This window comes from Malania oleifera, chromosome 10 (assembly GCF_029873635.1).
Source record: "Malania oleifera isolate guangnan ecotype guangnan chromosome 10, ASM2987363v1, whole genome shotgun sequence".
In the NCBI taxonomy this organism is placed as follows: Eukaryota; Viridiplantae; Streptophyta; class Magnoliopsida; order Santalales; family Ximeniaceae; genus Malania; species Malania oleifera.
In genome coordinates, this window is record NC_080426.1 from 26665275 (window position 1) to 26737363 (window position 72089).

The 72089-nt window shown below is 35.6% G+C and overlaps 1 protein-coding gene across 2 annotated transcripts; it reads right to left on the reverse strand.

Moving 5' to 3' along the window:
- Positions 1-884: 884 nt before the first annotated feature.
- On the reverse strand, positions 885-36433 carry LOC131165858 (uncharacterized protein C630.12). 2 transcript variants are annotated; one of them, XM_058123982.1, is made up of 14 exons: positions 36288-36433; positions 35854-36187; positions 21674-21733; positions 21416-21594; positions 20642-20771; positions 14107-14203; positions 10901-10960; positions 10708-10808; positions 10486-10520; positions 10338-10395; positions 10166-10240; positions 9938-10095; positions 9583-9849; positions 885-1432 (listed from the first exon to the last, which is right to left on the reverse strand). In XM_058123982.1, exons 2-14 carry the CDS (start codon positions 35989-35991, stop codon positions 1183-1185), a joined length of 1608 nt encoding a protein of 535 aa, XP_057979965.1. In that variant the 5' UTR covers positions 35992-36187; positions 36288-36433; the 3' UTR covers positions 885-1182. The 2 variants fall into 2 exon arrangements, with proteins under 2 accessions (XP_057979965.1, XP_057979964.1); XM_058123981.1 differs by having other exon boundaries at positions 35848-36187; positions 36288-36392.
- Between the last annotated feature and the right edge of the window lie 35656 nt (positions 36434-72089).

Below are 72089 nucleotides of genomic sequence, written 5' to 3' on the forward strand. Positions count from 1 at the left end.
ATTTTATATTAAATCTTATCTAAATCCAATACAAATCCAAATTCAAGATCTCTCCAAACATAGTATTCTTTTCAAATCTCAGATTGAGGCTTTGCATTTTTCATTTTCTCATAACAAAAGTAATAAGCTCTTTCAAAAACACACAACAAATTTATCATCATCATCATCACCGCTGGGAATCCAAAGGGTTAGCAAGAGATGGAGGCGTAGGAGGGACGGTAGGGGGGTGAAAAATAAGAGCAAGAAAAATTCAAAGGCCTACTACACTGTAGGAGCGATAAAATATGGGTAAGATGATAGTATAATTGTATAAACCCAGTCAAGAGGAACCAGCTGTGCTTTGACAAATAGTCCCTTCTGCTCAAAATTTGCATTAACAAGGCAAAGCTGATGAATAGAGAATACATAAATTTTGTAAAACAAAAGAGTAAATGCAGTAATAGCACATTTATGACTATTCAAAGTTCAAAAAGCGTCGGGGTCGCCTCTCTTACATCCATTGATCCTCCCTCCTATCAGCTTAGGTTTCAAAAATAACTAGATAGTATTTGAGAATATGAATTTAGATTTATGTAAATTTGTACAGGACTTAATATAGTTTTATACTGCAATTTGGTCCATTCATACAAATTCAAATCCAAAACAAAAGTACAAATCTCCCAAACGAAGTGTTAGCTTTGTAGAGCTGTTAGCTTTGTAGAGCCTTTACAAGGGTATGAGCGAGAAAATAGATGCCAAGGACAAGTTTTTCAAAACTCCACTTCAATATAAAAACACCAAAAACAAAACATAAGCTGAAACCAAAACAGATTGCAACAAAGGGCCTATGCATGCTTTAATAAGTGGGCTTGTGAGCATGAACGCATTACTTTGGGCGTGCTGGCTGCTTAAAGGAGAATTTTTTATTAAACATTACTTTATTTCTGTGAAATTGGAAAGACGTACTGTCATGCTAGAATCTATATCGATCATTATGAAAACATCTATTGACACTGATTTTCTTCTAGTTAACCATTTAAGAAACACCCACGCATCAAGTAATGATCAGACCACTGGCACTGGATTTACCTCTTAGAGCTTCAAAAAGTTGTCAAAAACTTTCGCTTGGTATCTTTTCATGAAATGAAACCCCTGAAGCAAAAGCAAATTGCTGATGTTATTCTCAATAGTCCATTTCTGACATCATTGGTCAATCCAATCCTTGAACAGCAGCATCATGTAGAGAGGGACATTCACTGCTGCAACAACCGAGAGTATCCGGAATGCTCGAACCAGTCTGAGGATCACTGTCTTTGCCTTCGATTTGCTTGTTCTGGGCAGTAATCTTCCTGTAGTGTCCAACCCAACATCCACATTCACATCGAAAGTCTCACATGCATCATTCTCGGGATAATTTTGTTTTCTAGCTGCTGGACGCATCACAGCACCGCCCCTGCAACAGAAAAGCATTGATATATACGTGTGTCATTCAGGCTTGATTCAAGCATTGGCACTTCCTGTGCAGGATGACAGTAACCCTAGGGGTGCAAGAGGTGCATTTGTTTTGGTCTAATGTTTACAGGATAGAATTGGATTAATCTGGACTGACTCACATGCCACGATCGGATTGCCATCTATAGAGGCCAGGATAACAGATATATACAGAGTATACGCTAATCAAAAATACCTTTTAAATGAAAGACAATTTTTGTTTCTCTTTAAAATCTCATTTTCTGAAAACCTCATAATGCTAATTATGCTATCTGCAAAACTGGATATATATATTTTAATATTGCTGATTGTATTCATTTTCCAAAATAATACCAAAAATTAATGAAAAATGAATTCCCAATTAATAAGGCTAGTGGGTTCTTTGCTTTTCTTTAGCTTTGTACAAGTTTGAGAGGAACAAGGAGTTCTGGCCATGATTTTGGGGGAGGAAGGAGGTGAGCAAATGAGAAGTCGAGCATTGAGAATCGCAGAGGAACTTATGATGAATTATTGGAGAAGACAACTCTAGATTGAAGGGCACCACAAATTAGGGCTGTGCCAAGAAATAGAAAAGCAGTCCTCGTCTTCCTATGGGGGATGGAGGTGACCACATAAATGGGCTAGGATCCCCTCTTGGCCAGTTTTATTGCACTCATGTGTTGCACCAAACAAGAGCTAAGGGTCCAAGAAGTATCCTATCTATACCAAAACAATGCACCCTAGTACAATTACACGAGTAAGCACGAACAATTTGAAAACGCTTAGTAATAAAAAAATAAGCAATCCTCAGGATGGAGGTGAGCAAATGAGAAGTCGAGCCATGGGGAATCACAGAGGAACTCATGATGAATTGTTGGAGAAGACAACTTGAGATTGAAGGGCAGCACAAATTAGGGCTGTGCCAAGAAATAGAAAAGAAGTCCTTGTCTTCCTCTAGGAGATGACCACATAAATGGGCTAAGATCCCCTCTTGGAATGCACCCTAGTACAATTACAAGTGTGTAAGCATGTACAATTTGAAAACATTTAGTAATAGAAAAATAAGCAATCCTCAGAAATACAATCCTGTTGATAGCACATCGAAGTCATCATGATCTTATATTCGAAATTTCCTTCTAAATTTCCTTTCTGCAACACCATTGAAATCAAAATAGAGGACAATTTTTATCTCATAAATTTTTTGTCAAAAATTGCACAAATCATCCAAAATTTATCAAAATTACATTTTCACACAAATTTCAAAATTTTGATAATGGAAAAAATTTCCTCAAAATTGAAAATTGAGTTTAAAAACTATCCATGATAAGTTGCATTTGCCAGTGAACTAACAATTGGCTGTATCATGAATTTCATTAATATTAATTTAAGTTTTAAATATGTTTATCATTTTACAATTATTGCACATTATACAACATATAATCATTGTTTGCGCACTATGCTGACAATATCTCCGTTCCAAGTAATGCATTATTGTGCCTACTAAAGTTTCCATGGTTCCATAAAATCAATACGATGAAATCAAAATTTCGCTTAGCTCCTTTAGGATAGTATATTTATGCACAAGCATGGTATTAAATTTCTGAAATTTCAAATTCAGTGCGGAGTTGAATGGAAACCATATCAATTTTTTTATTCTTTTTTTGTTCTTGCAAAAATTTAAGAATTTTGACCAAAATTTTGGATCTTAAAATTTAAAACTGAAAAAAAAAAAGAAGCAAAGTTTTGGGGCTTTTCAATTATTTAGATTCATCTAATTTAATATGTCCTAAATCTCATTCATTCTTTACTGTAAGTTTCAATTGTTTCTTTGAATCATAATCAATGAAATTTCCATAAATTGAGGCCCTTGAAATTTCCATTGCATAGAAGTTTTATTCTTTGTACACAAAGAGCATTATACTATAATGGGAAAGATGTAGAGCAAAGATATTCTGAACAAGAGAATATCCCCAAAATTAAAATTATAACCCTAAACTCCGACAAATTCCATGGTAACATTTATGGATTACTACCTTAGCCCTAAGGATTCATTCAGTTTTGATGATAACAAATTCCTTGGACTACTGTTTTTGAATTTGAGTTGTGAGTGAACAAGTTCTTAAAAGTGACCCAAGATGGATGATCGAAAGAACTTGAAGAAATTATATTGTTATATTGTAATTATTATTGTCTTCGTTTGCAATAATATGTGCTTAAATTCCATAGGACTACCACATTATCGCACAGACATTAAAAACAAGTAAAAAATAGACTGATCTGTGCTATTCTGCCTTGATTGATGTCCTCCCCCACTCCCTGCCTGACTTGATGACCGTCGACTGACCCAGATACTGTGCCTAGATGGTCCATCAGTCTAAGTGATTGACCTGGGCAGATTGTGTGGTTAGTTGATAGGTTGACCAGACCTTTTGATACATGCACCCTCTAAGCTTAAAAGAACAAAACAGAGGCTATTGATAACACACCACTAATCAATTTTACCCTCAATGTCTCTCTGATTCTTTTATTTGCTCATCTTCCTCCAAACAGAAAATACCAAAAGTCTTGTGACAAACTTGATATTCTTGCTTGAGAGTTTGGGCATTCACTTGAAAAGGTATATCTATGTTTGGGAGGAATGAGGATCTTCTTCCATTGTATTCAAGAATTTGGTGTCCTTGCCTAAGCAAGGGGTTGTTTTTGGTGTCCTTGCCTTTATAGAAAGCAAAGGGTTGTAATTTCATTTGTGATAGCAGAACTTCAAGGTGATTTGAGGTTTTAAGAGAATGGATGTAGGGTTGGGATAGGCAAACCACTACAAAGAGTTTTGCATATCTTTCCCTTACTCTCTTTAATTGCTTGCATTTGTGTATCATTACTTGAGTATAATAGTCTGTATATCTCATTGCTTCAATTTTCTAATTAAGCACCATAATTTTAATGATCAAATTCACGGCGTTGGGATAAGATACTAGTCTAGGGGGCCATGCAAACAAACCAGGAAAAACCTATCTTGGGTTGAAGTACAATTTTCGTATAATAAACTAAAAATAAAATAATTTTTTGAAAAATGAAATTATCAAGATTTTAAAGATTTCTTAGAATTCCTAAAAGACTCATAGAACAATAATATTGATGGTTGGCCCTTCTTGAAAAGAGCTCACCCCTCAATTTTTCTTGGAACTTCGAAGGCCAGCTAATATAATCTTCACTTGAAGCTTGGGCATGAACCAATTTTGAGGCGAGCACAGCATGTCAAAAAACCTTTGGGAATGGATGACATACTACTGCCTCCTTAGCACAACCAACATAAAATTTCACTCAATGATAAACTAACCTCGTGTCCGCAGTGCCATGGTTCCCTAATATCATGTCACAACTAACAAGCTACCATTTTGATAGCATAGTGTTAGATTACCACTTTACCTAAGAGCTTAAGCTGTTAGGTTGTGGGACAACAATGTATATCGAGCTTTAACACTCCCCCGCATATGCAGCCTAACAGCACGTGGAGAGATAAACACATGATAACACCAATGATAGGTAACATAAAATTTTTTAAACACTACACAATAATTGCAGGCAACAAGACTAGAACCCAGGTCCTCCTAGTAACTAGCTCTGATACCATGTTAGACAACAGCTTTACCTAAAAACTTCTATTAGGTTATGGACCAACAATGTACATCAAGCTTTAACACATAGCAAAGAATTTAGGACCATGGTGATGCAGGACAGCATCAAGGATCTGCAGCCATGAGAGAATGTGAGAGAGGAAAAGGGAAGAATAAGAAGAAAAAGAAAAGAGGGAAGATGGGAGAGAGGAGATATAAGGGGGAATCGCACATTCACTTATCGATTCAAATTCAACAACCAACTTTACATGGCTTTCACACACTATTTATAAGTAGGGCTGCAAACGAACCAAGCTGCTCACAAGCAGCTCAGGAGCTCGGCTCAGTAAGGATTCGTTTATTATCTAAATGAGTGAATCCCAAGCTCAATTTTTAGGCTCAGTTTGTAAACGAGCCGACTGTGAGCACAGCCGGGCTCAGCTTGTTTTGGCTCATAAGTAGCTCGATAACTAGCTCAGTAATGGACTTGATTTCAATTTTGAGCCTACTAATTTTTTGGTTACTGATTTATTAAATTCTTAATTTAGTCATTTATTCATTTACAAATCAACAATAATATGTTTATATTATATTAATAAATCTTAAATACTGTCTTATCTATAATTCCCTTTCAATATCTAAATGTTTACAACACTAATTTACAATTCTTATTAATATTAATAATTAATTACTTATTATAATTACAATGAGTGAAGTGACAGTAGGGGAGGGGAAAGGGTGGAGATTTTATAGAAATAAGGAGGCTCAGCCCCCTTAAGAATTTTTGATGTGGGATTCTTTGTCTCTCGAGGAGGCTTCCCAAAAGCAACACTTGGCTTGGGCTTCCCACAAAATCCACCACTTGTGGTTCTGTGTCAGCATCTAAGATCAGCTCCCCCCATTTCATGGGTTTTTCAAGCCAATGCCCTCTTCATTTATTCGCCACCGTTAATTCACCAATCTGCTTAATTGATTGTGTGTTGACTGGGGAGAAATCAGGCAGTGGGTGTTGCTTTGCTTCCCTTCAACTTTAACTCAGAGTGCCTAATTCTGTGAGTGAGACAAGCAGAGAGATGGAGAAGTTGTGGGTTGCCTGTAAATGTGTAAACTACCCAAACTTGTCCCACACGGGAATCTCTTTCATCATTGAACCTCTCCTTTGCCTATAAATCCAAGATTCTTCCACACATTTTCCCATCCAATGGTTGAGCTGTACATGCTCCCAGCCCCGCATGGAGTAGTCTTCCAATATTTGATTTAAAGTAATTAAATATTACGTATGTCTTAAAGCCCAGCTTCGCTGAGCTAAGCCTGAGTCAAGCTTGAGCTGAGCTCAAGCCCAGTTTCTAAGTTTCATATTGAGCTGAGCCCGAGCCTAAGCCTTCTTGTTTTTATACCAAGCCGAGCTTGAACATGCTTAGGCTTGGCTCAGCTCAGCTCAGCTCGTTTGCAGCCCTATTTATAAGAAAGCCAATAACACAAGAAATTATACATATACCCCTAAAATTACATGAAACTACAAACATACCCCTAAAATACACAAATATTATAGACAAGGCCCCAAAAATACATGATCCTACTAGAAGCAAACTAAACACGCATAATAGACTATTTAACTAAGCACATTTGGCTTTAGGAGCCAATAGTCTATTAAACCTATCTTTGACATAGGCCTCCAAATTGGTTCAAAATGATCCATCCAAATACCAGCTTCTCATCCTACATCACATGCATGATAAAATGGAACTCGAGTAGGCATATGAATATCATCTTCAAAATCAGATTGATATGAGTAAACCACAACTTCCTCAGAATTCTTGTATGAATATAATGATAATCTTCACAATCATAATAAAATGCCAATCCAAGGGTTGGAATAAGCGTATTAATCAAACTCAAGAACCTAGGTCCACCATAATATGGATAGGCTAGCTTTAATACCACCTTAACAGCATCATTTTGGTGGGCTCTTGCAATAGCCAGTCACTGTAAACACAATAAGTAATAATACTCACATGCTACTCTTGTAACGCCCCAACCTGAGTCTGTCAGGGAGCACTGCGTCTCTCCTCCTTCACCTGGACCAGAGAACAGGGGGGGCGGGCCTTATCGGACTAATGACTGGTTCCACAAACCAACACATGTCCTTTTCAGTGTGTTTTTTTCCTCACTCACGGACTTCCTGAGAAAACTTCCCAGGTAGTCACCCATCCCAAGATTGCTCCAAGTCAAGCATGCTTAACTATGAAGTTCTTATGGGAAGACTCCCGAAAAGAAAGGTGCACCATATTGATATGGGTAGTAACATCTAGTCTTTTAAGCATTTCATCCATGGGGTATCACATTCTCCCCCACTTATAGAACGCAACGTCCTCGTTGTGAACCTACATTTCCAAATCCAGGCGATGTGAATCTCATCACATTTCCGGCTGGGTGTTGGCTCTGATACCATTTGTAACGACCCCCCTTTCGGGCGTTGTCACTTTCCCTTGGGGGTCTTGCGCCCGTGGCAACAACGAGTACCTATTAGAGCACTCACTGAGATTAAGGCGTTACATATCGCCGTCCCTCAATTCAACAAGCCCTCGGGCGGAGAGTCTTACTTCGCCACAATCATTCATAAGTGAGAGTTCCCAAGGATCGGGGATAACTACCCCTTTGCTCTAATACCATTTGTAACGCTCCAACCTGAGTCTTCCAGAGAGCATTGCGTCTCTCCTCCTCCACCTGGACCAAATAATAGGGGAGGCGGGCCTTATCGGACTAATGACTGGCCCCACAAACCAACACATGTCCTTTTCAGTGTGTTTTTGTCCTCACTCACACACTTCCTGAGAAAACTTCCCAAGTGGTCACCCATCCAAAAATTGCTTCAAGCCAAGCACGCTTAACTATGAAGTTCTTATAGGAAGACTCCCGAAAAGAAAGGTACACCATGTTGATATGGGTAGTAACATCTAGTTTTTTAAGCATTTCATCCATGGGATATCACAACTCTTATCTTCAACATCTTCATATCCTTATCAGTCACTTGGACTTAATGGTTTGACAATCTGATTATCTGCATCATCGTTCTCATACATTTCTTGTTTAATTATAAGGTTACAATGTGGACAATGGACATCAATATGACCACGAGTATGGCATCCAAAAGGAAAATGGCATGCTTCTCTTTCTTATCCTCAAATTTAGAATTAGAGACAAAAGAAGCACATTTTACCATAAGTTATGCAAAAAGGCTATAGAAACTACGAACAGAGCAGATATTCCAAGATTGCTTCAAGTACTCCTGCCGTTGTTCCTTGTTCCTAAACATTGAAGCGGGGATTCTATAAAAGACAACCTAGAGTCTGAGGCCAGCATCTAACTCATGGTGAAGTCCATAAACAAATAAATAAATAAATAAATAAAAACTTGCACTTCAGTGATAGGTCCAAAGTCATGAAAACAACCCCTACCAAACTGTGGCAGCCTTGTGCATTGGGTGCTGCATTTTCATCTTAGTCAGACAGAACCTAATGTACAGCTTGTTGAATTCCTGCTTAAGTCTCCACATTTTTGTCATTTTACACCATCTCGCAGATTTTGTAGTACATCTCATGATATTTTTGTAGAACTGTCAAGCAACCACTTTACCTAAAAACTTAAGCTGTTTGGTTGTGGGTCACGATGTTCAAGCTTTAAACACTCCTCCACATGTGCAGCTGAGTGCACGCGGAGAGAGAAACAAGCGAAAAATAACACCGATTACATGCAATAAGATAATTTATAAACACTACACAATACATGCGAACGATAAGATTAGAACCCAGAACCACTTGGTAACCATAGCTATGGTACCATGTCAAGCAACTAGTTTACCTAAAAGCTTAAGCTATTAGGTTGTCGATCAACAATGCATATCAAGCTTTAAAAAATAAAATTAAAGTAAAATAAATTTCTCAAAATATCATTAATGCTTAGATTCCTTGGAACTCTTAAAAGACTCTTAGGAAAATATGCTTTCAGTCAGGCATTAAAAAATACTACAGGGTTTACGACAAATAGGTTCAGTGCAGCCATCCATTAAGGCAGTAAAACAGGCTTGAAAATGACTAATGATACTGTGGCGCAAGAAATGAAACTAGATGATTCAGCACGTCTATCATCACAATGTGAGATTGAGCTGGTTGAGCTTTGTAGAAAAATCTGCATGCACATTGCACAATATACAGCACTAGAACACAAACAGTACAGCATGATGACATACATGTAGACATAATGCATAATATGATGTCATGCATGATATGATTGAGTAAAATATGGTCAATCCTTTTGTTCTTAAATTTATGAACTACAGGAATTTTCAGGCATGATAACAGCCTCTATTGTACAAGCATGAGCAATAGACGAGCAAAATTACAGGCATCAAACTGAACACAACCCCAGCAAGGTTAACAGAGCAGCAAAAGATGATCTAAACTAGAGGCATCAAACTGGACACAACCCCAAAAGGGTAAACAGAGCAGCGAAAGATTACCTTTCTAACAAACCACTTTCGTTTGAACATACAGTAGGAGCCTTAGAAGCTTTCTTCACAAGATGCATTGATCCTTCTGCATCCCAAATCATCTCATACTCACAATTCTCATCTTCATCTTTATCTTTTGTCCCAATGTTGAAAAGATTGTTGCTTATCAGTCCTCTGGCATGGCCCATAAAATTACCACAGCGACGCCAAAAGCCAGTACTCTTAGTTGGCCAAAAGAGGGTAGCAAGAAGGGTGAGCACCAACAAAGAAAGATACCTGACCATTATGAAAAATGGAGTTTAGAACAAGAGCCAAAGGGTTTCCCCAACCTTTAAACCCATGCTTTATCAACATTGTGAATTACCATATATAAATATGTGTTTGCATTGGAAGAAAGCAAAGATGAGTAGAGATTGCATCTCCCTCGCTGGAAGCATTTGGGAATGCAAGATTATTAGCTGTCAACAGCATGAAAGATGGATACAAATTTCCCTGCTGCCAACTTATGGTACCTAAAGTGTGCTGCATAGTATCATTAATTAAATTCCATGCCCACAACAGAATATACTTTGCCCAAACACAAGATGCTTACCTCCGGGACTGGTCCATACTTAGGCATATGGGTCACTGTACATTGATCATGATCATGTGCAGACAGTACGAGAACCTGGAGTCACACATTATTCTATGTAAACACGGTGCCCTTTAATATAGAATTTACTTTTCCAACCACCAGATGCATCAAGAGAGGAGAGAGAACCTACAGGTCTGATTGAATCCAATAAGTAGTCGGATACTTCCTGAGATATATAATTCTGGTACCTGAGTTATTGGACGACCATCAAATATAATTCTAGTCAAAGCAGTTCCAATGAGAGTGTCGTACAAAAAGTTGGACAAGTGGCAACTTACGCTATATCTTGATCATGAACAGCTCGAGAAACCCTCTAAACATTAAAAAACACATATATGTCACTTAAAATTTATAACCTATTACTGCGGCGAGAATCAAAATACTGCCAGTTAAGAAAACGTATAGAAAGTGAAAGTATTTAGAATGAAAGATAATTTTGAGGAATTTCCATCCTTTATCTGTTTTTGTAAACTTCTGTCCAAAAAATAACAGAAGTATACCTGATTGATAACTGGAGAATATCGATAAGAGCCACAGGAAGTCCATTCTGGCCGATACAATGGAATATGGGTCAATAAAACCCTTGGATACAATTTAACATCTACAGGAACACAAAAAGAAATCAGTAAGATATTCCAATATTATAAGCACCAACCTAACCATATAAGTAAATATAACTCATATATTATGTACCCATGGAGACATTTTTAACAAATCCCCAGGAAGCAGAAGGCAGGTTTCCTTCTTTATGCCCTGTAAATGAAATATCAGCCCATGCCTTAATACATCAAAAGAAATCAAATAAAAAAGAAAGCTTTGCACTGCCAAACAGAACACACCAACTAATCCCATAACAAGAAATGATATGTACAGTTAAAAACAGATTAAATGCCTCTAATGCCACGCACATCAAAGGAAATGGAAAGTACTTTCCACATATGATAACAATTATATGAATTTAGTGTATATATTACTGGGTAAATCACGCTAGGAACCCAGGGAATGACGAGGAATAATCTGTGCATAAGATAACAAAGATGTAAATTTAGCAACTATTGTTGTCAGACAGACACTCTATAATAACAGGTCAGTCTAGGCTTGGCAATATGCATAGGAAAATTAGACTGATCAAACCAAGCCAAGCAGCCTTGCTTGAAGGGTTCTATGTGAAACACCTTAGTAGGACCAAATAATAAAGTTTGAAGAACAATATAACCCCATATTTCGGCTTTCCATTCCCTCTGCAACTTGTCAAACACACTCCCCTTCTCTTCATATTCGAAACTCGTGCAATCTCACTTTTACAGTTTGACAACATTCTTATGTCCATGAGAACAGTCACAATCTAAATATTAAATAGATGTCTCCAAATTATTGAACAACTACACCAACACCTCCTACACCAATCTTGGCAATGCATGTGCATAAAGAGATTTTAATTGCATTTGCGCAAATGCTTGAAGGATGGGCTATGGGCTGTCAACATGGTCTTAAATTTCCACAAAATTGTCGAAATTTCCATCAAAATTTTCGATTTCCATCACCCTTGAAATTGAAATGGCAGTCGATTTCTATCTTGTATAATTTCCATCAAAATCTCAACGAATCATCCGAAATTTATCAAAATCTCAAAATTTTAGCGAAGCTTGTTGAAATTTTAACTATATGATGAAATTTCGTCAGAATTCAAAGGAGAAATTTAGGAGTGAAGTGAAATTTCTATCTTAATTTATTTTATCAAAACAAAAAAAATATTACAAGTGCTTTTGAAATTATATGAAAAAATAAACTTACAGTAACATTTTATTTAACCATTCATGTCTAAATTATCATTATTAGTATAATAAATACTATTTAAATGATTTATGAATTTCATTTGTATTAACTGAATATGTTTAATGTATATTATCTTACAAATATGTTTGATACGCATACTATTTTACAATTTTTCCACCTCATACAAAACATAGATGCATTTAATTTCTAATATATTAGTCCTAAAACTTATATTATTATGTTTATGAACCATTTCTAAAATTTCACAAAGAATTCCATGTTTTACTACTAATTTCCGTTATTTTTCAAATCGAAATCAAAATTGACATCAAAATCAAAATTTCTGTTGAAATTTCCGTACTTTTGGAGCTTCGAAATTTGAGTCGAAATCAAAATTTAAGACCTTGGCTGTCAACAGCCGATCTCAAAATAATCTTCAGAAGAAAGATATCTACAGCCTGTCATACTACAGGATTCATACCAAAAAAAAAAACCAAAATCACCGACATTCTGAGAACTAACAAGCAGTTTTGAGCCAACAGCAAAGAGTTTTAACTTTTCGATGTACATTATTCCACAAATAAGCCACATATAACTAACATGACATGGCTTGGCACAACTCTCACACCTGTTTTAGGCTTGAGAGAAGTGCTGTGGCAACAAAGGGCATTGTCAGCCTGATGGCATATTTTCTGTTTAAACACAAAAGTTATGGGATTAAATGTAGGGGAAAATACAATGACCATGCCAGAGGTTCACCAAAAAGACTCCTGTAACGATAAAAAAAGACATCAGCTTCCCTAAGCTTTAAATATAATGGACATTAATACCCCCTCCATTTATTCACCTCCCAAGCAGTGATATTTGTCTTACACATGGTTGCAAGAAAATGCTAGCGCCATTGTGAACCTCGAATTGATACAAACATTCTGAAATGCGGTAATTGTTTCATTACAAAATGCTAAATCTGATGCTCCAAAGTTTTAATTCAATATCATAACATAGGTTTAGTTATGGTTGAAAACTATTGTATTATAATTTTATTTTCATTCATTATTAACCAAAAGAAAATCTCTCCTGAATTTTGAAACACCTCAATGTCAGCTCCAAAATATACAAGCACTAGACATGTTTTTCACCAATATATCTATATATAAGCATACACCTAATATTCCACATTTTAAAGCATGTTCCGCACCACTATCCCACTCCAGTTTCATGATCCGAAATATTCCACATTCTAGGTATCATCGGTCTTATAGTAAGTGAAAATGCCCTAATGCCTTTAAAAAGCCCAGAGGTCATTGAAAAATGCGTTACCAATATATATATATATATATAATCCGATGCCAACTAGTGCAAAGCTATCCTTGAGGCACCTATGGAGAAGATGTATAGCTATGGAAAGCAACTTTGTTCGATTATTCAAATACTTCCATTATTTAGAAGTCATTTTTAAAGATGGGCAATACATCTTCTATTTTTATAGATGTTCAACTGAAGAAGGGGGTGCAAGTGTCAATAAATTTAAATGTCAAAGGAGGGGGACAAATGTCATTAAATTTCAATGTGGAAAAGAGTTTGATATCAACTAGAGGAGAGGGTCCGACTGTCATTAAATTTAAATGTCAAAAGAGGTCAATATCATTTTTGGAATGTTTTAAGAGATCAACATCTTTTTTGGAAAACCTCGAGGAAGGTTAGTGTATTTTGCCCTTAAAATTTATTTTCTCAAAAGTAGAAGCAGCTGTGGTTGTGGGAAATTTATAGGCCTGAAATAAATTAAAAAGAAAATAGCAGTTAAAGTTGTGTAAACAAGGAAAATCACCACAAAAAAAAAAGGCCAATCATGCTCATCTAAGAAATCCCCATCATTATCACTACAGGAAATAAAAATTACAATTTTATGCTTTTTTATTTAAAAAAAAAAAAGCAAATGGATAGATATCAGGAAATTTTTTATAACCTCAAGTAAAAGTCATGCTTCAGGATACGGTAAAAATGCACAATATTATTTCTAGGGTTCAGAGCCATATGAGCATCAAAATCCTCAAAAATGCTTCAAATGGTCATCAACGCAGTAAAGATTGAAAGGCAAAAGACTTAAAACACTTTCTTGTTACCATCTATAGTTTGGGCATCAATGGCAATGAACTCAACTTTTCCAAGTACAAAACGGTTGTTCCTCTTTCCAAACTCCGTTTCATAGCGTTTTATAACCTGTAAAAAGTTAAAAGTACAAGCTAATAAAGTAATAAGAATATGTGAGTGAAGGAATAATAGTCTCATATCCCATGATACAAGTGCTGTACATTGGTTAATTGATACCAGACTACAAAATAAGAATGTTGGATGTTGTTATGCAAAACCCCTAGAAAGAGTGGCAGTTTTTCTTTGGTATATTTGCACACAAGAATTTTACTCTTTTCGAGGAAGTATTCCTAATCCTCATTTTATTCCAAATTACATGTTAAATTCATCATATGGAATTTGTTAATCAGTTTTCTTCGATAATGATCATGTGACAGGTAATACTTATCATGAACAGAAAACATATAGAATATATCAAGCGGGAGCTTCCATACTGTAGTTTTGTGAATTAACTTTGATGGTTAGTTAAGAAGCATTTGTTTGATCTAAATGGCCTCTAAATAGATGTTATGTTCGAACTAGTTCACTAAATAAGTGAACCAATTAGACATCAGAGCGTTTGGTGGCAACTCTTAATTTTCTTAAAATTCTTTTGATAGAACTAGACATGGAAACATGTCTTATTCAGATTCAAAGGTCTCTTTTCTAATTTTATCCATTATCAAAAATGAATTTGACAAAAAACTCAATACCCAAGTGATTAAAATAAAAAAATTTATTTTTGTACAACAATGAATTAGATTTTATATTTACAATTATTAATTACTATATGGCAAGAAAATATTATTTATGTAAAATTAAAAACTTTAGCTCATGCAATTGCTTATTAATTTTATCAAATATCTATGCTCCTAAGCATTAAGAAGGTTAAAATTGGAAAGCAACACATTCAGATACTAGATACCTAACAGTTGAGATAATTCAAATTTTAGATTCACTAACCGGTTCATGTTCAATTCAGACCTAATTCAGAAATCAGATTTGAATTCATTGTTTAACACTTATTACTTAATTTTATCAAGTGCCCCCTTAGAGGTGCTTCAGATTCAGCTGTGATTGCATCTGTTATTAAAACATTGACAATCCCCAGATGTATTTCTGTCTTTACTTGACACTTAGCTTGACCAAAAAACAAAAAAGGAAGGAATTAAGAAGGCCCTCGAAAGTGCATCTTAATTTTCAATTGTGAGGAAAGATATGGAGGAGTATAAACTTAGACAAAATTTTATTCAAAATTGCAGACAGCCACCACTCTAAAGAGATTGATGGAAAATGGCGGTTACCAAGAATGCATTGATTCTAACTCATTTCAGTCCTAAAATAGATAGGAATCCCCAACAAATGTGCAATGAACTAATTGTAGTATTGTCAAATAGTCCTTAAAGTAAATTAATCAAATCAAAATATCAAATCATAATTTGACGTTTTTTGAAAGTGTTGTACGGTGTACAGACCATTCAAACATAACACCCCCAACTTTATGAAATTGAGGGCGAAGCCACATCCAATTTGCTGGAGACAAACCACTAAATAAATCTATAAATATATAAAAGTTGGGTTTAAGGGCATTAGAGGCTGACACATGTCATTTTTTGGTGTCTCGGGTGGGTCCAGGTTGAGAGTTGGTCCAAGTGAATTTTGGGACCGACATGTTTCATTGGGTGGCTATGGGGGCAGGATGCAAAATTAAGTAAGAAAGGGAGTGTCTATCAATTCAAAGAGGCGTAGATGTGTCACAGACTCACAGTCACCTCAATTGGCAACAAGATTCCACTTTCCTTTTCATTATTTATAGCAAAAGAAATTCATTAGATGGAATAAGAATGTAAAATCAGGGAAAAAAACACCTCCTTAACAAAGTCCAGGAAACCCCAAGGAAAACAAAATAAGAAAACCAAAAGATGTAAAAAAAACAGCCCAAAGAAATTAGCACATCTTAAGAAGTCAATAGAGAAAGCCAATCCCATTGAATACCTGAGAAGCATTCCCCCATGAAATTACTGACAATGTTCTCCCACACCAACAAAAATGCTAATTTCTCCCTGACAATATACGCAAGTTACATTCCTTCCACAAACCCAAAATACTGCAGATAAAGCACTAATCCATAGTGCTTTTCCTTCCTTCCTACCAAACCCAACAAAAGATATTGCCAAAAACTCCTCCATTGTCCCTGGACAAACCCATCTTTTGTTATTACCTAAAAAATAAAAGATAAAATAAGTGACCTTTTCCTCTCTTCCTTTGGCCGCCTCTTCTTTTAACAGCTTCTCTTCCATTTTCTTAATCACTTAGTTAAAAATAAATAAAAATGTTGCCACCTTTATGTGCAAAAGGTGGGCACAAGCAACCACTCTATTCAATATTCTCCCTCCTCCATATTCCATAACCCCCACTCGGCCATTCCCATTTACTTTATTATTATTGTTGTTATGGCATGCCATGCCATGCATGCATGTCTATTGTCCACATATCCCTGCCATCATGGCACAATGCATGCATGAATATTTATTAATTATTAATTAGTAGTTAACAAAAAACTTTTAAAATAAAAAATTAATATTTCTTTTTAAATAAAATTATATCATTTATGATTATATTAAGTTGGGTGAGGTGTTTCTTGGGACCAACATGTGGCACTGGGTGGATTGGGGCAGCCCATTTGGCTCCAATACATTTAAGACAATACAAGTTCTCTATTTTTTTTGTTAAACTTGGCATCTTTTGGTGGCCGGGGTGGGCTTTGGGTGCATCATCAGTAATCAATATTGACACATGGTGGGTGTGTGTATGTTGGCGTGGCTTGATTCAAGAACGTTGCAGTGCTTAGAAAACAAAAGGGAAAAAAATCTGACAACAAATTATATTTGTTGTTAAATATATTTTTTATGTTCGTTATTTAATTTATATGTGATAGATTGAATTTTGAATGCACCTGACGCATAACGCAGGCACATTACTAGTAATCCATGATAATTGAATCTTCACTTGAAGCTGATCTGCCCCAGTCAGCACTTAGTTTTCTTCATTTTTTTCCCCATAGTGGGTGGTCCGTAAGCAGTGAAATATGTTTGCTCCCCAGATATCAAACACTTTTAATACCTCCTTGCACAAAATAAAGACAGAAAATTAAGCAGGCCTCTAATACAGGATGAGCAAATTGCACCACATGCCTTGACACAAGAAAGAAAACCTCATTATACTTCCTGTAAGAAGATATCACGTCCTACTCAAAATAAACTAATAGTCGACAGACACATTCTGCACCTCTATGACACCTATTGGGCCTCAATCCTACAACAATTGAACAGGATAAAAGAGGCACCTGCCTTCTTTTTTTTTGTTGGAAGGGGGGGGGGGTGAAGAGAGGCCTAATCAAGTGCTGATGGCTCACGGATCAGAAAAAAGATAGAAACAAACTATTTGGTTCAAACAAATGTCAGAATCTTGGTTTGTGACAGACTTTCCAAATGGTTCCTGAAGCAGATTTCACAACTAACAACAATGGCAATGCCTAGAAAACGTAGAGATATTTGATTTGAGCAGTAGAATCACCATAATAATTGTAAATATATAATGCACATAAATTCAAGGGTCCCCCTAGACACATGGAAGAAACCAGACATGAAAAATAATAAAATAGAAATATGCCATATCAACAGTCTGACAGGAAATATCACTTGTAGCTAACCATACACAAGTGAAGAGATACATAAAAGAGAATCAGCATAGCAGTCAATCTACTGCTCCAACAATGTGATAGTAGAGCATTGATTCTAACCTTTACAGTTTAAACAGTTCTTTTTTTTTCAGTCCAAAAAAGTAACTAATTACATTGAAATCTGTTGACAATCATAATTATTTTAAGGGCAAAAGACACTAACCTTCCCTAAGATTTGACAAAAAGACAATCACCTCCCTTGAGGTCTCAAAAATTCTAGGGACCTTCCCTGAGGTTTAAAAATTCCTAAGTACCTCTCCTCAGATTTGTCAAAAAGACAAAAACCTTCCCTTGTATTTTTCAAAAAGACAAGTTTTTTTTAGGAGAGGTCTATATCTTTTTGGCAAACATCAGGGGAGGTCTATGGCATTTTTGAAACCTCAAGGAAGGTTTGTGTCATTTTTGATAAATCTCGGAGGAGGTCCTTGGGATTTTTGAAATCTCAAGAGAGGTCTTTGTCTTTTTGCCAAACCTCAGGGGAGGTGAGTGTCTTTTGCCCTTATTTTAATTTCAGCTGATCCTTAATTAATGGCAATCAAAGTGAGGCTCACCTTTCACTTCACCTACATGACCAACATTTATGGGCCCATTATTATTGTTATGCTTATCTTATCTTGTGATGATTGATTTTAAGCAATTTTGATCAAGCTGTAACGAAGGAAGTATTTAATAGCGCTGGGCATGGAGAGGTTAAATATGCATCAGGAGGGGATTAACTATGGGATCTGTGGTACTGTCCCTACTTGATCTTGGGTCCTTAATGAATTAGAAGAATTGGCCTAGTGACCTCAGGTTGGGATCCTGTTAATGATAGCCCAAACCCTTAACCTTTCCTAGTGAGCTCAAATACCACCATGTACCCCTTCTGGACACATGGCATTTTTTAATCCTTCATCAAGAACCACCACTTATCACCTCTTATAACTATAAGAAACACTCACTTGCCTCACATTAGCCCACTTCCCCATTAGATCTTCTCTCCAGAATCCAGATTTCTTTCTTTCTTTCTCCAGAAAGAGTAGCCTGTCATACCCTTGTCTATTCCCCTCTGTCCTACTTCATCCTACCACCATCCCTATATTCCCCTTCCCTTGACTTCCTAACATCATCCTATTTCCTTCATAGTTCTCTCACATCACTCATATGCAACACTACTACTCTACATTCCCTCTATCTTACTTCATCCTACCATCAAAGTTTTCTACTATGCTTGTATGCAACACAATCTTATTAAGAACACCCAGCTACAAAATCTGAGAAAATTACTCTCTAACCTGACCAATTCCAACCCAATCAATGTCAACTGGTGTGTTTTTGAACATTTTGATATGTGTTCTGCAATTGCCCTTTTCAAAGCTTACCCACATGAAACACATTTGTCAACCATGCATGTCAATTCTCGAACTGTGAAAACACATTCCCAAAAAAAATTTCATAACCACATTCCTTATTTTATGAAAATGGGAATCAAACTTATACCACACAAATGCCCCTCACACCTTCAATAGAGATCCATAATAAAACCCACGGTTTTTCAAAACAATCCATATGCATGCATATACATTAATCACAATTCACGCAGGATACATGTATGATCCAAATATACAATCTCCTTACCAAGTAATATATATATATATATATATATATATATATATATATATATCAAATCCTCTTCACGTCAACCATTCTTTCAACATATATAGAAAACATTTATTTAAATAGAAGCATGATGCCAATGTCCACATGTTCAGTTTAAAGAATACCACCATCTAGCCCAGAACATCCCTGGCTTCCACAGTACTAACCTACCTTCTTCTTCTTCTTTTTTATATATTTTTTGGGTGGGGGAAGCTATTATAATTAAACTCACTAAAATTACAATTTTTTTTGTCCAACATCAGGCTCCCTACATCATTATCAGTGAATGAATTCTGAAAGTGGCTTTTCAGCTGTAATTTCCTCCCCCTTCACTAAACGGCGCGCGTGCTCGCACACACAAATATGGAATGCTAATGTACAACACTTTATCAGTGGGTTACAATGCATAAATTTTTATTATACCAAAAATATTCCTATTTTAATTACAAAATTGTCCTTGCCTTCAAGAAAATGTTGGGTCAGTAAAAATGAGTACAATCCATTAGGGAATCATAACACTGTGTGAGTAAATTAGCATTGCACACACTTTTCTTACACCAGAAGTACCTCTACTTTGTCATACAAACTAGAACAAACCTACTCACAAAGTGTTGTAGGGTAGTGCTCATTTTGTGTGCATGAAAATGGTTATTGCTGAATTTTGTAAATAACTATTTGATATCGTGGAGATAAATAACAGTTATCAACAATATAAATATTTTTTAAAATATTTATTACATATATCTCAACTATACTTGACTTTAGATAAATTTATTTATAAATTTTTAAAAATATTTATTACATAGAAATAATTTCAATATCTCAACTGTACTTGCCTTTAGATAAATTTGTTTAACCTGTCAACAAATACATATGCACATACTGAATACATGTTCACACCAGAAAATAAATAATAACAATAATTAATAAATAAAAAATAAAAACTGCTTCGCAAGAGTCACGGTAATGAGTATACTGACAGAAAGCAGGAATGCTTGAAAATTAAACATTTAATGTCAAAAAAAATAATCAGATTGACTTCATCATTAAGTTGTTAAATTCTTAAGTCACGCATGCAATAGATAGTCACGAAAAGCCTTCCCCTTTCACACAATTTATCTGTATTCTCAAAATGGCATAAAATGTACCTCTGGTCTTTGAGAATGGAAACTTGAATAACCAATATCATGGTTCCCAGGAAGGTAGTATACTTGGATATTTGAACTTCTTGTATTCAGATTAAAAATATGCTTAAAGCGGCTCAAAGATTCCTGCCATCTAATTAACTAAAGAATATAAGGGGGATTCTGCAAAAGAAAACTACAAATAGAATCACTAGAACAATTGCATATTAAATTCATTGTTGCAAAAATATGATATAAAGCCAAAAGCCAACACAAAGAGAAGCTGTGCTGAATTCAACAAAAGCAGCAATTGCAAAAAAATTGGGGTGGGGGGGAGGGGAAAAATAAAGAACCTGAAACAAAAAAGGGCAATCAAAGAATAATAGTTAGAATTTTTAGAACCATGCATGTGAGTGTGGAGACACAAAGAGAGAAGCACCCATATCGAAGTAAAAAAACCTATGGACAGCCCAATCTAACGACAATTTTCAGGTTGTTTGTCATTATTTTATTGTAAAACTCCTAGAAAACGCATAAAAGACAGGTACTAATTTGACTGGTCACATCATTGATTAGGCAGATTTTTTTACCAAAGCAAAGAGATAATTTTTTTCAATAAAATAAACTAATTAATAACAGATTTTTTTTGTACCTACCTATAATTATTCTAAGGCAGTGCCACCTATTAAATATTGCAGATGCTAATGTTAAATAAGTCAAAATAACTGGAAACATGTATTAGCAACATCTGTCAATGGCTATATAAATGAGGTGGAATCACAAGTTTCCACATCTTACTCTTCATCTGATAAAATATGGCCTCCATCAAAATAATCGCCCAAGAACAAAATCACATCAGGTCTGAAGGGCATAATAGATGCAAGGAATGATCTGCGCATGAACAAATCAGCATAGAACTGTGAGATCTCCAAGGCAAGTGATTTTGGGGCAAGACCATGGGAGGTTTTATCCATCAGCTGTTAAGGATAAGAAACCCATATTAGAGAGTAGTTTTGAGGCATACAAGAAGATATCAAGAATATGAAAGAAATTCACCTGAGGATCAGCAAGAACAGCAATTTTTACAGGATTAACTGGATTTACAGCTCCATTCATCTGAACCAAAAGTAAGTAAAGCATTGTTAATGTGTGTTAAATGCCCAAGCCCACATGCTCCATAAACACCAGTATACATTTTTACTCGTAAGTCGTGAGGAAGAAAAAGAACTGATTTATGAAGGAGACACAGAGACTTAAAAGATGACATATTATCTCAAGGAATGATGGGAAAAAGTGGGAAAGCAACAAAAAGTGGGGGAGGGGGAGAGAGGGGGGGGGGGTAGAGAGTAATCATAAAAGACCTGATAAATCCTTGTTCACAAGTCTCCTTTTAGTTGAATTGGCTCCAATTTGCAAATCAGTGGAGAAAAGGCAACTCTTCAATCTCTAATGCCAAATAAATACAAGTATGGCTTCAGGGAGGAGCTTGCTGTGTAACCAAGGACAACACTAGAAGAATCAGTCCACAACTTGACAAGCTCCAGCCCCCTCTTAAACAATGTGTCCATTTACCATCTACAGGCTGGCCTTGAGAAGAAAAACAGAAACTTTTGTGAACTCGACATAAAGCCCACAATGCCCCCACCTCCTTACATTGCCCAAAGAAGAGAACCAACCATTTAATTGCACAGACAAGGAAGGGGACTGCATCCCAGGTGGAATATAAGGGTAGATAAGCTAGTTGTCCACTCTCAGATTTCACAATGCAGGATCTTCATCAGCTCAGCATGGAATCTTGCTAATAAGTAATCATTTGTTAAATTAAACAAACAAGGTTATATTTACTTAATAGGTTTTAAAATCAAAAGCTAGCTTTGGTGACTGGACCTAGCTATCAGAGAACTATAGCTTTGATGACTGGAAATGTGAGAATTTGAAAGTGAAAGATGATGAGGAGATGAAGAGTTGGGGAATGGTGTTATTTGTTGCTTTAGTTATTTAGCATTATTTTTATGTGCAAGTGCCAGAGCCACCACCAAACGAAGCCCTAAACCCTATAATCATATGCATGCTTGCCACCGTCCAAGGGTCAGTTACACCACTGTTGGCCAAAAACAGCTCCAGAAGTCACTGAAAAACACAGCAGTCACCGGAAATTTCTGGACACTGCCAGTTCAGAACCGTACTAACCCCTTGAGATTTTGAAAAACCAGCACTGTAGTTGCCAACAGACATCATTGATCTGTAGCCGCCTTAAATACCATATCCGGAAGCCCAGCCAGAAGCCCTCACACACCAGCCAAAGGGCTGAACTGCTGAACCCCCAACTGCATGTCGGCCAATGAGACTTCATTAAGCCTTGTTTTTTACTCAATTTGTTCCCACATGTCTTGAATCCATCTATATGCCATGACATCAAGCTTTGTGTCTTGTGTCATGGATTGGCCCAAAGATACAATCTTTTTAAGTCTTCACTCGCAGCCCTCTGCCAATACTGTTAGAAGCTGTTTGTAACTGGTAATTGGAGCTGTGGCAGCACTTTAGGGGCTGTATCACTGTCCTGCTGTATCAGTGTGTTTGTGACTTGTGTTGTTTGTGGGGGTTGGGATGGAGATCATGAACCTCAAAATGTTTGCTTCATCAATCACCACAAATTCCATCCCGACTTGTTCAGCCTTTGGCAAACAACATGCTATATCTGTTGAGGAGAAATATTCAAGGTTCTTGCAGTATCAGGCATCCCAACAAACATCTCAACACATTGCATCTTTTGTTCAAAAAGGTAATCCTACATCCTGTATGTCATCCATATCTCTCCTACCAGTCCTTGGGTTATCAACTCCACTGCCAATGACCGTATTACAGGTGTAACCAACTTTTTTGTGCTCTCTTTTCTGAAAACCTACCTCTGAGTTACTCTTATTGTTCGGTCCACTGCTACAATTAAAGGGATAAAAAAACTGTAAATCCTACTCCCTCATTTTCTCTCTCTTCCAGATTACTTATTCAGTTATTCCTAAATTCCCCTTCAATCTCATGTCTATCAATAAGATTACGAGGTTGCTAAATAGTTCTATAACCTTCTTTCTACACTATGTTGTTATTCAAGATCTAAAGACGAGAACGACAATTGACACCGGACATGAGGCTAGTGGACTTTACTACTTTAAGTGGCTTTCTCCTATTGCTTGCACTGCTTCTACTACACTACTCAAAATCCACTATTTTGTCATCCTTCATTAGATAAGTTAAAAAGCTATGTTGACCTTATAGGTCAAACACGGTTTTGATAATGACAAATACTCTTGGTATTTGATGACTTTCAAGTTTGTGTGCAGAATCATACTTAGCTAGATCATATTGATGGCATGCGGCAACTTGAAAAAGAATGAAGACCCCGACATATTTATTTACTTCTTGCATTTTCATATTCGGGTCTGTAATATTTAAATTCAAAAAGGTCTGTAATAATCTGTATATCATGCATATAGGACTATAAGCTCAAGACCTTAGAAAGACCTTAGGGATCACCCTACAGTCGACCGACCCCAGGTTTTTTAGGCTAAGTTAAAATGCCTAAAACCTTAGAATGACCCTAGGTCCTTGCACTTACACGTAAAATAGTCCCCAAGATCACATATAATATTAAGGGATCAATTGGCTTAAAACAAGACTTAAAAGGCTAATTTGGGTGACCAAAACTTCATGTTCAAAAACATGTCGGGCGACCAAACTGTTGAAAGGTCAAAGTGTTGACCAGAATTCAGGTGATCAAACTAAAAAGGGCACCACTATCCTTGGTCAATCGAACGTCCATTCCCACCTTTTTCATCAACTCGGCAGCCCGAACCCTCACGTTCAATTCTGCCTCGGGCTACCGAATATTCAAGTTTGGTTTACCGAACTTGTCACCAAGCGACCGAACCGCAGTCTTTTGAAATTGCCTTCGGTTCAGCAAACTAAACCAAAATTCAGGCACCCAAACGTTCAAAAATAACTTTGTGTTGTGTCTGTTTGGGCGACCGAACTTCAGGTCAGACGCTCGAAACTCTCGGGTTGCACAATTTTTCACCACGGTTAAGAGGGGTTAAACGGGGTTAATTTTATTAAACACATTTAAACAAATTTAAAAAAGACCCTGGTGTCCCCAACGACTATATTTTCCCTATGTCTATATATATGGGATCATTTGCTCAATTAGTGGGTGATTAGCATATGGATTAGGAGAAATATCCTCTGCAATTTTCAAAGCTTATTTTTTTTCAATACTAATCCCATACACTCATCCATTTGCTCTTCCCTCGCAAAATCAAAGTGTTTTTGAGTGATTTCATATTATTCACACTTAGCCAAAACTCTCATTGTTTATTATGTGTTTGATTTTAATTTGAGAGTCTACCAAAGTTTTCCCCCGGTTTAACTCAATAAATCCAATGTGTGCGAAACTTTGTAGCTTGTGGGTCTTTGCACTCACATTGCCAGACACCTAAAGTTTAGTTTTTTTTGTGTGTGCAAAAATATTTTTTTTCTAAGCTTATTTTCAAACACCTCTTGTGCTAGTATCTTGAGAAAATGTTTTTAGAGATTGTTTGATTTCATTTGTTGAAAATCTTTGAAACCTTAAGCTTGTTATTGAGACATATTTTTATACAAAGTTTCAAAGATTAGCTTGTTGATACATTCTTATGCTTGGTTGAATATAGACATTACTTTGAGTGTTAACACACAAATTGCACTGAGCTTATAGATCCTATATTATTGATGTGCATTGATTATACTGTGCTGAATTGTGGTACATAGCTTGCTTTGTTAAGAAGCATTTGTTTGTACGCAAAGTTTTATATTTGTTGTATTCCAAGCGTGGGCCTAAAGAGGGAGACTAGCCCTATTGAATAGTCTCGGATTAGCTTAGACCCAGTTAGGAAAGCTAGGTGCACCATCCTGGTAAGGTGCGGTTGTAGGTTGAGGTCAATCCCGTTAATTGACCTAGTTGTAAATGGTGTCGCTCCACCCGTTAAGTGAGCATTAGTGGAATCCTTGGACTTGCGAGCTAGAAGCGAGGACGTAGGCACAGTTGGTCGAACCCCGATAACATATCGTGTGTGCACTTTACTTTTCCGTAATTTATTTTCTGCACATGTATGTTATATTATGTATGTTGCGCATGATTTAATTTCTGCATATTATCTGCGCATTTGGGTTTATGTGTATATAGAAAGACCTAGGTCGTGAAATACTGCTACTGGATTAGCTAAACCTAGGAGAGAAATTTTAAATACCCAATTCACCCCCCTTCTTGGGAATACACCAAAGTCAACAATCTAGTTCCTACTTCAAGGCTTGTGTCTAATCTTGAGAGTCAGTGGGAAAAGCATCATCATGCTCCTTTTGCTTTCCAAGTCAATAAATGCATGGTTAGCCCTTTCATGTTAGTTTATTCCAATGTTTGGGGTACTAGTCATGTCATGTCAGATTTAGGGTTTCGATATTTTGTTACGTTTGTCTATGACTATCCTAGGACAACTTGGCTCTATTTATTGAAAGAGAATGCTACAAAACAAAATCTAGGAGAAAACACCAATTTCTCGTGGCTAGAATCAATTTCTTGTGATTTTGTAAGCAAGAGAAGACTGGCAGGTTCCCACTCGCAGGTTGCCAGCGCATGGGTTCCGGCTAAGCCCCTTTAGTGACTGGTAGATCAGGGAATGATGAGTCTAGTGGCGGTGGAGGTGTGTTAAAAAAAACCACTAGAAGTTACAGATTCAAGGGGACTGACAGCTGGAGTTATTTTGGCCGGCTTGAGGGACTGTTCCAGTGATCAGGCAGGAATAAAATTGTAGGGGAAGGGGCATCGGGGTGTTCTGTCTTTGATGGTGTGGGTTGTTAACGGAGATAATTCAGGAAGTTAGGCTGTTAATAACGGAGATAATTCAGGCAATTAGGCTGTAAATAATGCTGAAAATCTGGCAGCATTTAAGTGCTGAAAATCAGGCAACAACTATGTAAATCTCTTCTATATAATGAAAACAAACCTGATGGAAAGGGCAGACCAAAATTAACATGGAATCAGAGAGCCCCTTTTCTGATTCCATCGTTTTGGTCTTAATCACTGGGTGCGATTCTCATCGCTGTTTTTTCTTTTTTTCCTTCTTTCTCTCGGTTTCAGCAAGTTCTTTCTTGCTTTTCGTGGGCGTCAGCCTTCTCTGTGGTGTCCACTTTGGTGGTTTTGAGTTTTGTTTGGGGTTGCCGGAATTTTTTTTAGTTGCGCACACTGTCCTACGTTGCGGGCTACTCATCTCGGTGTTTTTTCTCGTGGTGGCTGTGCATCTTTGTGGCTGTTGGCAGTTTCTGTGGTGGTCAGCAGCTTTGACTCCTCCTGGTGTGATCGATGAAGGTGCTGTGTTTCTTCCCTTTGCTGTGTCGTTTTTCACACAGGGCAGGTATTTCGAGTTAGGCTTCCAAGTTTGATCTAGGCCTTCCGTGTTTGATCTGGGTTTTTTTTTTTTAAAAATTCTGCTGGGCTTTTGTAATCTGGTTGTGTCAGTGGACCTCTTATTATTTGGATTTGGACCTAATTTGAGTTAGGCTTGCCGTTTACTTGGTTGACTGCGTGGGCTTTTTTTTTGTTTAGTGCCTTTCATCATGTCTATTGAAAAGACTATTCTTTTGATTTACTGGAGAGAATTTCTCTACATAGGAATTCCAATTTAAAATGTTCTTGAAAGGCAACTAATTATCAAATCATATTGATAGTTATGCTCAAGTTCCCACTGATGAAAAGGAATTTGCACAATGGGAGGTCAAGGATGCTAAGGTGATCTCTTGGCTTTTGGGACGATTGAGTCTCACCTTGTGACCAATCTTCGTTGTTTTACTACGACTTGGGCTATGTCGGATTATCTCCACCGTATTTACCACCAAGATCACAGTGCTCGAAAGTTCCAATTGGAATTGGAAATTAGTAATTACAGTCAAGGTACTTTACCCATTGAATAATTTTATTATGATTTTATTAATCTTTTGAGCGAGTATTCTGCTATTGTTCATGCTAAGGTTCCCCCTACGACACTCGCGGCTCTTCAAGCGGTTCATGCTAAGAGTGAAAGCGATCAGTTTTTTATGAAACTTCAACCTGAATTTGAACCTGTTCAAGCCAATTTATTGAACCATAATCCGGTTCCTTCTTTGTATTTTTGTTTGGGAGATTTACTGCGTGAAGAACAACGGTCATCCACTCAGATGGGTATAACTTCTGAGAAGGTATTTTCTGAGGCTATGAATGTAACATATGTAGCACAAGGGAGAGGGAGGTACAAGTTGCAGTGTTTCAGTTGCAAGGAGTTTGGTCATATTGCTCATAATTGTCCTAAGAAAGTTTGTAACTACTGCAAGAAAGAAGGCCATGTCATCAAAGACTGTCGAGTGTGGCCTCAAAATCGCCAATCCCAAGATTTTCAAGCTGCTGTTCAGTCCTCTTCTTCTTCTTCTTCTGTGCCACCCACTATAAGCTCTGACTCGTCTATTATTACACTAGCAATGGTCCAACAAATGATTGTGTCTACTTTTACGGCCTTAGGCTTGCAAGGTATGACTACTAACTCAACTTCTTGGATTGTTGATTCGAGCGCTTCTTATCATATGACTGGTAATATGACGGGTCTCCATGGTGTTCGTAAGCATAGAGGCACGCAAAATAATCATATTGTTGATGGCAGTACTCTTCCAATTACTGTTGTTGGTAATTTGGGCTCTTCATTTCGCGATATTTTTGTCTCTCCTGGATTGTCTACCAATTTGATTTATGTTGGACAATTGGTAGATTATAACTGTGATGTTTATTTTTCTCGTGGTGGTTGTCTTGTGCAGAACAGGTGTCGGGAAGGTGATCGCGAAGGGGCCTAAAGTGGGACGTTTATTTCCTTTACAGTTTTCTATTCCTAATGTTGTTTCTCTTGCTTGTACAGCTACTGCCAATAATAATGAAGTCTGGCATAAGAAATTGGGTCATCCTAATTTTGTCATCTTGGCTCATCTTATGAAACATGGTTTTTTGGGCAATAAAGATTCCTTTTCTTCTTCTCTTGTATATTTTGATTGTGCTACTTGTCGTCTTGGTAAAAGTAAAACTTTACCTTTTCTTGCGCATGGTAGTCGTGCTTCTAATTGCTTTTAGATTGTGCATACTGATGTTTGGGGTGTGAGTCATGTTATTTCTCATGGTCAGTATCGTTATTTTGTGATGTTATTGATGATTATAGTCAATTCGCTTGGATATATTTTCTTCACTCTAAAGCTAATGTGTTTTCTGTCTTTCAAAAATTTGTTGCGTTTGTCGAGACACAATTTAGCACTTGTATCAAAACTTTACGCTCTGACTCATAGGAGGAGTACATGTCTCATTCTTTTCAGACTTTTCTTCAGCAAAAGGGGATCATTTCCCAACGTTCTTGTCCTTATACCCCTCAACAAAATGGAGTCGTTGTGCTTAAGAATCATCATCTCTTAGATGTTGTTCATACTTTGTTGACTGATTCTTCTGTACCTTCTAAGTTCTGGGTAGAAGCTTTATCTACTGCTTGCTATCTATTTGATAAATCGTTTGCCTACTACCACTCTAAATTATGATTCTCCCTATTTCGATTATTTGGCATATCTCCTAAGCATCAATACTTTCATACTTTTGGGTGTGTTTGTTTTGTTTATCCACCACCTGTTAAGCGTCACAAGCTTGCTACCCAATCTGTCACATGTGCCTTTATGGGATATAGTCCTACTCAAAAAAGATTTGTTAGTTATGATGCTCATGCAAACAAATTCCGAATCTCCTAGAATGTGATTTTCTTTGAAAATCAATATTTCTTTCACTATTACTCTTCTTCCCGCTTTTGATGATTACGTCTTCTTTTATGGAGCGATTTAAACCAGGTGTGGTGTATCATTGATCCTCCTTCTTCAACGCCCCTTCCAAACACTAATACGTTTTGATTCTGCGGTTCCTTGGTGCTCCACCCAGGTTACACATCCAGCGGATAGGTATGGTTTTCCTCATACCTCGCTTACTGCCACTCTCGACACTGTTTCTATTCCTCACTCATATACGCAGGCAACCACCCAAGCATGTTGGCAGCAGGCCATGCAAGAAGAAATCCAAGCTCTTCAAGATAATCACACTTGGGATCTTGTGACTTGTCCCTCTGGTATCAAACCTATTGGTTGTAAATGGGTGTACTCAATCAAGTATCGGTCTAATGGGTCACTGGAAATATATAAGGCCCGTCTAGTGGCTCTTGGGAGTCGGCAAGAGTATGGTATTGATTATGAAGAAACCTTTGCACTTATTGCCAAAATGACTATTGTACGGATTATCTTGGCACTTGCTACGTCGCAGGGGTAGTCTCTCCGGCAGATGGATGTAAAGAATGCTTTTCTACATGGGGATTTGAAGGAAGAAATCTATATGTCTCCACCTCCGGGCATGTTTGCAACTTCCTCAAAGGTTTGTCAGTTACGCCGATCCTTGTATGGACTTAAACAGGCTCCGCACACATGGTTTGATAAATTTCGCTCTACCCTGCTTGCTTTTCATTTTACTCAGTGTCAACTTAATTCCTTTCTTTTTCTTCGCAAGACTTCTAAAGGAATAGTATTGCTTCTGGTACATGTTGATGACATTGTAATTACTAGCTCTGATACTGAGTTAATTAAGCAATTACAACAGCATCTCAAGGCCTCTTTTCACATAAAAGATCTTGGTCTCCTGCGGTACTTTCTTGGCCTTGAGGTACAGCTTACTCCGATTGGTATGTTGTTACACCAGCACAAATACATACAGGAAATGATTGCATTGGCTGGTCTCCAATCGGGTAATTCTGTTCTTACTCCTTTGGAGGTAAATCTTAAGCTTCGTCAAGAGGAAGGCGAGTTTCTATCAGATCCATCCTTGAATCAGCAGCTGTTGGGAGTTTGAACTATTTAACGATTACTCGTCCTGATATTTCTTTTGCTGTGCAACAAGTCAGTCAATTTATGCAAGCTCCCCGACATCTTCATTTAGCCGCTGTCCACTGCATTATCCGATATCTGAAGGGCACCTCTATACGCGGGTTGTTCTTTCCTAAGGAATATTCCTTACAATTGGTGGGGTATAGTGATGCTGATTGGGCCGCATGTGCGGATACTCGCCGCTCTGTTACTAGCTGGTGCATGTTCTTAGGCAATGCACTCATTTCTTGGAAGAATAAGAAGCAAGACAAAGTTTCCAAGTCCTCCAATGAGTCTGAGTATCGTGCTATGTCTTCCGCATGCTCTGAGATCACATGGCTTCATGGGTTTCACATGGCTTCGTGGGTTATTGGGTGAACTTGGTTTTTCTTAGCTTGATTCCACTCCTCTTCATGCTCATAATACCATTGCTATTCACCACTAATCCTGTCTTCCATGAGCATACGAAACATATCGAAATCGATTGTCATTCCATACGTGAATTCTTTGACAAACGAGTGATTACTCGTCCTCACATTTCCACCGAAGTCAAACTGCAGACACACTAAAGCTCTTTCTCGGCACTGACATCAGTTCTTGTTTGACAAATTGATGCTTCTTGATTTACCAGCATCAATTTGAGGGGGGATGTTAAAGGAAATAATTCAGAAAATTAGGCTGTAAATAACAGAGATAATTCAGGCAATTAGGCGGTAAATAATGCTGAAAATCTGGCAGCATTTAAGTGCTGAAAATCAGGCAACAACTATGTAAATCTCTTCTATATAACGGAAGCAAACCTAATGGAAAGGGCATTCAGACCAAAATTAACATGGGTGATGTTGCAAGACGGTCACTGAAAAGCAGTGTTTGAGATTTGGGGGACACAATTAAAATTTGAATTTGTTTAGAAATTGCTTTCCAGTATTTTTTTTTTTTTTTTTAATACCGAAGTTTCAGAACAGAAAACCAGAAGTTTGAATCAAAAAGAGAGAGGAGAGAGCGAGAAGCATAATATGAAGAAAAGGATAGAGAAGAAGATAGAAGAAGGGAGAGGAAGAAGGGAAGAGGAAGAAGAAGAGAAAATCAAAATAGAAAGAAAGGAAAGAGAATTTAGAGAAATAACCCCCCATCAGGTTTGTGGAATGAAAGTATTGTCGGAATGGAATCAACACAAGAATGGAGTCGAGAGTGGAATAGAAACAACATCGGAATACCATTATTGTGTTTGGATACTCGCACGGAATTACTATGGGAATGGAATGAAAGATATGGTGTTTTCCAAAAATATCCTTTTAAAATCAAAAGTTTGTTTTTGATTATCAGAATAAAATCAGAGAGAGAGAAAGAGAGAGAGAGCAAGAGATCTGGTGGAGAGAGAGGTGAGAAGGAAACTGACTGCAAGAAGAAAAGGAGTGCTCTGGCAAAGAAAGGTGGCAAACGAAGGAGAGATGATAGTTTGCGGCTGACTGCAAGAGAGATAGAGAGCAGGAGATCCAGCAGCAACACCACTGCAATGGGAGCCACAAAACCAGCAATGGAGCACTCTGGAGGAGAGAGGTGGCCAACAAAGGAGAGATGGCAATGGCCTTGCGGCTGACTGCCCACGAGAGAGAGCAAGAGATCCATCTGGCAGCAGCGCGGCAACAATAGGAGTGGCAAAGCCAGCGGCATTGGGACGGCCATGGAATGAAAAATGATTCCAATCTATTTGGGCAAGAATCACAATTCCCCCAAATGATGGAATTAATATTCTGAGCAGAATTGTATTCTGATTGTGATTCCACAAACCAAATGCAGGAATGCGATTCCTTTCCTGAAATTTGATTCCATTCCTGGCTTGATTATACAAACCAAACAGGGGATAAGGAAATTACAAGAAGAGAAATAGAAGAAGAGGAGAAGAATCGAAATAGAGAAGAAGAAAGAGGGCAAAGTGCTGCTGGGTAGCAGGGAACTAAAGACAGAACAGAAGATCAAAACAGAGAAAAGAAAGAAGAGAGAAGGAAGAAGAAGAGAAAAGGACAAGGGTGAGGGTGAATGGGTGGGCTGAAATGGAAGAACGGAGATCATGGTTGGGCTCTAATACCAAATGATGCAGGGGCAGCATGAAGGTTCTGCAGCCATGAAGAAATTAGAAGGAGGAGGAAGGAGAAGGGAGGAGAAAGGATATACAAGGAGGAAACTCATGTTCAGTTCAATTCAAATTCATCAACAACTGCTTACATCATGACTTTCACACACTATTTATTAGAAAGCCTCTAAACACATGAAATTACACACATACCCCTAAAACTACATTGCATTACAAACACACCCCTAGAATACACAATTACTACAGACAAGCCCCCTAATACACATAATACTCTACTAATTAAACTAAACACATAATAAACTACTAACTTAACCCAACAATTCCTTGACCCAACTCTTCTTAATTATTCTCTAGCAAGGACACTCCCAAGGTCTTGCTTCTTGTCCTACATCACTTAATTTCATCGTACTAGGTACACCACCACAGCTTAGCTTCACCACTCAAATACATAGTTGCCATGGATACGTTTGCCTGCTCCAAGTTTGTCTTCATCGCGCGAAAGTATTGCTCCATGTCAAATAAGAAGTTCTTCAACTCCTTAGCATCACAAGCACCCCCATATGTTTTGAATATTAGCACCTTTGTTCTTCCATGCTCCATAGTGTTGGAATTTCCCATAGCAAGAACCATCAAGCTCATCTTGGCATTTATATCCACCATCTAAGCTTGTAAAGTTTCTACCGTCACATGGAGGTCCATTAAAACCTCCACCAAAGAACCCTGTTGATATTTTTATAATCCCTCCAATGCATCAATACGTTTAGCATGATTGGCCATCTCCACAGCCACATTTTTGGTTGTCTCAGTCTATGCCTCAATCCTTTCTTTATTAGACTATTAGTTAGCATGGTCTTACCAATCACACAAGCCCACTACAAAGGTAACCGAATTCACATAGCAATTACCCAAATTCAGATACCAGTTCTCTCGTGTTGAACACTTCACACCTTGTGAAGGACCATGTTGCACTAGTTAAAGCACTCTTGCTTAACTAGTTAGTCAAAGTCTACTGTTGTTTACTACAAGCATTCAATTAAATGAGAAGTAAGCAGAAGCAGTAAACAACTCATGAAAGCAAGTGACAAATACACAATAAGCATTAAGCAACGTAATTCATTAACGCTGCCTTCGTAAACAATGTGTGTTTCGTGAGGGAAACAAGTAGGCTAAACACGTTTACAAAAGCTATTGAGTTTTACAAGATTGATGAACACTAACCCTCCCCTAAAGAGCTTTATATGCTATTTTAGCTCTAACGCTAGGAAACATCAAAATGTCCAACGATTCATACTCTCATTCTACACTAAGGCATTAACACACTCAATTAACGAAATGTATACGACTATTTACATGATGGGAACCAATCCCATGCACACAAGCCAAGCAGTCATAGGCCAGCATAATGCCCTAAACAAGCTTTACTTGTGACAATAGGGGATGCTCGTGTTAAATCCATTTTTAACAGCTAGAAGCATATGATATCTATGCTCCAACTTGAGGAGTGTTCCTGGTTACTTTAGTTATTTAGCATTATTGTTGTGTGTTATTGCTATGTTAGTAAGCATGAGTTAGTAATGGTACTATGGTCATTGTTATGTACTTGGCATATATTATAAATAGATAGACACCTCATTGCGATTGGGTCTTCCGATTTACACAATGCTCTTAACAAAAGAAAACCTAAGACAATCAAAGTAGGATTTCTAGGACAGAGGAAAAGTCAAATTATTAAACACTAGCAACATGTTTGAAAAACCTTCCAACTCCTCAAGCAAAGCATAATACCCTAAACAAGCTTGACTTGTGACAATAGGGGATGCTCGTGTTAAATCCATTTTTAACAATCTAGAAGCATATGATATCTATGCTCCAACTTGAGGAGTGTTCCTGGTTACTTTAGTTATTTAGCATTATTGTTGTGTGTTATTGCTATGTTAGTAAGCATGAGTTAGCAATGGTACTATGGTCATTGTTATGTACCTGGCATATATTATAAATAGATAGACACCTCATTGCGATTGGGTCTTCCGATTTACACAATACTCTTAACAAAAGGAAAGCTAAGACAATCAAAGTAGGATTTCTAGGATAGAGGAAAAGTCAAATTATTAAACACTAGCAACACGTTTGAAAAACCTACTGCATGTTTGGTACATAGGAATGGAATAGAACCGAAAGGAATGGAATCGAATTTTTCACTTGATCTCATCATGCTCCCCATTGAAATGTCATGCCATCCCCTTCCTACCCATTCCATTTTGCAAAACAAACATGCCATTAGTGTATCAAGAAAAAATCATTATTTCAATCCCTTTGGATAGAGAACAGCTTCCCACACTGCAAGTACCAACTTGCTTCCAATGTGGAACCTAATGCCATATCCAAGGAGACCTAAAGTCCCATTCTTCAGTCCATTTTTTTTTCCCAACCATTTAAAAAAAGGATCATGGTAATTTTAAGTTTAAAGTTCCCAACATCCAATTTTAATTGACAGGCCAAATATCATGGTAATTTTAAGTTTAAAGTTCCCAACATCCAAATTTTTAATTGACAGGTCAAATGCATTAGTATCCCAAGAAAAGTGACCAAGCTTGGCTCTGTTTCAAAATGCAAGGCCGTTTTGTTTATGTACTTGCCACTTAATGGTCAAAATACAGTGGATAGAATTCAAGTGCATGGATGAAAGAGCTGCCACTATGAAAATATTTGAAATGTAAGAGGGTTCTCATGCAACCACAGGTGCCGCCGCCACTGCTGCCAGTTGCCGCCCTTTAACTCATGTTTCACAACGAGTGGTGATCATTTCACGATAAGAAACATGGAAATTTTCTTTCATGAATTCTTATCATGTTGCGCAAGCGGAATGAAAACCATTGCTGCAACTTAAGCCTTCACAACAACAATGTCAACAGTAATTTTTAGATGTGGAAAATAAGATAATTAACCAGTGTCAAAGATTCTGCTAAATGCCCCAACAACATTACTGCTCTGCAGAAAACTAGGTCACATTCGAGCATATTACATGTTAGTGGAAGTTGCTAGGAACTTGCAGATGGGGAAAACAAGATAATAAACCACAAACAGAAAACCCCAAAAAGAAAAAAAATCAATTGAAGAAACTAAGCAGCTATTAAACCCAGATCAAGGTGATTACATTTACCGCGGAAGATAGGGATGAGGATACACGAAGATGAGGCCATGAACAAGCCCATAACGATGGCACCCAAAATGAAATCATCTCGCCATAAAGAAGGGTCAGTGCCCAGATGATGCATAATACCACCGTTAAATTCAACATCCTACCCCTGAAATCTGTATCGTCCCCTGCTTCTGCTTGATTGTTTGTTTTATTATCTGAGCAATAAACCCCACCGTCTGAATTTAATAAACAACATCGAGGAGGGTTTAACACGAAATGAACGAATCTGTCTTCAGAATTTCGGCAGTAGTAACTCTGTTTCCAAAACTTCCATTCCCGTTGACCTAACCATATACTGACGACATTTCATGTGATGAGCTCTCATGCTGTCGGATTCAAAATAAAAATATAAATAAAATAAAATAAACAACACTAGGAACAAGTGCTAAGGGTACCAAGTGATCGACTCATAAATTCTTCTCCATCAGCTCATACAATCAATGATTTTTTTTTTTTCTTCTTTTTTTGGGTATACGTGGACCTCCATCGGCAAGCCCTTCGAACCTCCGATGCGGTACCAAACCCATGAGACGGCGGGCCTCCCCTTTGGTTCACCCTTCGGGTTAATTCGAATGCGGTCATAGTTTACTCACAGTCAAGTTAGACATACGGCCAATCCAACCCTCGGGATACAACTCATTTATCAATGACCGTCACCGCAGGCTTACCGTAACTCACCATCCACATTCATCGCCGACTCTAGAGTGCATCTACTTGAAGTTGAGCCCCCGTTGCTCGTGCTCAACTTTTTTCTACCATACCATGCCCGTGGGGGCAATCAATGATATCTTTACTCGCTAACTTAGTAGTTATTATTTTTTTTACTATTTTATTTGAATTTATTTTAAGTTTACCTCTACCCATTTTACTATAAATCATATCTTTTATTGATGTTGCTTGACTTATTTTTCAGAAGTTCAATAATCTTTCTTCATTGATCTTGTCTCCTGTCGGTGTTATGCTTAACTCATTGTGAATGTATTTGTTCCTTATTTTTATTTTTTTTATATTACACATTTATTCACTTTAATATTTGTATTTCAATAGTTTTTACGTTTTAGGAATGTTTTTCTAGTTGCCAGCATTATGATCTTATAGTCCTATTGAACAAAAAAATATTTTTTATTTTTAAATTTATAAAAACAACTATAAAAAAATAAGTTAACTTTTTAATTTTGCAATATTAGTATAAAAATAAATCCTTGATCTTGGTTCCCACCGGCATTATTGCTTTTTATATATGTTGTTTCATAGTTATCAACATTTGATCTTATGAATCGTAGAGCGTTCTTTTTAAGACTAGTTCAAATATAAACAATATTTTTTATTTTTTATTTTTAAAATTTTTAAAATAATTATAAGAAATAAGTTATTTTTTTAATTTTGCAATATTAATATAAAATAATAAATAATAAAATTTTCAAAACAACGTGGTTGTGAAAAATATTTTATTTTTTTATTTTTTAATTTAAATATTTAGAAATTTAAATTATAAAAAATATTGTATTTTTAACTTTGTAAAATTTATATAAAAAATTGAAATTTTTTTTTTTTTAGAAAGTCACCTGACTTTTGATTTCTTTGATTTCTTATCTACATTTGAGAGCGTAGAGTTCAGGTTTTAGAATTGAATTTTTTTAATATTTAGATAAAATATAATATAAAATTATATTAATTTTTTATTCTCAATCCATACAAATATAAATCCAAGCACGCAAAACTCACACTCTCAGAAAATACCTTATATAATATTTGAAATTTGAAAAATAATATTTTTTCAAATTATTATTAAATCCAATAAATGGATATTGTTTTGAAAAGCTAAAAAAACCCTTTATTTTCTATTTTTTAATATAAATATTGAAAAAACTAAAAAATAAATATGTTAATTTTTTATAATTATTTGGAAAATAAAAATTAAAAAATATTTTACTGAATTAAATGAATCTTTAGTGGTTCAAGTCTCACATGACATAATTTTAGTGGAAGAAACATGATACCTTTGAACATGCAAGTCTATCTAAAACAACATTGCTACATAAAATTATGCAAGATTAAATTGTGAAGGCATGTTTCGTACATTAGTCCTTCTCTAGCAACGAGTTTTTTCACGTCTAAGTTTAGAAACAATGAAGATAAAAAATGGATCATAGAAAATGGACCTTGCTTCATTGGGAATAATCCATTATTCTCTATCACAATTCAATCCAACTATTGAATTGAACAGTTTGAAGATGGACAAGGTGCCTATATGGGCGAAGTTCTACAGTATTGTTTCTGCATATTGGAATGGACTATTGCTAGTTCACTAGGGAAGCCTTCATTCTTAAAAACAAATGAAGAACTTAACTTATGCCATGATTTATTTGGAGATTGATTTGAACAAAGAATCGCCCTTTCTTATTGATATTAGAATTCCAAAAGGAGAATTCCTAGTGATTGAATTCGAATATGCTCGAACGCCAACAAAGTATTGCAATTGCTGATTATTTGGGCACTCAACAAACAACTGTAATGAAAAGGCAGAGGAAAAAAACAGTTGAGACGTTTAAGAAAGAGAGAGAATTTGATGTCTTATGGGAAAAGAGAAGAACTCAACTTATAATGAGAAGGCAAAAGAGCAGAAGACTTTACAAGGATCTAGAAAGGCAATTAGGGTTCATCCAACTCTACTTTTTAACTAGTTAGAGTATATTTGTCATTGAGACGTCGTAACCACCACTCCTGAGAACAGGTAATTAAGGGAAATAATTTATGTCAGTTATTTTAAAAATTTACTCTGATAAATCATGCTATGTGATTACTAGAATATTTTATATGATTTTTTGAGTAATTTTATGGATATAAAAATTATGATTGATTATTAAATTGTAGTATTTGATTAAATTAGATTTTTGAGAATCTTTTGAAATTAAGTTAAATTGCAAGGATTTGATCAAAATGGGTTTTTGGGAATCTTTTGGAATTAAGTTAAACTGTAGCGATTTGATTAAATTAGATTTTGGTAAATATTTTGGAATTAAGTTAAACTGCTTGGATATGATCAGAATGAGTTTTTGGGAATCTTTTGAAATTACGTTAAACTGTAGGGATTTGATTATATTATATTTTTGGAATATTTTGGAATTAAATCAAATTGTAAGGATTTGATTATATCAGGTTCTTGAAATATAATGAGATTTAAATTAAATAGGTGAAATTGATCATACACTTATTTTCAGTAAAAATATATTTTTCCCGGGTAGTTATTATATTATGATTTATCAGTCAAATCGTGTGACATGAGAATAATTATTGTTGTATGATTAAACATGATGGTTTTTATATAGTTATGAAATGACAGTTATGATATGACAGTTTAATAATGAGTTGTGAATTTATATTGGGTTGTGATTTCATATTGAGTTGTGAATTTATACTGAAATCATGAAATGTTGAGAATAATGTAATTTATAAAAAGACAGTGTTATACCAATATGATTTGTTGTTATGAAATGAGCGGTGAATTATAGATCATATAATTATTGAGAAATATGAATTGATGAAATTATTACTATATCATGACTTGTGTGAAGGGTCAGGAAATGGGTGAATTGGTCATGTTATGTATGTAGGACCACGAAAGGGGTGAATTGACCATGTTATGTGTGAAGTGCCACGAAATGGGTGAATTTGCCATGTTATGTGTGAAGGGTCACGAAATGGGTGAATTTGCCATATTATGTGTGAAGGGTCACGAAAGGGGTGAATTGACCATGTTATGCATGTAGGGTCACGATGTGATAACCCAAAAATATATATATATGATTAAAGTACAATAATAATAAAATAATAAAAATAGTCATTAAGTTAATATCAATACAGAAGTGTTTTTCTGTAGGATCCTTGATTCCATGTTTGATGCCTAAGAAAGACCTTGTCTTAGCGAGTGCTCAGAGACCATTGCGGCTCAGTCGCTTCCTGGACGTCGGCCTGGTCAAAATGGAATTTTATAGGATAAACAGGATAGATACTGTTTGTATACGTAAATAAGTATATATACATAAAATAGTGTTTTGACAGACATAATTTGTAGAAATACATAATAAGATGATAATAATATAGGTATCATATGTGGGGCCCACAAGACTATGTGGGGTCCATATGAGTCCCGGAGCCACAAGACACTGTTTATATACGTAAATGAGTACATAAAACAATGTTTTAACTGATATAACTTGAAGAAATATATGATAAAATAATAATATAGGTATCTTATGCGGGCCCACAAGACTGTGTGGGGCCCACATGAGTCCCGAAACCGTATGAAGGTTTTCACAAGTCTCAAAACTATGCAGGATGCATAAAATCGTATAAGAGTTATTGGAATTACGTACGATCCATTTGGGTCTCGAAATTGTGTGGGGCCCACAAGACTACATGGGGCCCACAAGACTATGTGGGGCCCACATGAGTTTTTAAAATTTAAATTTAATTTTTGTTCAAAAATAAAATAAAATAAAATAAATACTAAATATAGTTTAAAATTAATAACAATGATAATAATAATGATTAAGAAAAATAATAAAATAATAAAATAATAAAATAATTAGTTAGGTAATGGATTAATTAATAAGGTAAGTAATTAATTAAAAATTTATTTAGTGAGAATGGTGGCAAGCACTCCCAAATGGCCTCCACTCAAGTTTAAAATTAATAACAATGATAATAATAATGATAATAATGATTAAGAAAAATAATAAAATAATTAGTTAGGTAATGGATTAATTAATTAGGTAAGTAATTAATTAAAAATTTATTTAGTGGGAATGGTGGCAAGCACTCCCAAATAGCCTCCACTCAACCCATACCTTGCCCATCCCTTGCCCATTCTTTAATTTTTAAAAAATTATAATTTCACCCATCTCCCCATACTTTTATAAATTCCATTTCTTCTCCAAAATTTTCCTATAAATAGGGAGCTCTCAACCTTCATTTTTCACAACAATTTTCTAAGGAAGAGAAGGATTAGTGAGTGAAAGAATTTGTGGTGGAGTGAGAATTTTGAGTAAGTTCTCACTCACCCACTCTTTCCGATCTCATGTCTTAAAGATAGTTATTGCGTTCGTAGCACACGGTAAAAGAAGAAGGTAAGTAAATTTTGATTATGTTAGTTTCTTTTTATTTTAAATTCATACCCGAGTTTATTTTGTACGTAAATTTTAATTATGTTACTTAGTTCCACAAAATTTCCATAAGTTTATTTTTACGCATATTTAATTATACCAGTTCTATCTTTAATATACTTGCATCTATTTGTGGGTTAAGAAATGTTCCAATCCCCTCGGGTAAATTTTCAGCATTTCTTTCTATTCAAAAATAAAATTATATATATATTTTTAACACAAAAATTGTGTGGCATGAGTTTATTTCTACGTTACATTTTTTTTATGTAAATATGAGTAAAGATGAGATTTTCACGATATTATTTTAAATTGCATAAATGATAATAAGATGATTTTCAAACCCCTTATGGCAACGAAAGTTCAAAGTTACAGATGCTCGGTACCGCAGCTTAAAGTTTATACGGATCAGAGTGCACCCACACTGTTTACAGAGTGGTTATTTATGTTAGTGGATTTCTCCTGAGTGCACACCTGGTTTAAGTCCAGGACTTAATAAGGAAAATCTCACTTAAAGTTTACGTACGTTGATTTAGTTTGGTCGGCCAGCCAGCTAAGTCCAGTCTTCGGACCGCACAACCCAGTCATGGGGGTAAACATGACTTACGGCAAACAGGCCTAAGGGTGGTTTTGATAATATATGTTTATACATATTTAATTACGTGTACAAAGTTACTGATAATTTGAAGGAAAAGTGTAAGTTTACGTGAAAATGATCATTTTGGTACTTAAATGACGATCTAAGGAATCACGTATAAGGAAAAGTATATGTATGTTTATCATTAAATATTTTTACAGTTTTAAAGTTAAAAGTTTAATTTAGCAGTTATAGTATATGATTGTAAAAATTTACTGTCGAAATTGATGACAAAAGTTTTATGCAGAAATCTTTAAATTTATGTTTATTCTAAAAGAAATCTTGAAATTATAGTATTAAATATTATTTTACGAAATTCTTTAAAAGCTCATTTTGGCCACACACTAATAATAATCTTATTTACTTACTGAGCGTCGTCTCACCCCAATCATATTTTATTTCAGATAACTCTGAAGGACATGTCGGAAATCAGGCTTAGCAAGCATGCGGGTGGGGATTAGAAAAATAAAGATTAATTAGAAATATAGTATGATTTCAGATATTTACGTTTGTGTAATTTTCTTCTTTTGAAATAAGTGATTGTAACATGAATAATTAGCGCTCTGGTTTGAATAAAATTGAGTTTATTTTGCTTCCGCTGTAAATTAGTAGTAAAAAGTTAATATTCCAGGCCCCTCGGGGTCGGGATGTTACATTTGGTATCAGAGCAAATAGGTTATAGGTTCTGTAGACTTTAAAGAAATAATTTTACCAGAGCATAGGATATAGGTTCTGTATAATCTATATATAAATTTTATCAGAGCATAGGTATAAAATATGATTTGGGTAGGATTGGGTAGTTTAGAATATTTATTTTAGTTTGTTATATTATTATACGTTAATAATAGATTTATGATTTTAAAATAACATTTGATTATTATTTAAGAATGAATCCTAAAGATAGTAACATTGGAGGAAATGAGATTTACGTAAAGGCTCCCAAGGATAGGTAATAATTATAAATTCTCTGAGAAAAATAATAGTATTATTGAAGACACGTTAATTAATTTAAATATGTTATTTATGTTTGTAGAAACACGTACCCATATTAATGATTTATAATTAATTGTCAAATGCATTAATAATTTAAATTTTTTTTTTATATATAAATATGATAATAATATCTGAGATTTAATTATTTTCACTGTTGTTATTTTCACTAAATATATAAGAAATAACCCATTAGACCCTACTGAATTTAGAAGTGCTACACATACAAATAGATATGAGCAAACGGTTTATTATGAAATCTGAATTTACCCAAAATATCTTTGCATGTATAAGTTGGATATGAATATGTATTTTTTGTTTACATCACATATTCAGTTATCAACAGAACATTCAAGCTTAATTTAGGAAAATATATTTTAGCAAAATCTTTAATTTTAATTTTGTATTAATTTATAAGGAATTAAATATAATTTAAATATTATATATATTTAAATTCAATATATATATAATCCCTTAGCATGTGCAAGTTAAATATATCTATTTTTTTTTTCATTACATATTCAATTTCCATCAAGTATCCAAGTTTAATTTAGGAGTACAAATTTTGATGAAACCTTTAATTTTGTATAAATTTATAAAAGTTAATACAACTTAAAATTTTCTATATAAAAAAATATATATATATTTTTTAATGAAAGCAATATAAAAATTTACTAATTTCCTTCAAATAACTAACCAATGTCAAATCATCAATCGGCTAAACATGCCCAACATTTATTTGATCTAATAATAATAATAATAATAATACTAATGTTAATGGAATATATATATATATATAAGGGGTACTCTTGTAGTTATATAAAAAAAAAAAAAAGGGGGCCTCATGGGTGGAAATCATCGGCTATAGCTCACTTACCCCCGAAGCAAAGTCAGGGCATGAGACCACTTGGGCGTAGTGGGGACTCGAACCCGCGATCACATGGATGCACGGCCGGTTCCTTACCACTAGGCCACCCACCCAAGTGGTGATCTAAGGATGAAATTAATTATAGTTAAAGCATTAATAAAGATGTAAAAACATAAAAAGAACCTAGAGTTTGCAAATTTTGCAATACGTGTCACTCGCTCAATTTCCGCGACACATGTCGCTATCTCTCGATTTGTGCAAAATGCGTTGATTGATATCCATGACACGTGTCGCCCTCTCTTGATTCTCGTGACACATATCGTTCTCTCTCGATTTGTGCAAAATGCGTTGCTCGATATCCGTGACACACGTCGCTCTCTCTCGATTTCCACAACACGCGGTCATCCCCTTATAAAAAGGGTACGCCCTCCTCGAACCTCTAAAGCATCACAAGTTTTCTATCATCTTGAACAATCACATTTCGGTTTTTAGTGATTAGCTCTTCCCAACTTGTCCTCTTAGTTATCTCATTTACTCGAAAATGTTGCCAAATCACCCAACTCCCGAAGTTGCTGAGAGCAGCACTAGATCGTTGATTCAAAGATGGAAACCCGGTAAGGCACAGCTGGAGATTCTAGAGGAGGTCTTCCACAACAGTCAAGGGGAACTCCCTTCAGTGGAGCAGACTATCTTGCTTGCAGCACAACTCCGACGGTATGGTCCAATCGAGCCGAAAAATATACGCTTTTGGTTTGAGAACCGTAGGCGTAGGCGGAGATCAGTTGGAGAAGCCACTATCTCAACTACTGCCCCAACAATTCTCCATATTACCTCCTCCGCCACTACCGACCCAAGTAGTGCCCCTACCATTCTTCAACCCTCTTCCCTATCGAGAATATTCCGCTGTGAAACTTACAACTAATATCTCACCAATGAGCCACATCCCCTACACTGGCAATATCGCAGTCACCACAATAAGGGTTTCGGATAATGCTGCCTACTTCACCATTTCAAGCAAACCCGATTCGCAATGAGACTCATATATGGGCCACCAATAACTCGGGAAGAGAGCAGCTCTTCCTCCTTCGCCGAACAAATGGGCGTCCTCTCCCTTTTTCCGACCCAAGCCGGCGACATTATAAGAGGTCAACTCTGCCAAGAAAGAACCCAAGCGGTTAACAGTGACACCGCTAGTACTGCGATAGATGTTGACGTTGATCTAAGGCTCTAAAGGCCAGATCTCGTATATTTTTTTTTTATTTATAGGACATGTATAATATATATACATATATATAATTATCCTTTTCCACATCTTCTGAATTTCTTTTCCATTTCAACCACTATTAGACCGATGATTCGCACTTCAATTCCCAAAATAAAATACTTCGTCAAATTGACTCTTAATCTATTCTAAGACTTAATTAAATCATTAATCGATTTACTCTTTCTTATAGCGCAAACCAATTATACAGTACTCATTTTAAATTAGCAAATTTCGAGGACGAAATTTTTATAAGGAGGGGAGATTGTGATAACCCAAAAATATATATATATGATTAAAGTACAATAATAATAAAATAATAAAAATAGTCATTAAGTTAATATCAATACAGAAGTGTTTTTCTGTAGGATCCTTGATTCCATGTTTGATGCCTAAGAAAGACCTTGTCTTAGCGAGTGCTCAGAGACCATTGCGGCTCAGTCGCTTCCTGGACGTCGGCCTGGTCAAAATGGAATTTTATAGGATAAACAGGATAGATACTGTTTGTATACGTAAATAAGTATATATACATAAAATAGTGTTTTGACAGACATAATTTGTAGAAATACATAATAAGATGATAATAATATGGTATCATAAGGTGGGGGCCCACAAGACTAGGTTGTGGGTCCATATGAGTCCCGAGCCACAAGACAACTGTTTATATACGTAAATGAGTACATAAAACAATGTTATAACTGATATCCCGTGACTCCCTCCTGATAATCCCATCCTCCTCTCTTAATATAATCTTATGCGGGCCCACAAGACTGTGGGGCCCACATGAGTCCGCGAAACCGTATGAAGGTTTTCACAAGTCTCAAAACTATGCAGATGCCATAAAAGCGTATAAGAAGTTATTGGAATTACGTACGATCCATTTTGGGTCTCTAATTTGTGTGGTTGCCCACAAGACTACATGGGTCCCACAATACTATTGTGGGGCCACAATGAAAAAAGTTTTTTTAAAATTTAAAGTTAATTTTTGTTCAAAAATAAATAAATAAATAATACTAAATATAGTTTTTTAAAATTAATACAATGATAATAATAATGATTAAGAAAATAATAAAATATAAAATAATAAATAATTAGTTAGTAATGATTATTAATAGGTACGTCTTAATTAAAAATTTATTTAGGAAATGGTGGCAACAACTCCCAAATGGCTCCACTCAAGTTTTTTAAAATTAATAACAAGATAATAATAATGATAATAATTATTAAGACAAATAATAAAATATTGTTAGGTATGGATTAATTAATAGGTAAGTAATTTAATTAAAAATTTATTTAGTGGATGGTGGGGGGGGGCAAGCACCCCAAGCTGCCCTCCCCTCGAACCCATACCTTGCCCATTCCCTTGCCCATTCTTCTTTAATTTTAAAAATGATAATTGTCACCCATCTCCCCCTACTTTTATAAATTCATTTCTTCTCCACAAATTTTCCTATAAAGGGAAGCTCTCACCTCATTTTTCACAACATTTTCTAAGGAAGAGAAGATTGTGAAGTGAACGAATTTGTGGGTGGAGTGAAAATTTGTAGTTCTCACTCACCCACTCTTTCCCGAATTCTCATGTCTGAAGATAGTTATTGCGTTCGTAGCACACGGTACAGAAAAGGGAAGTAAATTTGATTTGTTAGTTTTCTTTTTATTTTAAATTCATACCCGAGTTCACTTTCCCCCCCCCACCCCTCCCTGCTTCGTGCCGTCGCTCTCTCTATTATATTTATATGCGTATAATATCTATATAATTATCATGTGTAAAAGGGGGTTCAACTTCACTGAAAGCAAATGTCGGATATAAGAAGTAATTTCACTAGCTTTCTAGTCTCTCCACGCAGCACGCCAGCCCCCCCCTGAATTGTTTTTCCTGCGCCCAATTTCTTCTCCGTCTCCGTCTCTCTCTCTCTCTCTCTCTCTCTCTCTCTCAATTTCTCGACGAGTTTGTGGCGGATTGGAAAACGGAAGGTGTTGTTGGGTTCCTAACTCCACCACTGACATTTCTACTGGAGCAGATTTGTCGTTGGAACGGCTTAGACACTGCTCCTGAGGAAAGGTAATTTTTCTCTATATTCCTAATTTCTTTGTAAATATGCGGTTAAATCGATGATCAGGCACCACCACGTGGTCCTAATCACGGTTGTCGTCATTTTGGCGTAGGTAAACTTCCAATTAGGGTTTTCTAAGCCCCACTCCAAAGTAAGAGTGAGATTTAAAAATTTTGGCAAATTGAGTATATTTGCGGGTATTACTATTTATTTGAGAATTATGACCTTAGGAAATATTTAAATAGTATTTTATTCAGGAATAATTTATTGGAACTAGGAATTTAATTTCAGAATCCGGGTGAGCGTCGCAGACATCTTTTCGGGGTCCCTGTTGGCGTAGTGTAACAGGGAAAATTATATATTAAATCAGATTTTATGAAATTAAAGGTAATAATTTATGTTATCTTATATATATGTTTTGGTGTGAATTATTAAAATGCCAACCATGTAAAACAATGATTTCTGAGCCTAGGACCACTTATTTAGCTATGTATTTGTGGAAATGAACTGAACAAAGTGGAAGGAATTTTGTAGATAATTATGTAAGAAATGAAAATTATATTTTCAATAATTAAATGCTAAATGTGGATTGACCTATTTTATAGGAATATGTATGAATTTTACTGTTAAATTGTGTGGCATGAGATTCTGTGCAAATATATATATATATAATGCATGAGATGCAGGCTAAATAAGTAAAGTATTGAGAATAAAATATGATATGGACAATGTTGCCTGTGTATGTTAAATGCAACCATGTAAACATAAGACAGCTACAAGACAATCATGTTAGCAGATTTTAGCGCATTTTTATGTGGACTAACTGTAGCATATTCTAGCGCATTTCTATGTGGACTAACAAATGATGGCTAAAGAGCAGTTGTAGTACGAATGAATGAAATGAAAATGTTATGCAATGAAATGACAATAGAATGACAATATAATGAAATGAAATGTGAAAGTGAATGATACAAATGGGAAAGAGTCACTTAAAGTGAAACACAATGAAATGTTAAGTTATGAACATGAAAAGATGTGAATGATTGAATAATGATAAAAAGAATGGTGTATTTTGATATTAGAAATATGTATGTACATAGAACATGTTATGATTGGGCGAGGCGTACCTTTCGCTTGAGGGCTTGCTGAGTAAGGCAAATGCACTAGTAGCTACAGATGTGGCAGTAGCAGCATAACGTACTAGGGCAGAGGGAACCTACTTGTATGGGCGGGTAGATTTGCCTATCCTTAGGGCCTTTGCCGGTAAACTATTGTTGAACTGTGTGAGTACGAGATTAATCTTAAACTTGAGAGCTTACTGAGTAAGGTGAGTGCTCTGGTATGTTTTAATTGTGACCTTAGGGTTACCTAAGTATCAGAGAAGAGGGGTACTACTTGTATGGGTGGATAATCACCCCTATCCTTGGGTAATCTCGTGGGTAAATCTCTGCATGTGATTGTTTAGGTTCAGAAAATGGTTTTAATGTTATGATAATGATTTGCAAATGTATTTAAAATGATATCTATATACCTCATGTTAGCCACACACAGTGTTTAATATATTGTTTCTTTCTTTACTGAGATGTGTCTCACCCAAATATGAATTTATCTTTTTCAGGATTTCCTCGAGATCGAGCTTTGAGAGCTCGAGGGGTTTTAGCCTTTTGAAGATTGTATAAAGAAAAGAGTATATTCCTATGTTAGTTTTGGGGAATGCAAATATTTATGTTTTACGCCGTTATGTTTTAAGTCTGTTGAAAACGAAATGGTTGTGAACATACTGAAATGTTTTTGAGATTTGTGTATTTATGGAAATGCAGGTGTTGGGTGGATATTGTGAAATTTGGATAGGGTTAGTAAACTCTGGTAATACTAAATTATGGTATTATAGGATTATGTTGTATGAAGATTTTGGTTATATTTTTCGCTGCGTATATGTTGACTTTTGGATTATTAGGGATTTTATCAGGTATAACGCACTGGACCCAAGTTTAAGGGTTCGGGGCGTTATAGATGGTATCAGAGCAGTGTCCAGCTGGAAGTGTGATTAATTTCACATCGCCTAGATATGGAATTGTTAGAGTATTAGGTTAGAAATGATTTATACCAGAGTATAGGAAACAGTTAGGATAAGGATGCTAGATGGATAGGTTAGATTAGATGTTGAGAAATAGGTATGGTGTAGGGAAGTATAGGATTTTGTCTTATAGCTTGGAGGTAGAAATCCCTTGGCGGACTTCTGTGATTTTCTAATTCGGTCGACAGTTTCAGAAAACCATGGTAAATCCATCGACGGTGATATTTCCTAGTTGTGAAATTGGTCCTTATATGGAGAACTTGGATGTGTATTGGATTTAAAGTATATAATTGTGTTGTTGAGATTATGGTGTGAGATATAGCAAATCGTAAAATTATGAAAATGAAAGATTAGGAACAAATTTCGAGGACCAAATTTCTTAAGGAGTGGATAATGTAAAGACCCGAAAATTTTAAATGATTAAAATAATTAGGAATAAATAATAAATAAAATTAATTAATTAATTAAAATTATTAATCAATTAATTAGTTAAATATTATTAATTGATGTATTAAATAAATAAATAAAAAAGAAATAGTATGAAAGAAATTTAAAAAAAAAAACCTAATTGAAGTAAGATATATATATGTAAGTTAAAGTTTAATATATATATATATATATGTAAAGGGGTTAACTTCTTGAAACAAAAGCTTCAAGAAGAATTCACTTTCTGGTCTCTGCACGTTGCACACCAACCATCCTGAATTGTTTTTTCTGCGCCCAATTGCTTCTTCGTCTCCGTCTCTTTCTCTCTCAATTTCTCGATGAGTTTGTGGCGGATCGGAAAACGGAAGGTGCCGTTGGGTTTCTAACTCCGCCACCGACATTTCTACTAGAGCAGATTTATCGTGGGAACGGGTTAGGCACTGCTCTTAGGGAAAGGTAATTTTTCCTATATTCCTAATTTTTTTGTAAATATGCGGTTAAATTGAGGATCAAGCACCACCACATGATCCTAATCACGGTTGTCGTCATTTTGGCGTATGTAAACTTCCAATTGAGGTTTTCTAGACCCCACTCCAAAGTAAAGTGAGATTTGAAAATTTTGGAAATTGGGTATATTTGCGGGTATTACTATTTATTTGAGAATTATGGCCCTATGAAATATTTAAATAATATTTTATTCAGGAATACTTTATTAGAACTAGGAATTTAATTTCAGAATCCGGGTGAGTGCTGCAAGCATCTTTTCGGGGTTCCTGTTGGCGTAATGCAAGAAATCAGGTAAGGAAAAATTGTATATTAAATCAGATTTTATGAAATTAAAGGTAATAATTTATGTTAGATTATATGTATGTTTTGGTGTGAATTATTAAAATGCCAACCATGTAAAATTATGATTTTTGAGCCTATGACCACTTATTTAGTTATGTATTTGTGGAAATGAATTGAACAAAGTGGAAGGAATTTTCTGAATAATTATGTAAGAAATGGAATTTATATTTTCAGTAATTAAATGCTAAATGTGGGTTGACCTATTTTACAAGAATATGTATGAATTTTACTGTTAAATTGCGTGGCATGAGATTTTGTGCAAATATATATATATATATACATATATATTAAATGTATGAGATGCAGACTAAATAAGTAAAGGATTGAGAATAAAATATGATATGGACAATGTTGCCTGTGTATGTTAAATGCAATCATATAAACGTAAGACAGCTATGTTAGTAGATTCTAGCGCATTTCTATGTGGACTAACTGTAGCAGATTCTAGCGCATTTCTATGTGGACTAATAAATGATGGCTAAAGAGCAGTTGTAGTACGAATGAATGAAATGAAAATTTTATGCAATGGAATGACAATGCAATAAAATGAAATGTGAAACGTGGATGATACAAATGGGAAAGAGTCACTTAAAGTGAAATACAATGAAATGTTAAAGTTATGAACATAAAATGATGTAAATGATAGAAAGAATGATGTATTATGATATTAGAAATATGTATGTACGTAGAACATGTTATAATTGGGCGAGGCGTACCTTTCGCCTGAGGGCTTGCTGAGTAAGGTGAGTGCACTAATAGTTACAGATATGGCAGTAGTCGCATAACGTATTAGGGCAGAGGGAACCTACTTGTATGGGTGGGTAGATTTCCATATCCTTAGGGCCTTTGCCGGTAAACTAGTATTGAACTGTGTGAGTACGAGATTAGTCTTACACTTGAGGGCTTACTGAGTAAGGTGAGTGCTCTGGTATGTTTTAATTATGACCTTAGGGTTACCTAAGTATTAGAACAGAGGGATGCTACTTGTATGGGCAGGTAATCACCCCTATCCTTGGTTAATCTCGTGGGTAGATCTCTGCATGTGATTGTTTAGGTTCAGAAAATGGTTTTAATGTTATGATAATGATTTGTAAATGTATTTAAAATGATAACTATATACCTCATGTTAGCCTCTCACCCGAATATGAATTTATCTTTTTTAGAATTTCCTCAAGATCGAGCTTTGAGAGCTCGAGGGTTTTTAGCCTTTTGAGGATTGTATAAAGAAAAGAGTATATTCTTGTGTTAGTTTTGGGGAATGTAAATATTTATGTTTTACGCCGTTATGTTTTAAGTCTGTTGAAAACGGAATGGTTGTGAACATACTGAAATGTTTTTGAGATTTATGTATTTATGGAAATGCAGGTGTTGGGTGGATATTGTGAAATTTGGATAGGGTTAGTAAACTCTGGTATTACGAAATTATGGTATTATAGGATTATATTGGATGAAGATTTTGGTTATGTTTTCCGCTGCGTATATGTTGACTTATTGATTATCAAGGATTTTATCAGGTATAACACACCGGACCCGGGTTTAAGGGTTCGGGGCGTTACATAGGGTCTGAGTATCTCCAGGGTTTTATTTAACTTAAACTATTTATTTGATAGAAAATAGGAGATTTCAAACCAATCATGTAAATTTTCCCCAAAACATATAACAATCAAAACCATCTTTTTTATGTACCCGATTCGTTCAAAAAATCACATATTGCAATTTAATCGGTCCACATTCCAAAATTAGTTGACATAATATTGTAACGTCCCTCAATTTCTTAACATAAAATATCACATAATAAATAAAATGGTTAACCCGAACCCGTGGGTAGCGGGGACACCTGTCATACACAGCGGAAAACCTAGCAGCAGTACACATAAAATCTCAAACATCCAGTCATAAAATATAATACCAGAGCATTCTATACATCCTCACATACATCCAAATATCTCTAGGGTCAAACACAAAATAACTCTGACGCTATTACAAAATCTTACCCTTCTCACAGGGTAATCTCACTAGCTCAACGGCGGCCCTGACCCGCCAGTCTCTCAGGAGCTCCTGAAAAATTAATTAAGTTTGGGGATGAGATGATGTAGGACAATCCTAGGAACCCTAGTCCTACCAAAGACCCTCTCACAAATGCACACACCAAATACACTTTAAGATGAGAATTTAATTAACCGCAATGACCAATATAAATTATATGCAAGAACTACAGGTTGTGGAAAATTCAAAAAGTTATAGGATTCATGTAGACTTGTCCTTAAGGACCTAATCAAGTAGGATAAGATAATTACTTGAAAGATGGTAGATTCAAGCCTTAGAAATAAGCCTAAACATGCATCTTATATATTCTTAGAATAAGACACAATCAAGCATTCAAGTATGAAAATCTTTTGGATTTTGAAGAGTTTGTCTACAGATATTATTCAAAGGCATACAATGGATATTTTGAAAAGGCTAATGGAAGGTAAATATCATATTGGCTATCTAGGAGTTATTTTGGAAGTAATTGAAATGAGCTTACTGAAATTATTCGGAATGATGAGCACAACACACTCGAACCTTGCTCGATATCTTGAATGATGATTCTTGGCTTTTCTTGGGGTTGTGATTGATCTGCTTGACTGTCGAAGTAGTAATCTCACAAAATAGCTACTGGAATGGTAATATGGAGAATGGATAATGATAATCTCGTGGCCTCTCACCACTCAATCCCCAAAGGAGAAGGGATGTGGTCTCTCACCACTCACTCACAAAGAGGGAACAAGCTTAAAGCTTAAACACAAGGCAACAAATCTTGATTCAATTCAAAATACTTGATGTCCCTAATAACTTACATGCCCAGCTATATATAGAGGTGTTGGAACAACCCTCCAACCATAAGTAAATAAAATATAACAAGCTTTGAATGGAAAATGAAACCAAAAGTCAAAAATGTAAAATTTTCAAAACAAAAAAAGTCTCATTCTTCGGCCTTCTAGACGTTCCATACTTTGAATTAGTTTACCTACCATATACCAAATCAAAGATATGGAAGTCTTCTTTGCAACACACTTTGAACCACTCCATTTGGACTTTTCTTGGGAAAGTTATGGCATATTTGGTGAGAGGTGTGCAGCTGTCCATGTGATGCAGAATTTCTTGACGAATGCCTACTGTTATTGGGCTGCCAAGCCGTGCACAATTTGAATTTCATGGTTTTCCCTATACCCAAATAAAGGTATGAGAGTCTTCTTTCCAGCCCAATTGGAATCAGGTTATTTGGGCCTCTGTAGATGAAGTTATGCATTTTCTTGTACAGGTGCGCAGTTGCCTTCATCCCAGCGAATGCATCCACGTGACACCATCTTAGCAAATGTTATGTTTGGGGAATGTTGATCCCCATCATGAGACACTTCTCAGTAAGGGAAAATAAACTAAATATAGCTGTGTGGCAACATGAATATTTAATGCATTTGTACGTATACAGTACATTTCATAATTCTATAAACATAATCATATCATACTGGGTAAACATATATTTTCACATCTGTTAGTAAATCATATCATACATAAAATCATCTATTATAACTGTAGTACTGAAAATAAACACAGGATGAATAGCTAGCTGGTGTCATGTATTACCCCCCATGACGGGTTGTACAGCCCGAAGGCGGGACCCGACAATGGCTGGCCGACCACTGCCGAATCAAATATGTCTGTAAGTACGATGAGCCCGCCACACCCTGGTCCGGACTGCCAGGTGGACGTCCACACTCTACTGAAAGCCACATCGACTATCCATCTCCCATCCCCTCGTGGGACGGTAGCACTAATAAGGCCTTGTGCCAAAATGAACCCATAGCTACGGTACCGAGCTCCTGGTCTGAACTAAACTAACATCCTGGTTATGAAAACATATAATACATGATCATACATAACATCATTACGGCCTCGTGCCGAAAACATAGATACGGCCTCGCGCCGAAATCATACATATGGCCTCGCGCCAAAATCATAGTAAATATGGCCTCGCGCCAATAATATAATTACGGTCTCGTGCCGATAGCATAAATATGGCCTCGTGCCGATGACATAAATACATGGCCTCACGCCAAAAACATAGGTACGGCCTCGTGCCGATAACATAAATATATGGCTCGTGCCAAAATTGTTTCAGGTATATATATATACTGAAAATACATCATTTATCACAACATAACTCATATTTCCATAAATGTTTGGTTTGTAAAATCTTTCACATCATAATACATTTCACATAAAATAATATTCATGCCACACATATGCTGTTAAAAGTCATACTTCATATTCTAAAAACGTGAATTATTTACATCTCATACATACATATACATTTTAATCATCATAGCAGTATTTTTCCCAATCGTACATTTCATGCGTAATACACAATATAACATATGCTTTTCTGAAAATAAATTTACTCATAATCAATAATAATTTGTATGAAAAATTACTGCTTTAGTTTATTCCCTTACCTGACTATTGAGAAATTCCTTAGGACCCAAATCCTATGCCCTTAGCGCCCGAAATTCAACTCCTGAAATGTACATTTTTTCCCCAGATTAATTAATCTATTTCTCCAACATAATACTCATCTAGCCTTCCTTAGGCTCCAAATACCTCAAATTAATATTTAAACTATTATTTAATATCCCCACTTAATTTTCCAAATTTTGCCTGCGGGTACCAAAATTACACCCGCGGCGCTTACCCGGGCCCTAAATTTCAGAAATCCTATTTCAGTCGTAGATGCTTAATATTTTAGCATTTCTAAATTAATGCTAATTAATTAAAAATAAGCCCCTTAATAATCGCCGCACCCCAAATTTGGAGTTTTGGCCCGACACCCCCATGAGAATTCCGTCCCACTAGACTTGTAGAGAATCATCCATAGATTCTCGTGGTGGTGTCCGTTTGTCAATTGGGCTTATATTTTGCAAGAAATTAAAGAAAAAGGGGGAAATGGCTTACCCCAGGGAATACGCTTACGCCGCTTCTACCACCGATCCGCTCCGGTAGAAATGACGGCAGCGGCAAATGGAGTCCAGTGGTATCTTCGAATTTTCGATCGGGCGAAAATCCGTCACGAAATCAAGGAGAGAGGGAGAGAGAATGAGAGGAGAGAGAGAGAGTGAGCTGCGTTGCAGCAAAAGAGAAAATAAAAGAAATGAAAAGTACAGAGGAAGAAGCAGAAGAAGAAGATGAATGAATGAACTTTTTTTTTTATAAAAAGGTCTCCTTAAGCTTCTTTAAGCTTCAGGAGACAGTTATAATAATAATAATAAATATATATTTAATTAATATTAATAATAATATATTTTATTAAAAAAAATAAAAATAAATTTTAATTAATTTTTTTTCTTTTTCTTTTAAATCCGATTAATTAATTAGTTAATTAATTAAAAATTTAATTAATTATTATTATTATTATTTTTTTTTGGAAATCAATTCACTAATTTTTTATATCTCTATTTTTTTTTTTTTGTTGGGGTTTTTACAAATATAATCCCTTTACCTGGCTTACTAGGAACCCTAAATCCACGCCCTGCGGCGTTCGAAGATCAAAACCCTGAAATTACATTTTCTCCAAATTAATCAACTTAACTCACAACATATTTCTCATTTAGCATTTCCTAGGTCTTATATACTCCAAATTGACAATAAAACCCTAAAATATCCTACTTACCCTGGTTTTGGAGTGGTGCCTGGAAAGTCTAGTTCAAAAATCCGCTCCGCTAGTCTTGTAGAGAAATGTTCCTAGATCCTCATGGTAACATCCGATCATCAATTTAGGCGACGAACAGTGAGAAATCGTAGAGAGAAGGCATGGGAGTTCATGGGTTAGAGAGAGAGAGATAGGAAAATAAGTTTCTTAATGAAGAAGCAAATAAAAGTTCTATTTATAACCCTTTGATCCGGCACAATTCATCGACGAAATGCGACCTTCGTCGATGAACCGTAGAAGGACGTTCATCGATGAAAGAAAGGGTTCTTCGACGAATCGTATGCTTGAAATTCCTCTCGGTATCTCTTCATCGACAATGCCTGAAATTCGTCAATGAATTGAAGAAGGACATTCATCAAAGAAAGCAGGGGATTTGTCGACGAGCCATGTTATTTGCCTTTTTTTTTTTAAAATTTTCCTTTCTTCTTTTTATTTATTTCCTTATTATTTTTGGGGTTCAAGTTTCTACAATTTATATAAATCAACAGATATGTGTAAAAGACACTCCCTGGGACTAACGACATACTTAACTCCCATGACGGATTATGTGGCCCGAAGGTTGGACGAAGCCCTGGGGGATTAACACAGACAAAGTCAAAGTAACCATTTGCTACTATGTCTGTAGGCATCCGCAACCTAGTTGCGGGTCCGATTACCTAACCACTACCTGGTCCGGACCCCAGGGAAGGTACATCCTTTACGTAGGCCAATCGGCTGACACCACCCTACACCTCTCAGTGCAGTGTGGGAGCACATGGACAAATAATAATTTCCTAGTAATGGTACCGTGCTCACAATACAATTGCTCCTCAAGGTTCTTAAACCATATCATGTAATTTCGATAATAAAAATTGTAGTATAAATTCATTTCATATAAAACCCATCCATTAATAAAACCTGGCCCCCGGCCGTCATATCAAATCCCAATATTTTGCAAAGATAGTTCCAGTATGTTTCACAACCAGTTCTGCATTTTCACAACGATACCCAAATTCAGTTATACAATAATTCATACCGATTATTCACCCGCCCACACAATTTCAGTATTTGAATATAATCCCATAAGCAACCAAGAAAATATACCATATTTAGTTCACAAGATAAAACCAAGATTTCCACCGTTCATTTCATTCAAAATACCATATGATATACCATAGTTTATAAAACCCCACTTTGAACGGTTAGTTTTCGAAAGAACCCTTGAAATCATAAGTATACATATATATATATATATATATATAACAATTTAATCGGTTCAAACTTAATGAAAACCTGACTTAACTTAATCCCCATACTTGTTCCTGAAAAAGAAACCAATTCCGTTCGAAAAATGGAAAACCCTAGCTTTTCAATCCCGTTGCCGAAAACAAACCGGCAAGCCGATAGAGGAGAAGAGAGTGATCACGGGTTCCAGGTGAGCCTACGAGAGAGAGAGAGAGAGCAACGAGAGTGTGAGAGTAGAGAGAGAGGGTCCAAAAGTCACTCTAGAGAGAGAGAGAGAGGAAATTTTGAGTTTATGAAAAATATACCTTGCTTACTACTTAAGTAAGCTTATCCGTAGGAAAACTGTCGACGATTTTCCCTGCCCTCGCAAAACTATCAACGGTTTGGCAATTGACCCGCCCCTGTTGACTGAAACCAACAACGATTTTCCCAAACTATATAAAACCGTTGACAGTTTGGGTCTTGCTAGACCAATTTCCTTTTTTTTCTTTTGTTTTCCTTTATTTCTTATTTTCTTTTATTTTTTGGGTTCGGGTTTCTACAATAACAAAGATACGGAAAATATAATATGCAATAAATGATATGATGGTGATAATATTAAATATTAATGTGAATTAATTATTAAATAAAAAAAGCAATGCTAAATATATACCTATCAAGTAATTATATTTTTTTCATTTTAAATTAAATATATATTTTTTCTTCTAAATTAAAAAATAAAATAAAAATTAATTTCAATTCTTGCTAAACTTTTATACTATAAATTATTAAACTACTCATAAAATGTTAAAAGAAAAAATTTAGTAGTCATCTAAGTGACAACTTTTTTAATACCTATATATCCTTTGAGTGTCATTCATTTAAAGTTTAAATCGTTGTTATGTTCCAATTTGTAATGTAATGCTCTAAATATCCTTTTTTGAATATTTCTCATTCTCTCATATGGTTGTTTTCCAACATTTGATCTCCCTACTCCCTCTCATTATTTTTGTTTGCCTCCTATCATCGCATATATAGAAAACTCACTCATCTTTTTTTACATTAATATGAAGATATGATCATCGTTTCATCTTTTCAAAGCTTATGGACTTGTATAGTAATTTAATTACAAGCTCACATGGCATAAAAAATATTGGCAATACATAAGACAAGGTAAACTCTTAGTTTTTTTTTTTTTTTTAAATTTTAAATTTCTCCTTTTTGTTTCCTCGGCTACTAAATTGTATTCATTTGCATTGTGAATGCAAATCAACTCCCTGTCTCCTTCCCTTTCTTTTGTTAGGGTTGAGAAATAGCAAATAAAATATTAAGAAACTAATGGTAATTAGAAGAATTGAGATATAGTGAAATCCATTAATTCTTACTTTAGTTTGAAGGGAAGATATTCTTTGATGTTGTTCCAAATTTGTTGGGAAAGCCTAGAGGCTAGAGGTGCTCTAATTCGTAGCTCTTGATCCTAATATTTGTATCACTTGTAATCTCGACTATTTATCCTGAATAATACTTTTGAGTTTATTTTAAATATATATCTACTTTACTCTTGGTAGACATTTGTGTAAGAAATCTAAATGCAGCTATTAGATAAACACAAGATCTTCATCATCATGATCTTCACATACGTGTATAATATATAATGCGCAAAACATAAAATATACATACTGAGATCGTTCATGACAAATATAAACTAATAAGAACGCTTGTAGAAACCGTAAAAATCATTTCTCTCACTTCACCCCGATCTCTTTCCATACTCCACCAAATTTATGGGAATATGACTGATAAACAGAGAGCTAAGGCAGAGAGAGGACAATTCCTATATGCCTTATTTTTAATTTACTCTATTACTTTACGAAATATCTTAACCATCATACTACTCCCCATAACAATAGCAATATATATAGATTCATACCCCTAGGGTGTGGTTCAGGTGGTAGTGCGGGCTGCGAAAGTGCTTCTCACGAGGTCAGGTGTTCAAACACTCTCGGGCTCATTTCCGCCCCTGGACTTCTGAATTTACCCTCCCTTTGGAGTTGTGGGGTCAACTTCAAGGGGCGCAGGATTTGTCACGTGGACCGTAAAACGGACGCGTGGATACCCGGTGCGTAATCTAAATATATATATAGATTCATAGGAAACTCTTCTACTTCCAGCCATTATATCTCACATTAGTTAATCCATAGATAAGACTTTTCATTTTAGATAAGACCTTTCATTTCCCTTATCATAAGTCATTTCATTTCCTTTATCATATGGTGCACTTATCTTTCATGTGTTATTCATGTGGGACATATCTTTTGGGATATAATCCAACATTCTCCCACTTGGCCCATATGAATGACTTTAATTTGGATTAACCATATAACCATAATATGTACACAATTGTCAGCTTATACATACTTTTAATGAGATTACCATAATATCATAATTAAACAACCTTCTAACACGAGTCATGGCGGTAAATATCATTAAAGCGACATCTTCTCTTCCATGTACTACTATGCTAGCAAATCATTTAACTATAATCCATAATAGGAAGTAACCATAATGTCCCTGTAATGTCTTTGTCAAAGACCATTCTTGTCAACAATGATCCATCTCCATAATTACATAATTGATGGTAAACAGGAAACAATGTTCAAAAACACCATTAGTGATATCAACATACATGTTATAAAACAAAACATAAAGATCGACAATTATACATTAGGGATTACAACAAAGACACATGCGATCAGCATGTTCCCTAAATGTCTTTGGTGTCAACCCCTTAGTAAAATGATCTGCTATCATGAGTTCAGTCCTAATATGTTCTATAACCATAGTTTTTTTTTTCCTGAAGTTCCTCCTTAACGGCCAAATATTTGAGCTCCATGTGTCTATCAGATCTAACAATTTTCACCTTTCTGTCTAATTGCCTTTCAACTTCATTTACATAAATCTCCAAAGCGTTTACCGCTTGAGATTTATCATCTAGCAAGTAGACATATTCATAACGTGAAAAATCATCGATAAAGGTGATAAAATATCTATCATTACTGAAGGTATTTACGTCAAAGGGTCAACATATATCAGTGTGTATAATTTTTAGAAGCTGAGTGCTCCTTGTGGCTCCTTTTTTTGTGTGTCTTGTCTGTTTTCCTTTAATACAATCTACACAAATGTCAAAGTCAGTGAAATCCAAATTTGGAAGAATTTCACTCTTAACTAATCTTTCCAGTCTTTCTTTGGAAATATGACCTAACCGTTTATGCCATAAGTAAGCAGATCGTTCATTCATTAAACTTCGTTTAGTGCCAATACTATGATGCGAGGTTAAAAGTGTTTTAGCATAGTGATTATCAAGTTTTAACTTATATAATCCATCACAAGGCATACCACAACCAACCATGCAGGTATCCTTAAATAAACTGAAAAAAAAAACTTTATTAAAATTACAAGTGTGCCCAGAAACATCCAATTTAGATAATGAAACAAAATTCTTAGAAATACTAGGAACATAAAAAGTCTCATATAAATCCAAATAATAACTAGTGTCTAGGATTAAAAGATAAGTCCCGACAGCTTCAACTGACACTTTTATTCTGTTCCCCATGAAGATAAACTTCTTATTCGAGTTAATGTTCCGAATTGTAAGAAATCCCTACATCATATTAAAAACATGAGTTGTACATCTAGAATTAATCCACCAAGTATTATAAGGAACTTCCGCTAAATTCGATTTGAAACATACATAAGCTCTAGGCTTACCCTTCTTTTCGAACTAAGTTTTCCATTTCAAGCAGTACTTCTGGTAATGTCCAGGTTTTCCACAGAAACGACATTTGTCCTTACTTGATACCTTCTTCTAGATATGAGAAGAGGATTCATTATCCTTCAAAGATCCTTTCCCCTTTCCATGCTTCTTTGCTTTCTTTTCAACTCCTTGATTCTTCACATAATGAATAGAGTGAATTCGTTTATTGTTTAATCATGTTTCCTCTTGAACTAGCATACTGTGCAACTCATGCACATTCCATTTATCTTTCATAGTGTTATAGTTCATTTGAAACAGTCCATACTCAGTCGCATTAAAGCATGTGATTCAGCAATAAGACTTTACTGAACAATTGATCATATCTTTTGTTCAATTCACAACTAAATTAATTTACTCCCCAAAATGCTAGTAGAATCCATCCGTAAGTATTGAAATTACTACAAATTAAAAATTTAAATCTGCTAGAAAATAAACACCCAACAATCACTTTACATCTCGAGTAGCGAGATTTAGAATCATGATATTAAGAACATAAAATCCCATAAATCCAGCAAATATCATATAATTTTTTTTAATAATCATATATTATATTAATTTTTTTTTCGATTCCAGAAAAATATCATGAACACAAATTTTTATACGAAACAATAACGAGATCATAAGGGGTTAACGAAAACAATCTTTATCATGCAAGGAGATCACAATAATTCCAACATGGCTCTGATACCACATGTAAGAAATCTAAATGCTGCTATTAGATAAACATAGGATCTCCATTATCATGATCTTCACATACGTGTATAATTTATAATGCGGAAAACATAAAATATACATACTGGGATCGTTCATGGCGAATACAAACTGATAAGAACGCTTGTGGAAACCGTAGAAATCATTTCTCTCGCTTCACCCCAATCTCTTTCCGTACTCCACCAGATTTATGAGAATATGACTGATAAACAGAGAGCTAAGGCAGAGAGAGGACAATTCCTATATGCCTTATTTTTAATTTACTCTATTACTTTACAGAATATCTTAACCATCATACTACTCCCCATAACAATAGCAATATATATAGATTCATAGGAAACTCTTCAACTTCCAGCCATTATATCTCACATTAGTTAATCCATAGATAAGAATTTTCATTTTAGATAAGACCTTTCATTTCCCTTATCATACGTCATTTCATTTCCCTTATCATAAAATGCATTTATCTTTCATGTGTTAATCATGTGGGACATATCCTTTGGATATAATTCAACAATTTGATGAAGAACCACACACGTTCAAATTTTATTCCTACAACCAACTTCAAGACAATGCTATTTAATAACTTTTTTTTTTTTTTTTGTCATGATGTGGGAACTCCAGCCATCAACGAACCCTTTGGACCCCTTAGTGCGGCACCAAACCCTTGGGGTAGCTACCTTCCCCTCTTATGCACCGCCCATGTAAATCCGAATGTGGTCACAGTCTACTCACAATTAGGTAGGACTTTTGGTTAACTCACCTCCCATGACACATCTTAGATTACCAACCGTAGGACAAGGGGCTCCACCGCATCACTACTGAGTGCATCTATAAGGATTCGAACTCTCAATGCTCCTATTGGATTGTTCGGCTCCTTTCTAGCGCATCATGCCCATGGGGGTAATGCTATGTAATAAGTTTGCATAAGGATTTTATACCTTTGTGGAAAAGTTTTATTTTGCACACAACTGATGAAATGTGCAAATCGAGGATAATAATAAGAAAGGATTTTTCTTCTTGTTATTGTGTTACTTATATTTCTTTCTTTGGATTAAGTTCTTATTTGTAGTGACACGGACAACAACGCTTTTTGGATATTAAGCATATAACAGTGACTTTTTTAAAAAAAAAATTAATATAGTTATGCATAAACCTCTAACTCAGATAATTTTTTGATAACCTTACAAAAATTTGATTAATTACCAAAAAATATATAATGATTAATCATACAAGTTGTAGAATTTCATTTTATAGTTTAAATTATTATTATGAATAGTTGAAATTTGCATCTTCTTATCTTAACAGCAATATCACATAATTTATAAAAAGTTTTGATTCTTCTTTTGGTAATAAGTAATAGTTATTCTTTATAATGGAAATTTTGGTAATAAGAAATGAATAAATATTTTCAAGCTAAGTCTTAATTAAGGTCTCTGACAAAATTTAATGCTAAAGGTTACGAACCAACATGACAACATTTGTTAGAACAAAATAATAGGAACCCCAAACTAATATTTACTTCCATGCCGTTATTTGGGCTTATAATGATACAGACCCCCCTATTTTATATATTTACTTAGAATTTGTCACCTGACCCTCGATGATAGGACTTACGTCATCAAACATTTTCTTGAAAAGATAAAAAAGGATAGCATGCAAATTTTTTTTCGATTTATCATTTTTTTAAAAAATATATTAAATAATATTTTTCTATGAAAAATAATTTCGGAATAGCCCTGACATAATCTCGCTACTTCAAGTAGTGAGATTTAAGCAAATCTCGCTGCTTCAAATAGCGAGATTTGCCACATGTCATTTCAGAAATTATTTTCTCAAAAAAGATATTATTTAATATATATATTTTAAAAAATAATAAATCAGAAAATAAATTTTTCTGCGTAATAAATCAAGAAATAAATTTTTTTATGGTAGCGAAATTTGTCACGTGTCATTCTAAGAATTCCATTAGAAGAATTTATTACCCCAATAATCAGTCATGGGTAAAAATGGTTAGAATTATTTTTAAAATTTAATAAATATATACTATACAATATAATTTTTCTCTACAAAAATCATAAAATTAATTTTAATTAATGTTTATCAAAATTATAGAAATATATATACCGTGTTACATTTTTGTTTACATATATTATAAGTAAGTTATTATTTTTTAGTCGCAAATAAATTTATATTATATGTACATGTTCATAATATTATTGAAGTTTTTCATACAAAAATGCAATTTTTATAAATATTATATTATTCATATGAATTTTCCTAAGCAATTTTTTTATTAATAATAAGATTGTATTTAGATTCAGTTTCATATTAAAATAATATATTGTTTTAATTTTGTATTATTATAATTGATCTTAATATTTGAATTATTTTATAATCATTATCTTAATATTTGAATTATCTTATAATTATTATATATTATGAAAAAGTAAATAATATTTGAATTATCTTATGCAGAAGAATTTATTACGTAGAAGATTTATTTCTCGATTTATTATTTTTTTTTAAATATATTAAAATAATTTATTTTTCGATTAATTATGCAGAATAATTTATTTCTCAATTTATTTAAAAAAATAAATTAAATAATATATATTTTAGAAAAATAATTTCCGAAATGACACGTGACAAATCTCGCTACCTCATTACTTTAAATAGTAAGATTACGTCAGGGTTATTTTGAGAAATATTTTTTTAAAAAATATATTATTTAATATATTTTTTTTAAAAAAAGATAAATGGGGAAAAAACTCCCCTGCAAGCAGCCAAGAGGCCCAAGTCCCTTAAAGACCAGGGATAGGAATTTTCATATGGATACAGAAATTGAGAGAGCCTCGAAGAGAGAATTTAAGAAAGAGGGCGAAGAAAGAGGAGACCCTATGAATAAAACAAACAGTACACAACAATTTCTGCAGAAAGGGGTGGTTGGGACATGCCCGCAGATCATGCAAAACAGAGTTTCTTACAGTCCTTGTGCAGGCACATAGTTTCTTTTCTAATTCGATTAGACCCAACTGCATTTTGGAATTCATGAGCACGGTGGAAGCCTGCCACCCACCTTATTTTCAAAGAATACCAACTGTTGGGTCCCTGTCTGGATAATTTGATGATAGTGGAGAATCATCTCAGTGATGGGTAATAATTAAGACAGATTTTTTTGGCTGCTCTGTGTTTCCTGCAGTGGCATTTACTGCTGCACCCATCATTCTATCCTTCATCGAAATGCTACACCTGTCAAAGCTATGTCTCGACACGACGGTGGAAGATCCATTGTGCATGCTCTTGTCAAAACTTTGGCTCATGCCCCCTTCCAAGTCGGTGAAGTTCCAGCGGCACATCCTCCTGGGAAAAATGGAGACAGAGTCGATAAGCAGGAATATGTGATGGAGGAACTGTTGGAGATATGCTTTCTATAATTGTGATGTAGCAAATTGAAGGCACAGTTGCAATCTTGTCAAGATCATTCTGGATTCTTTCTGGATATGGTGCATCAAAAGACTCTGCCTTCCATAGCTGATGGCAATCAAGTCTCAAGCGATAATAATGAGAATTTGATTGTAATGAAAGAGTGAACAAGCAAAAACATATTTTCCCAATAATTATTATTATCACTATTATTTGTCCAATCTTAAATACCGCCTAACACAGCAGACAGTTTTGCATAAAGGAAATTATATAGTTTTTTAGCCAACCGCTGATGATTTGTATATATTCATCGATGGTTACTTTGACGGCTTTAGGTAGAAAATTTTTCAGGAGAAAATCGTCGACGGTTTCAACAAACCATAGACGATTCTATCGGTTGCTGAATTGCCGTGAACCTGTATAGCTGAAGATTGATTGATATCTGATAGTTTGTGATAATCTATTTAGTTGTATTACTTGAATATTTGTTTGTATATGATAGTTTAGGATCTTTTGATTTGATATTTAAATACTTTTGAATTTGTAATACCCATACTTTGTACAAATCCTATATATAGGATATCTTCACATCAATGAAAGTGTTTTGCATTTTCTATATGGTATTAGAGCTATTTCTCTAATGAGCTTTTTATTTTCCTGATGATCGTTTCCTCTAAGTTTATTATTGTCAACACATTTGAGCTTCTTGGTAGTGACAACACTTCTCTTGTTGCTATCAATGTCGGCTCCTAGCTTCCTCTGAAGTTGACTCCTTTCAACTTCCCTTCTTGGTGCGCCCAACTGACTTCATTGCTCATTGGCTATGACCTCCAAAGCTATCTTGACGGTACTACTGTATGTCCGTCACCAATCCTTTCTACCAGCACCTCCTTTGTCGGCTCATCTTCTATAGGTGTCTCTAATCCGGCTTTCTAGCATTGGCTCAGGCAAGATAAGCCGATCGTTCACGCCATCCTTGCATCTGTTTTTCCGAACCAGTAATGTCGCTCATTTCTGCTTCAACTACTGCTCATGATGCTTAGACCAAGTTGCATCGATTGTATGCCAATTGTTCACGTACTCATGTTATGAAACTTAAGGAGGAGTTGACTCTCATTCAGTGAGCGTCCCACTCGGTCTCGAAGTATCTCCATGCTATCAAGGTTTGAGTTGATGAACTTGCTGTGATTGACTCTCCCTTCTCAGCGGATGACACTATGTATGTCCTCAAAGGTCTTGGTCCTGAATTCCGTGAGATTGCAGCGCCTATTCGGGCACGTGAGAATTCTCTTACATTTGAGGAGTTTCATGACATGATGGTTCGCCACGAAAGCTACTTGAGATGTGTTGAGGCTTCCAATTCCACCCTAGTTTCCACTGTAAACACCACTCAGCGCCGCACTATCGCTTCCACATTCAACCGCAACCAACGTTTCAGCATTGGGTCCTATGGTCAGCGTCGCCCCAACTCTGATCGCTATAATTGCAGAGAGCGGTCTGGTAAGACCTAGATTATTTGTCAACTATGTGACAAAGTGGGACACTCGGCCAAGACTTATTGCTCAGATTTAGAAGTGAAGTTTGTAAATTGTGCCACTACCAACAGGTCCACCGATAAAAACTGGCTAGTGGATTCCACTACTTCTCACAATATCACCTCTGATATTGTCAATCTCTCTGTTCACTAGGAGCATGATGACATAGATGAGGTCATCATAGGCAATGGCTTAGGTTTACGAGTCACATATGTTGGCTCTATGACTCTTCCCTCTTTCTCGAAGCCTTTTACATTAACTAATACTTTGTGTTTCTAATATTCACAAGAATTTAATCTCCATTCATAATTTCACTTGTTCCAATAATGCCTATCTTGAGTTTCACCCATTTTATTTCCTTGTGAAGGATCATAGCACAGGGGCGACTCTTCTTCACGGTAAATGTCAAGATGGTGTCTATCAATCTCAATGGCTTCTTTTGCTACCAAGTCTTTTGTTTTAGCACTTGTTGGTGAATGAACAACATCTTACACTGGGCATAAATGACTTGGGCATCCGTCAAATAAAATTATTGATTTTGTTTTTCGTACATTTTCCCTTCCAGTTGTAGTGTCTTGTGTCTCTTCATTTTGTAATGCTTGTCAATGCAATAAAAGTCACAAAATGTCTTTTTCTTCCACTCCTCTTGTTAGCACCCATTCTCTTGAATATATTTACACTGTTGTTTGAGGGCCTATGTGTAGTGACATGAAGAATAATGGTATTTAAATAATAAAGAGGGATGAAAATGGAAATAGAAACAAAAGGAGGCAGCAGGCGAAGCGTTCGTCGACGATGTTGCACTTTGGGTGTAATAACCTAGGAATTTAATCAAGGACTCGTCGATGAATACAGGGGATTCGTCAACGAGGATAACATAGGGTCTCGTCAACGAGGGTATGTTTCGTCGACGAGAAGATACCGAAAGACTGTTTTCTAAATTCTGAAATTCATAGACGAGAAGATGGTGTTCGTCGACGAACCTTCTTCGTGACCTTGTAGATGAAGGTCATAGTATAAATAGTGTTAAAGAAGATTTTTACGTAGAAATTTAGCGGAATTCTCTCTTTCTCTCTCTCTCCTCCCTACGGTTCCTCCTCCCTTTCTCTTCGATTTCGGCCCTGTCGTTCGTCGGATCGACGATCTGAGGCCACCACGACGCTCTTGGTGAAGTTCTTCCTAAGTCTACTGAAGCAGATTGTTGGTGGGACGAAGTTGGATTTCTTCCCAGATTCACGGTAAGGTCTTTTTGTCAAAGTTTGGCTTTCCAGCAGTTGTAGGAAATGTAGTACGTAAGGAAATAGTGACATTTTGTTATGAGATATATGATTTTCAGGGTGTGAAGTCGAGAGCCCTGCGGGTATAGGACGCGTCACAATAAGGGGGATTTTAGTAGGAATCAGGTAAGGGAAATATGCTATGCTAGGCAAACCTTTTATGTTTCAGTATAAATTATAAATTTTTTAGCAAATTATTATTCAGATTATTTACGCAGTTCATAACCTAATTATGTTGATATTTAGTTGTGTGACATAAGTTGGTATTAGCTTAGTACAAGGTTTCCATAATTTTCAGAATACCATGATTTTCAGCATATGCGCAGAAACTGGTATTTTGCAGTATTTTCATAATGTTATGATATACCTATTTCAAAACCGTAACATTTAGTTCATACAGTAAATCAGGTATTTCAGTTATTTCAGTTAAATATATATCTCAGAAACTCAGCTATTATAGTTTACTCAGCAATTTATATGATGTTCTGGTTATTTCAGATGTTACAGAATCATGGTAAAAATAGTATTTTTAGAAATATTAGTTACGTATATAGTATCAGACCCTGATGGATCATATTTAGCAGCAGAGCACGGTACCGTAGCTATATTCAGTTCAGAGTGCAACCCCTATTCAGATAATAGGTGGTATTTAGAAATCGATCGTGCCTATGTTGTGGACAGGCTCCCCATCAGATATGAGTTGAGGGGACTGATCTGACTGTCGGAATTTAGTTGACTTACCTTGGTCAGCCAGTCAGGTTAGGTCCCACCTTCGGGTTGCACAACCCTGTCATAAGGGGTTAATTCATGACTTCAGTTATCCATCTAGGGAAATTTTCACAGTTATTATTTATACATATCATGATCAGTTTTACGGACAATAGTTATACTTATAAGTATTATCAGTATTATGAATAGAACATTCTGAATAATTAATTTATGTTAAGCTACGTAAACATGTTTTATATGATAACAGGTATACAAGCTTTCCCAGTTTGGTTATATATATGGTATTTATATTTTCCAAGTCTATGACTCACTTGCTACACCCTAGTAATAGCATGTTTCTTCTTACTGAGCGTCGTCTTACCCCATTAAATTGATATTTTTCAAGAGTTCCAGTTAGGCGAGCAGACTAGGCTCGCAGATAGAAGGGGGCTACAGTGTTACCTTGCCAGTAGGGTGCGTGTTTTTGGGAAAGAGGTATTTTTCTGTAACCCTAGTTCAGTTATGTATGTATATATTTGAGAGCATTTAGACTCTGGTATTGTATTGTATATATATTTTTATGGATATATAATTTCAGCTTCTCGCTGCTTAGGTTGATGATTTTATATTAATTAGAAAATAACGGAGCAGTGGAATTTCATAGTATTTATTAGTATAAAAAAAATAAAAATTGGTAGGTCATTACACTATGACTTCTACTTCACTTGATGGGTTTTGATTTTATGTCTTGTTTTTTGATCACTTTACCTAGTATTGTTGGTTGTTTCCCATTCATCGAAAAAGTGATGTTTGCTCCATTTTTTGTTAGTTGAAAGGCCTACTTGAAAAATAATTTGGTTTTCAAATCAAACACGCGTACTCTGGTAATGGGGGCAAATATCATGATCTTAGTCACTTTATCTCCTCTTATTCCATTAGTTGGCTAGCCACCGCTCCTCATACACCTTGACATAATGGTAAAAGTGAGCGTCGGCATCGCCACATTGTCGAAACCGGTCTCACTCTATTGAGTCAAGTGAGTCTTCCTCCATTGTATTTGTCCTATGTGTTTCAAGCAGCGATTTATTTGATAAATTGTATGTCCACTCCTATTTTGAAAAATAAAAGTTTATTCGAATGTTTATTTGGTCGTCTCCCCGATTACAAGAAGTTGCGCATTTTTGGTTATCGGTGTTACTCATGGCTTAAACCTTATACCATAGGTAAACTTCAACAAAATATACGCCTTGTCTCTTTCTCGGTTACTCAAGCTCCCAGAGAGCCTATAAGTGTATGGACCTTGTTTCATCTCGCATCTATGTGTTTAGGCATGTGGTCTTTGATGATGTGTTTTTCCCTTTTCTTTCTCTGTCCATGTCACTGTGTCTTCTCTGTCAGTTTCAGGTGCTAACACATAAGATCTTTCCATACCAGTGGTGCCTTCCATTGGATGGATACCCTCCTCTCTTACCACTGCAATGGACATCGCTCCCATAGCTCAGACTTCACTTCCCCGGTCCTTATCATCCTCCCCTGCGCACTCTCAGCCAACGGTAATCCCTTTATCCATCACACTTGCATCTCCGGCTCGGTCCACCCGTACTCATGCTATGACTACTTGATTTATTAGTAGTATTCATAGACCCAAACATCTTTACTTTGCCACTAAACACCATCTTCCTCAACTTGTAGAGCCCACATGTGTGTCTCAAGCCTTGAAGGATCCCAAGTGGCGGCATGTTATCTCTGAAGAGTTCACTGCTTTGGTTAAACATGGCATATGGGAGCTTGTTCCGCTGCACTCCACCATTAAACCCATTGGCTGTAAATGAGTTTTCAGTATCAAACGAAATCCTAATGGTAGTATTTCTAGCTATAAAGCTCAATTGGTGGCCAAAGGTTTTCATCAACGGCCTGGTTTTGATTATAATGAGACGTTTAGTCCTATTATGAAACCAGTGACTATTCGAGCTGTCATCTCCATTACTGTTCAGAAAAATTGGCTACTTCGACAACTGGATGTTAACAATGCGTTTTTGCATAACTAACTTTATGAGAATGTATTCATGGTTCAACCTCTAGGTTTTGTTGATCATAATTTGCCTTCTCATGTTTGTAGGTTAAAAAGGTTTTTGTATGGCTTGAAACAAGAACCTCATGCTTGGTATCAAGAATTGAGTGGTTGTCTTCTTCAACTTAGTTTTCAGTAGTCTAAATCCGATTCCTCTTTGTTTATCTACAATTGTAATGATGTTACTCTCTATTTTCTCGTATATGTGGATGATCTTTTACTTGTTGGAAGTAATTCAACAGCTATCTTCAAGGTTGTTCAACAACTTGGTCATCGATTTTATCTGAAGGATCTTGGTCCCTTGAATTATTTTCTTGGTGTCAAGGTGAATTCAGTTACCCGTGGGCTGTTCCTCTCCCAACAAAAGTATATTCGGGATCTTCTTTCTCGCACTAAGATGGACGGTGCTAAAATAGTGATGACTCTACTTGCCACAAAGGATCTTTATCAGCTTCAAGATGGCTCTTTTCCTACTAAGTACCATCGAGTTATAGGAGCTTTCCAATATTTCTCTCTTACTCAACCCAATATTGCCTTGCCGGTCAATAAGTTGGCTCAGTTCATGCATAAACTATCTCAACTTCATTGGACCGTTGCCAAACGCGTTTTGTGATACTTGAACGTCACTCTTATCATGGCATCCTCCTCAAGCGCACTGAGAATCTCACTCTTCAAGGGTTCTCTAATCCAGATTGAGTCGGAGATAGGGATACCATATCCCCCACCTGTAACGATCCCGACCCACCACATGGGCCTGGGTTGCTACCTTAGTGACGTATGTGTATATGATACCTTATTCATCAAATATAAAACACATATACGTAGCGAAAATAAAATACAAAATCCTCAAGTTACATTACTAGAGTTCTAACTATCTTTATACACAAATATATCCATTTTCACATAATTACAACCCATAAAATTCCACAAAAAATAAATTCTCTGTCTATACACACTACCCACATAAATTTATACCACTAGCCTGGCTCCTCTAGCCCTCTAGACCCGATCTCTAGGATTTCCTGAAAAGATAGTTTGTAAAGTAAGGGAAAGACTAAGTTAATGTCAGTGTGTGGCCAGCATGCGTTAGTGTACAGAAAAATACCAGTTCACTAAGTAAATAAACACATTTATGAAATCATTCTTATTTTACACTCACGCACACAATTAGCCGAGGATAGGGAAGATTACCCGCTCATATAAGTAACTTCCCTCAACTTTTATACCATTATTGCTATTAGGGCACTCACCTTTCTCAGCAAGCCCTCGAAATTATCTTATTAATTATTCGTATTTACATAAATTAATAGATATGCATATAAGACACTCTCTGTGACAAACACGCCAATTACTTCCCCTATGGCACAGGCTGTGTGGCCTGA

What these genes read in the sequence shown, in the direction of transcription:
- LOC131165858 (XM_058123981.1), bottom strand. Translation starts at nt 35,991, where the DNA reads ATGTTGAATTTAACGGTGGTATTATGCATCATCTGGGCACTGACCCTT. An exon ending in TGTTAAAAATGTCTCCATGG is followed by an intron (nt 10,809 to 10,900) that starts GTACATAATATA and finishes GTGTTCCTGTAG; the next exon opens with ATGTTAAATTGTATCCAAGG. An exon ending in GAAAGTGGTTTGTTAGAAAG is followed by an intron (nt 1,433 to 9,582) that starts GTAATCTTTCGC and finishes TTTCTGTTGCAG; the next exon opens with GGGCGGTGCTGTGATGCGTC.